The following is a 69704-nucleotide window of genomic DNA, read 5'->3' as shown; positions in this document are numbered from 1 at the left end:
TATCTACTCCAGATATGGCACCAAAGAGAGACCAAAGGAATGATTCCACTCCAGTCTAGCTTAGTGAACCAGTGAATTTCTAGGGATACTTACAAGAGCATGAATGAGGGCTTGCTTACATACACAAAGGCAATTAAAAAACAGCTCCATCACTGAGTCTTGGTTGAAGACTGCTGTATCTCTGATACAAGAAAGCTACAGCCCCGAAGTTCCCTTATAATTCCTTATAATCCTACTACTTACACAACCTGGGAGTTGGGAGCCTATGACTTTTCTAAGTTTCAGGAAATTTTAGAGACTTGTGAGTTTTATTTACTTATTGAGTCTGATAAGCCTCATTTACTTCTGAATCTTAATGAGTTTCTCCCTGGATGAAATTTTCAGTTCAGAAAAAAAAATACACAACAGGATGGGTTGATAAACTCAGTCAAAATCTATTATTTTTATTGTTTAATTATTTTGTTGTTCAGTTTATTTATGCATTTTATTAGCTTATACTAATTGTATATAAAAATGAGTTTCATTATGGCATATTATGCACATGTTTAATATATTTTGACTTTATTTATTTCCATCGTACTGATCCCTTCTCTCTTCCCAACCAGCTCCCCTTTCTACTGTCCTGTCTTTTTGGGTGTATGAGTTAATTAATGTTGTTTATGGGTAATAAAGATAAGGGGTCATTTACAGCAACATGGACCACTTACCAGTGGGCTACATCACTGAAGAAAATGTATCTCCCTGAGCTATCATTAACTCCCTGTAGATTATGAGGGAGGGGTAGAGCTTCACATCTTTATCATCCTTTCCCTCTTTCCCTGTCCAGTTTTTCCTCACACTTATGCTCCTGTGAGTCATCTCAAGACCCCATCTACACCAGAGTCCTCATATCAGCCTGTAATGGGTTGAATGGGAATGATTCCTCATAATATTGGGCTTTTGAACATGTGTTTGCCAGGTGTTGGTGATGTTTGAGGAGCAGTAGGTGATGCATCCTTACTGGAGGAAGTGTGTCACTTGCTCTGGGATGTTTTTTATGCTGTGAATATGCTGCTCTCATTGGTTGATAAATAAAATGCAGTTTGGTCAGTAGCCACACGGGAAGTATAGGCAGAATAAGCAGACAATGAGAATTCTGGGAAGGAAAAACAGAACTGAGGAGGAGATGCCAGCCTGCCGTCCAGGGAGCAGCATGTAATGGCACACAGGTAAAGCCACGGAAAATGTAATGACATATAGATTAACAGAAATGGGCTGAGTTTGTGTAAGAGATAGTCAGTAGTTAGCCCGAGCTAATGGCCAAGGTGTTTTAATTAATATTAAGCCTCTGTGTGTTTATTTGGGTCTGAGCAGCTGCAGGACTGCGGGACCATGGGAACCAGGTGGGACCAGGAAAGCTTCAGCTGCAGTCACCAGAGGTGGACTTTAAGAAAATAAGCTTCATATCATTTTCAGTTCCCTCTTTGAGCTTCATGCTTACTTTTGAAGATGTCAGCTCTCAGCTTCCTGCTCCTACTGTTTGCTACCATGCTTCCCTGCTATGATGGGCTCTAATCCATCTGGTACCATGAACCTAAACAAACTCTTTCTTTTATAAGTTTCCTTGGCCATGGTGTTTATCACAGCAACAGAAAAGTAACTAATAGACAGGACCTTGCTTTAAAGACTCCAACCTGCTTTCATGTGCTTGTGAAACTTTTTTTTTTTTTTTTTTTTTTTTTTTTGGTCAGGCATTTTTGTTGCAGTTACAAGATAAGTAATTAATACCACTAGTTTGTAGGAATGTAAGAGCTTATACCTATCAGTTTGGCAATTTAGTCTCAGACAGTTCAAGAAAAATAGTTCCTAGAACAGACTTTTCTTTTACTTTGTTATTCTTTATAGGAGAAATAAACATAGGTGTTTGTTGACTTAAACAGCTTATTCCTACCTCTCATATAATCTTACTGGTTCTGTTTGTTTACTATGCCAGAATAATAGCGCACAGTTATGGTGATATTTTATTTGTATTAAAATGTTATTTGTATGTTAATAAATAAAGTTGCCCGGGGGTCAGAGCTATTAGCAAGCCATAGGAAAGCAGGGCATTGGTGGCGTATACTTGTAATCCCAGCACTTGGTATGCAGAGCTGGGTAAGTCTCTGTGTGTTCAGGGATACAGCCATTATTGGACACACATGCCTTTAATCTCAATACCAAGCAAGGAAAACCTGGAGGCCTATACAGACAGGCCGTGACGAGGCGGTCATGTGGTTGGGTTTACAACCAATGAGAAGGCAGAACAGGAACACTATATAAAGACATTAACACAGGGGTAGGGAGTTCGCAGAGGTAGGACCACTGCAGGAGGAAGGGTAAGGTTTTAGCTCTTAGCTCTGACCTCTTGGCTTTCTTCTTTGCATTGGTTCTGTGTTTCTTATTTAATAAGAAGGTTGGTTACATCTACATTTGGCGCCCAACGTGACAAGAATCCATTAAAAACCGCTTGGCTTGGCTTGGCGGCAGGTCCGGTTTCCGGCCTGGGCGGCCCGGCTGCCTAGCTCGGGCCCAGGCCTGACTGACCCACAGCTGGAGCTACTTGCAACTGCTACAAACAACTCAGGCCTGCCCTGCCGAATAGGGCCCATACCCGTAAAGCCAAGGCTTGACTCGGCTCAAGCTGTGGGATGTTCTGTATGGCAAATGTGTTGCTAATTAGTCAATAAATAAAACACTGATTGGCCATTGGCTAGGCAGGAAGTGTAGGTGGGACAAGGAGGAGAACAAAGCTGGGAAGTGGAAGGCTGAGTCAGAGAGACACTGCCAGCCGCGATTACAAACAGCATATGAAGATGCCGGTAATCCACGAGCCATGTGGCAAGGTATAGATTTATAAAAATGGATTAATTTAAGCTGTAAGAATAGTTAGCAAGAAGCTTGCCACGGCCATACAGTTTGTAACCAATATAAGTCTCTGTGTTTACTTGGTCGGGTCTGAGGCTGTGGGACTGGCAGGTGATAGAGATTTGTCCTGACTGTGGGCCAGGCAGGAAAACTCTAGCTACAAATGGCGTCCAACGTGGTGGCAAGAGTTTCCACCTAAAAACTGAGAAAAAAGATTCTAAAACGGAGCTAAAAACAGTTCCTAATTGTCTCTCTCAAATGAGCAGCAGCTGCCGGTTTGAGCTACCGGCAGGTTCCTAACGTGCGTGCTCAACCTGCAGTTTGGTGGGAATGAGGCCTCTGCAAGTGGCACATTAAGCTGCATGATGGATTTAGACTTTGCTAGTACAAAGAAAAAAAAAGAGGTTTCTGGGCTACACGCTGCTTGGATAAAAGCATAGACCCACGATAGCTCCCAGAGCTGGTGGTAAACCACCTCCATGTTGGGAAGCTGAGGTGGGCAGAGCCAGCAGCCACAGCTGCTGCAGTTTAAAGCAATAGATTCACAATAAGACAGATTCAGATGTAATAGTTTACAATGTGTGTAAAAGATACGTAGGCTTGAAAGAGACAAAAAAGGTGATATATAGAGTTATAGAAACAAATATATAGTTTTAAAAAATAGTCTTTAAAGAAACAGTAAAGGTAGTATAAAAATAAGCCACGTAAAGATGAATATTACACAGAGAATCTGGATTGTGTTGTCTTTGGGATTCTTAACTTCAGAGAGATGTTTGATTGTAAAGGAAGCTGAGTTAAACCAATATGCATATTTTAAAGATATCTTGACTTCAAAATTTGGATGTAAGGATATGTTACTTTGGAAAGGAGACTCTGCTTTTGTTCCCACAGAAAGCCAGAGGCTCTGGATTTGTTCAAGATTAAGATACATCAGGTTTGACCAGCCAAGACCCCCTGAAAGGTCTCTGATCACACCATGGCCCAGATGATCCAACATCCAGAATGGTTTCAAGGCGACTGGCTCAGATGATACACCCTCATGGACTACTCCATAATCCTAAAATTTTATTTGTTTCCCCATAAGATACAGCACCCCCCTCCAGCAGGAAGTAGTAAGAGAAGCTACGCCCAAATTCCCAAATTATATGTAATTTTACTTTGTTAAGTTTAAAACCTTCCTTTTTGAAAAAAAAAAAAGGGGGAAGTGCTGTGGGATGTTCTGTATGGCAAATGTGTTGCTAATTAGTCAATAAATAAAACACTGATTGGCCATTGGCTAGGCAGGAAATGTAGGCGGGACAAGGAGGAGAATAAAGCTGGGAAGTGGAAGGCTGAGTCAGAGAGACACTGCCAGCCGCGATTACAAACAGCATATGAAGATGCCGGTAATCCACGAGCCATGTGGCAAGGTATAGATTTATAAAAATGGATTAATTTAAGCTGTAAGAACAGTTAGCAAAAAGCTTGCCACGGCCATACAGTTTGTAACCAATATAAGTCTCTGTGTTTACTTGGTCGGGTCTGAGGCTGTGGGACTGGCAGGTGATAGAGATTTGTCCTGACTGTGGGCCAGGCAGGAAAACTCTAGCTACACACAGTGATTGAGAACATGGGCTCTGCACACAGAGCTCTTGGAAAAAGGGAAATGGTGGCGGAATGTTTTCCATTTTTACTCATTTACTTTGTGTGCATCTTGCATGTGAGTTGTTGTCTCTGTCTGTCTCTGTCTCTCTGCCTGACTCTCCCTCCCCCAACTCTCTGTGGGTGTGTGTGTTTATGTGTGTACACTTGTATCACAGTGGGCATGCAGAGATCAGAGAAAGACTTGTGGCAATCAGTTCTCTTCTTACGCCATATGGGTCCTGGGGATCAAACTCAAGTCCTCAGACTTGATGGCAAGCTCCTTTACCTACTGAGAGATCTCGTTGTTCCTAGGGAAGATTTACTGCTTCACTGGTATTGTTAGTAAGCCCATGATGTTCTGCGTTCTACACTCTAACTTCTCCAGTGCACAAACAATGTCCTAATATGAGCCCAGCCTCTTCTCTGCTCTCTACTGTGCTTGCCTTGTAAACACGAGGATGTGTTTGAATTACCAGGACCCACATAAAATCAGACAAGGTAGTACACACTTGGAATCCCAAATGCTCCTATGGTGAGATGGGAAGCAAAGACAGGAGAATGCCCAGAAACTTGAGGGCCAAGCATCCTGGCATTTACAATGATGAAAACCAGAGACTGTTTTTCAAACAAGATGGGAGGCAAGAGTTGACATCTGAAGATTTGGCTTCTAATCAAAACATCCTGGCTCACACTCTGGTGTCTTCACCTCTAAGTCTATGAGAAGTATGTGAGGATGAGTGGGGAAGAGCTAAGTCAGCTCAGCCAAGACTAGTCTCACTCAGCCAAGAGCCAGGCCAGAGCACGTCTATCAATATCAGATATCTATCGAAACACTTCACTAGTAACTGATTCTATGACCTTGTCACTGCTGTTTAATGGACATTTCCCAGTTGGTATTATTTGATAATAATAGATATAGCTGGACCAACATTCTATTTCTGTGAGTTAGCATCCATTGCCAATACTTCTCCCTTAATTTTCCTCTTCAGATTCTTCCTAAACAATAGTGGGAGATAGTCAATGTTTACTGTTTATAAAAGTTTTCCAAGACCTGAGAGATTGGTTCAGTGCAATTGTAAAGGCAAGACAATTGGAGAGAAATGATAACCTGAGTTTTATCCACAGATCCCACATTGGAAGATGAAATGACTCCTAATGGTTCTGGTGTGTGTGTGTGTGTGTGTGTGTGCACACACACAACAATTCTAAGTGTTACAGCTCTGAAGGGAAAGGTATCCTGGCTGTCAAAAGCTAGGGTATGCCTACAGCTCTGAAGAGAAAGTTTTCCTGGCTGTTGGAAGCTAGGCTATACCTATAGCTCTGTTCTGGTGCGGGATGGTTTCCTAGCAGGAATGTAGCAATCCTGTTCCTCTCCAAGAGAGCTGTTACAGCTCAGCTCTGTTCCCCTCTGCAAAGGGGGGTTTCCCTGCAGAGATGTAGCAATTCTGCTCCTGCAAAAATTGTTACTTCTCTGCTCCTTTCCACTCTAGTGAAATAAAGTCTTTACCCAAAACTCATTCAAGAGATTTATTGGGAGAGAGGAATCCAGGAGAGTGGCTGCCTCTCTCATGTCCTGTGGTCACTTTCATCAAGATGGGAGTGAGGTCACATGGTAAAGTCCATCCATTCCAACCCTAGCAAAGATGGTTGTCAGCCACGTGGCTACCTCCATCCCAGTGGGGGGAAAGCAGCTCAGGTAGCAGCAAGCTACATGTTCCCTTTAAGATTAACTATGTATAGATTTTTAACTATCAATTCTGGTGTTAGATTCTTTTGTTACAGATTTTATAGGGTTTTAACCATACCAAATATTCTTACACATCTTGAGGTACAGAAAGTTTTCACATTAGTTTTATAAATGTTGAGATAAGATTTATACCTTAGCAAAAGTTTTAGAGTTAAACTAAAACCAAAAGAGTATGAGATGAGTAGCAATAGTCCCCAGTGGGAATAGTCTTTCCCTTTGTTTTATTTTGCTCTCCTTTCTCTGTTACACAGCAGATGGCTCTCCTGATGTGGGACAAAGGTTTTGGAAGAAGCCTTTAAACAAGCATGCTTGGGTCTAGAGGAGAGGGAGCCACACCCTAACTCTAGAGCCAGATTTTAAATTCAAGTGGGATGGCATGAAACAACAGTCTAATGCCACTCATACCTAAAAGACACCTGAATCCTTATAGAACTGAATCTCGTAAGCTGAGAACAAATGCTGTGGGCCACAGAGAAGGCTTAGGGATAGGAAATTTTTGAGTCCTGGTTACAGACAGAGGATGATCCAGGAGTGATCCGAGAGAAGCACCAGGCAGTGAAGAGTGTGTGCAGGGTGTGTGCATGCTGCAGCTGGCCTGCTCCTTTGCTTTCTCCCCCTGCTGCTAGGTCTCTCTCCTAGATCCCACTTTGCAACAAACTTACGGATCCATCTGCAGTAACTTAAAAGACAGGGCATTTACACTGTGTGTGTGTGTGTGTGTGTGTGTGTGTGTGTGTGTGTGTGTGTGTCTTTCTGTCTACGTGGGAGACTCGACAAAAACAAACAGGGCTTGGAGCAGAGAAATAGGGAGTGGGGAATCTCTTTCCATTTCCCCGATCGTTCAAAGTATTTTTTTTCTTTTAGATTTATTTATTGTGTATACAGTTGTTCTGCCTACATGCCAGAAGAGGGCACCATATCTCATTACAGATGGTTGTGAGCCACCATGTGGTTGCTGGGAATTGAATTCAGGACCTTTAGAAGGGCAGTCAGTGCTCTTACCCTCTGAGCCATCTCTCCAGCCCCCGTTCAAAGTATTTGTAAAGGTCCCAAATAATATTAGGATCTAAAGTGCCATTAGGTGGCCCCTTGGATTGATTATCTAAGGGGTATTGAAGCCAAATTTGATTGTAAAAATGAATAAATTTAGGGCCCTTCAGATCGGGTGTCAGATAGAGAAGCTGGAGGTTTTCTAAGAGGCATCTTAAGAGAGGAGGCAGAGGCAAGCAGATCTTTGTGAGTTTGAGGCCAGCCTGGTCTACAGAGCAAGATCCAGGAAAGGCGCAAAGCTACACTGAAAAACCCTGTCCCGAAAAGCCAAGAGAGAGAGAGAGAGAGAGAGACAGAGAGAGAGAGAGAGAGAGTTGAAGACAGTCTCATGGATGAGAGAGAAGATAAATGTCACTGCAGTTTGTAGTTGTGGGTGTCCCCAGGACCAAGGGAGGACCAAAAGAGGACCAAGACATTCAGTGGGTCATCACCACACTCAATGGGAGTCAGGGGCTTAGCCTGGCTAAGCCAGCAGAGAGTCTTGGTGCCTGGTACCAGGGCTTTCATAGAGGTGAAAAGGTGAAAACAAACACTGAGCTCTAGGAGGAGGGGTCTCATCCACAGGAAAGAGTTGGATAATGGGGTCACAAAAGCTACAAGGGGCTAAAGGAGCTGTGGGATTACGGGCAGCTCCAGGGAAGGTGGGAGAAGAGGGCAGCAAGGGGCACAATAGCCTGGTTTGGCCTAAGAAAACTGCAGGATTGCAGCTCTAAGAGGGATGGGATGGGATCAGGTGAAGAGGGCCAGCCATAGCCTTAAAGACCATGGCTGGGGGTACCTCCGCCTCCAAGAGTATCAGAGGGGTGCTGGATCCCAGACTTGGAGAAACATCTACACTGACCAAAGGGGAAACCTACCTAGTTACTGCTGGTGGCTGGAGTGCTGAGCGATCAGTGAGCCAGAAGGTGAGTCTGTGGTGGGTGGACTAGAGATGAGGGATAGGGTCCCAGTGCAATTTAGACTGCAGGCACTAGGAGTGACTATCTGAGTCAAGGAACCAAATGTAAGCATTACAGCTCAGAATGAAAGGTATCCTGGCAGCCAGGAACTAAGGAATATCACAAAGTCACACCGCATAACCAACTTCACACAAGAGATTTATTGGGAGGGGGAAAAAAAACCCAAGAGGGTGGCTGCCTCTGCTGGGGGGGGGAGGGGCAGAAACAGTAGCAAACTGAACAGGATAGAAGGTTTATACAGAGTTCCTTGGGAAGGGGGTAGATCTTTTCAGGGTGGAGATTTGTGAGATTTCACGTCCAGAGTTTGGGCTTTTTACTCTGTAGGCTGGAGGCAGGGTTCAGCAGTTAGGACAATTAGAGTATTCTGTGGGTGGAACCTGACAGAGGTCCTAAGACCCCCACCAGGAGTGCTCCTGTAATCTCTGCTCAGGTTCCAGGCCACTGGCTGACAAAGTCATATCATACATAGGCCACCACACAGCTAAATGAGTGGATGCTTCTGCATCTTTAAAGTGATGAAGGGAACAGGATTGTATCCCTGACCTCTCACCCTATTACATCCTGTGATGGTCTCTCTTTGCATAAAGACCATAGTCAAGTGCTGTAATCACCCATGCTTTTCAAGAAACAGGGGTCAAGACAGAAACAGCACAGAATGACTCCTTCAACTCTTGTGGGATGAAACCAGCAATAATAACAGAGAGAAAATTTGGAAATTCATAAATGTTTGGAAATTGATATACTCCAAAATATAATTTTCAGTGCATCAAAAAAGGATTCTAGTAACTGTTAAAGTGAATTCTACAGCTTATAGGTTATATCTCATTAAAGCTACAGCTTAAAAAAGAAAGAAATCTACACACTGATCCACAGGAAAAATGGATGTGAGACATCCAGCATTAAGATCTTTGTGACTCCCAAACTGATGGTAAGGCCCTATTGCTCAAGACAATACCTATATATCTTATTGAACATGGATAAGTCAAATTGGTGCCCAACTAGAGCCCTTACCCCTACTAACCAGTGTTCATGGTACTGGAAGGTACCCTGCATGGTACCAGAGAAGAAGGGTAAACATCACAGTTCAGCTACAAATCCTTTGATCTATGGTGTTGACTTGTCTGAATGATGCACTGGTGTAGTAGTGGCACAAGCATTGTGGGAGTAACCAAGTACTATCTGATTGGATTTGAGGCCCACTCCATGAGATGGAACCCAGGCCTGACACTGTTTGGGTGGCCAAGAATCTGAGACTAGATAGGCCATAGACCTAGGGGAAAAACAAATACTATTGCTCTATTAAAGGAGCACAGTAATAAAATATCGCCTAACAACATTCTGCCGTGCTCATAGATCAATGTCTCACTCAGCTATCATTAGAGAAGCTTTCTCCTGCAGCTAATGGGAACTAATACAGAGATCTACAACTGGACAATGTGCAGAAAGTGAGAGATCTTGGAACACTCAGTCCTAAATGAGATGTCTTTATCAACTCCCTCAACCTCAGGGCACAGATAATTATGTGGAAGAGGAGGCTGAAAGAATGTAGTAGCCAGTGAGGATGGATGATAGCAAGGAAACAGTGTCTTCCAGACACAACAGGACTGATGCACAAATGAACTCACAGAGGCTGTGGCAGCACGCCCAAGGTCTAAGCCAAATAGAGCCCAGTGCTGAGATGGGGAAGTGGACACACACATCCTTAACCAAGAAGATAGCTCCAGTTGACAACCGCTCACAAAGGAAAAATTAGTTTCTCTAAGGAGTCTCATTGGGCATACAAACTACACTTTAGGGCAGGCTCCATGCCCGGCAGTAGATGGCCAATGTGAAGTGAACTCAGTAGTATTTTTGGATTTTTTTTTAAATTTTATATTTCTTTGTCTTGGCATTTCTTTTAAACCTTACTGGTCTTTTACTTGTTTATTATGGTTTCTGATTTTGAGTTTTTATTTATTTATCTATCTATTTATTTATTTATTTATTTATTTATTTATTTATTTATTTATTTATTTATTTATTTATGTGTGTATGGTCTGTGACCATATGAAAACACAAAACTCACAAATATTCCTGGAAACAAACATGAAGAATCTATCCAAAGTAGACTTGGGAGAATCCCACAGCTAAAGTGATTGTTTGTTCTGGTGTGCCCAGGACTGTCTCTCTTTACACCTGTGGTTCCTCCATAATTAAAAACTATCATCATGTATGCCACAAATGGTATTGATTGTCTGTCTCTATGAATTTGCCTGTTCAGGACACTTTCATACTTTATCAGAGAAGTTTTCCCCACAGTGAGCAGCAGTCAATGGAGGATGAAGAACTGGTCAAAGTGCTAAGAAACAGAGACCAAGTGTTCAACCTTCCTTAGTCCTGTGGAAAGGGAGGCTGGAAGAATCTAGGAGCCAAGGGAATGCTGAGAAATGCTGTTTTCTGAATGTGACAGGGCTATCACAGTTATGAGCTCACAGCTATGTTTATCTGCCAAAGATCAAGCCACTCAAAATTCTGGCACAGATGGGGTGGCTTGTCTCTAGACCTCCTTCCACACGGAGGAGCTGCTGGCAGTTGATGTTTTCTAGGAGACATCTTTTGAAGATGTGGTCACTGTGAGGACTCCATGCTCCAGTAGATGGCTCCACATGCATTCATTTATGGGCATCATTAAATGGAGTTAGTGGGGCATTAACAAAAATAAGACATGAAGTTGGCTGGAAGACATGTTGGAGAGGTATGGAGGAGCTGGAAGGGAGAAATAGGGGGTTATATATGATTGGATTTCATCATGTGCATGTACTAAATTCCCCAAACCAAAAATAAAATTTAAAGAGAAGTTTTTGTCTGTGGTGATTGGCTCCATTGCTGTGGGCATGTGGTCAGTCTGAATAAAGCATCATGACAGGGAGTATATGGTTGAGAAAAACCATTTACTCAATGGTAACTGGGAAGGAGATGAGGAGAGGAAGTGGAAAACTGAGGAACTTAGAGGATCTGATGAGAGAAAATACACCCTTCAAAGTCAGGACCCCAACTGTAAAAATTCTGGCAGGCTTTTCTAAACCACCTCTCAGAGACTGCTCTGTGCCCATGGTATAATCAGACATCCATCACAAAGCAGGAGAATATTTTCTTTGACAATCCTTTCCCCAAGACTAGAGCTGGAATCATTTTTATTGCATTTTATTTTGGAGTCCTGGGTGTCCTGTGTGTTGTCTGTGGTTGTAGGGCCCTGGCCCCCCAATTTGGGTAGCTGTTGCCTGCTTGCCGACCTTGACCAGATGTTCTCCCTATGCTGATTCCCTGTGGGTTTCTTTCTTATTGAATGCTTACCAGAGGTTCCTTGTTTGTATATCCTGCATTTGGTGTAAACAGCTTAGATGCAAGAATGTAGAACATTAGGTAGCGAACTTCTGCCCTCCGGGGATCCTCCATTGTGCTGTAAGCCTGTATTTAAGGTTTCCTTCCTCTTTCAATAAACGGCATTCAACATTCTGCTGGGGCAAATGACCCGCCATCTTTTGTCTCTGTTTTTTAATCCACAGCCCCTCGCTCAGATGTGGTGAACGGGTGGTGGTAGCGTGGGCACTACAGCAACATGTGGTGACATCTTTCATAGATTACTGGACAAAGTATCTGTGGTCCATCTGTCCTTTCAGGCTACTATTCTCTTTAGTCATTCCATGTATGTTGATCTTGGATGTGAAGTCTTTTCAGACAAGGATGCTTTTTAGTTAGGAATTTGGCTAATTTGGGGACTGGAAAGATTGCTCAATGTAATGTGCTTGCAGAGCAAGATAAGGGCTGCCATTCAGATCCACTGCACACATGTGAGGCAGATATGGTAGCCTGCTTGAATTCCTGTGCATGGGAGATGGAGAGAAAGGAACCCCAGAGCAAGCTGGCTAGTTCAATGCCAGGGTTGGTAAGTTCCAGGCACAAGTGAGAGACCCTGCCTCAATACATAAGATAGAAACTAATTGAGAAAAACATTGGAAATCTGCCTCTGGCCTAAACATATATATGTACACATAATATATACCCACACTTGTGAGTGCATACACACACACACGTATAACATACACACACACACACACACACACACACACACACACACACACACACACCCCTACCCTTTTTTTCCATAAAAATAATAATATGGCTAACTTTTTCTCCTCTGGGACTCTCTCATAGGATGCATCAGAAGGAACATAAATGGATACTGGTTGGTGTAGTCATCAGCTCCATACAGATCAGCCTGAATGTGTTGATAAGGTGATTGAGGTCTGGTTAAACCTCCTCCTTTTGTTAATAACTCAGGGTCATGAAGTGGTCACCAAAAGTTCACAGGAAAAGGACAAATAGATGACCAACTTCAACCAGAGTTTCAGACCCCCAACTCTCTCAAAGTACTCTCCTGGGAAACATCAACATAGCTGAGAATAATATCCAAGCTTATGATCTCACCATGCAAACACTCATAAAAATCTATAATGCTCCTTGAAAGCGTGGAAATTGATAGTGCTTTTTGGATGTAGAGAGAAAAATAGAATTTCACACTGGATAAAAGGACCAAGCAGATGCCATAACAGGCTGCTTAGTCTTCTCTCAGAGATCAGGCCTCAATTTCAGTTTCCTGAGACTGAGCAAGCAGTCTCTAGGAGGGCCGTGAACAAAAGACATAGTCCTTGCAGTAGCTCCCTTTCTGCATGTACTCTGACTGCTCAAAGTTCAGCCAGATGTTTACTGTCTGGGACCCCTCACCAAGTTAGAGTTATGTGCATGAGTTAAGGACAGAGCCTAGACCACTGAGCCAGCCCCCACAGTCAGTACGTGCTTGGCCAGCCAGCCCCCATGGCGGTTCAAGGACAAAGCCTGGGACTTGTGCTGGACTGCCCCCAAAGTGATCATTGTAATCACCAACCAGTAAATTCAAAGGTTACATACCCTCACCCAATTAAAAGAGAACGGAGATAAAAATAAACCAATTCGAGTTGCACCCTCCCCCCCCCCCAACCACCCTGAAGGGCTTGTGGTTTTTGCCTTTAAAAAGCTAGCCTCACAAAGAAAGAACAACTCCTCCCTGCCTCATTCTATTGGGTGTAGGAATCAGTTCCCTGTCTAGACTTGTATCTACAGAATAAACCTTGCTGTTGCATTCTGGACATCCAAGGTCTTCAGTGGTCTCTTTGGGGTCACAATCTTGGCATAACACTGGACATAATGAAAGTTGTTCAGGGGATAAAATAGTGCAATTCTGTTTGATGAGATTGGTGAGGAAGGACTCTTCCAGATCAAATTTTGAGGTGGGTTTGTTATTGTTATTTTATCTTTTTCCTCTCTGGCTCCTTCCAAATTCAAGGCCTCATCTTCTTTAGTCATTGTTGCTACAAATACATATACATGTAAATGAATCAACATAAAACTGCAATCAATGAATCCCTTTAGTGTGGCCTGCATGGGTATGTTTCTATGAATTGCAGGTAAGTGAGCATGTATACTGTTTTTTTTTCTTCTGGGTCTAGGTTATCTCACTCAACCTAGCATTTCCTAGTTCTACCCTTTTACTTGCAAATTTCCTTTTTCTTTATAGCTAAATAGTATTCCATTGTACACATGTACCACATTTCCATTATCCACATATATTAGTTAAAGTATAAATAAAATATATATTTTAAAAATTAGAATTGCTGTGGTAGACTAACAGTCAGAATATCACATTCCCTCACTAAGGTCAATGTAGGAAGCAGTGAGATTCAAGACTGCAACAGCAAATTTGATTGAGAGTCAGATTCTTGTCAGTGATTCCTCCCCCAGAACATCCCACATTGTGACTTCTAGAACTGATACTTGGTCTCATCTCATCAGGGACAAATCAGGAGTCAAATAATGCCACTGTTGTGTGGAAATCCCAACCAAAGTACACAAAGTACATGAAAACAAGGAGAGATTACTTTGTAGATGACTTAATGAGCTTGCCCAAATTCAAATACCCTTTGTACATTTAACGTATAAAATCAGGGCAAGGGAGAAGTCTTGCTCACATGGCTATGAGGACCTGAGTTGGAACTCCCAGAATCTAGACTAGTAAGTCACATATGTAACCCCAGTGATGGGAAGACAGAGACGGGAGGATCCCTGGGACTTTCTGGCTAGTCAGTATAGCCAAATCATCAGGTTCCAGATTCAGTGAGAGGCCCTGTCTCAAAAAACGAGGTGGAGAGTGATTTAGTAACACATACACACACACACACACACACACACACACACACACACACACACACACACAGCAGACATACAAACATACACATAAAACATAAAACTCTTTTGGGACTAACACAGTTTATTCTGAAAACTTAATTTGCTTAAGAGGATCTTGCAATAGGGGAAATATGACCTTTGTCTGTCCTACCCACTAATTGGTTATAGTCTAACTAGGTAGGATAGCCTAGCCATTTCTTGAGACTAAAACCCAGCCAGCACTATGGACAATTCAGTGCAAAGTCTTAGTCTTCAAAGGACCATAAAGGGAGGCATAGTTTTTCTGAACTGTGTTCTATTTTCTAATGATAGCTTTAAATATGAAGAGATGTGTGCAGTGACTAGCTGCAGAGGTAAAGGCAGACATTATGTGCTGGAAATACATGCTGAAAGCCTCAGTACTCTCATCCTCATACACATTTATTGAATCATTTACTGCATGTCTTAACAACTTTCTATAAATACTTAGAGTACACAGATGACTCACAGCCAGACAGAGGACAGAGGTGAGTTACAGCCGGAAGCTATTCTGGTTTCAGTCTGAGACAAGGTGATATTTATATCACACTTAAGTAAAATTAATCACACAGGTGTTTGAAACACATAGACTTAATATCGATGTACTTACCCTTTTCTGTGTCCCTAAAGAGTCAAAGTTCAATTGTAGATAACAGCAAAGAAAGTATTAGACTTAGAAATAAATACAATCTTGCTATTGATCTGATACCAGCTTTAGTGCAAAAGTTTGGGCTCTGAGAATCCCAACAGCATAGGCTGAACCAACCATCTGTATGTGATAATTAAAGAGATGATTAGAGGCAAAGGACAAAGAGGGCAGGTTTGATCAAGGAAGCTATGATGAAAAAACAGACAAAGGGGTTCATTGACAAGTCTGTTAACAGTAGCTTTGAGATCATATGAATGTGTTGTTCACATGTGTGTGTGTGTGTGGGTGCCCTTACCTTTGTGAATGCATGTAGGTTACAGGTCAACACCAGGTGTCTTCAGCTATGGCTCTCCACCTTAGTCTTTGAGGCAGGGTCTCTCACCAATTGGCTACACTGGCTAAACAGCAAGCCCAGGGATTCTCCTGTCTCTTTTTACATGGGTGCTGGGGAAGTGATTCATGTCTTCATCCTTTCACAGCAAACACTTTACTCAGTGACTCATCTCCTCTGCTCCTGGGCCTTGAGATTTTATAGAAAGAAAATCAAAGGATGATGGGTTTAGGGGATTGTGCTGGCTAGTTTTTAATGACAACTTGACACAAGCTAGGATCATCTGGAAAGAAGGGACCTTAATGGAGAACACTGCTGCCAAAGGATTGGCCTGTAGGCAAGCCTGTAGTACATTTTCTTAATGAGTGATGTGGGAGCATCCAACTCACTTTGAGTGGTGTTACCTCTGGGAAGGTGGTTCTGAGTTGTATAAGAAAGGCTGAGCAAGCCATGAGGAGCAAGAAAGTAAGCAGTGTTCCTCCACGGCCTCTGCTCCATTTCCTGCCTCTGGATTCCTGCCTTGTATTCTTGTTCTGACTTCTTTGGATGGTGGAAATACTCTAAGCTGTGAGATGAAACTCCTCCCCAAGTTGCATTTGCTCATTGTGCTTTATCACAAGCAATAGAAACCCTAAGGCGGATATGCATGATAGGCAGAAGGGTAATCTTGGCCAAACCAGTGATGTAAATAATCCTATTTTAGTTCTGCAGGGGCTCTAGAAAAGCTATTGTTGTCGTCATCATTTGCATTCCCAAGAGATGATTGCTCCTACTCTGAGATACAGCCTCACCATCAGAGATTCTCTCTCTCTCTCTCTCTCTCTCTCTCTCTCTCTCTCTCTCTCTCTCTCTCATGTGTTTGCATCTGTGATCTGTCCTGTAGATTTCATTGCTGTTTGAATGTAGCTTTGTTATTTCATGCTTATCAACCCATCACATCCTTCTTATATTCCAAGGTAAATGCATGGGAGAGTAACTCAGAAGGAAAAAGTTAAAAGGCACAAACTGGACAAAATGGAGTTGGTTAGGCCAGTACCCAGTGCTCTCCCTTAGATCCTTCTGATCCTTGCATCTGGTGACATAAGCATTGCAATCAGCATGCTATTGCTTCTCATTTAAATTGATACCTTCTGTGCTATGTGACCCATGGGAAGCATTGACTTCCACTGGCTGAGTGAATTGCCTTCAGTATGGCAGGGGAAGCATTACTCTGAACAATCTGCATGTTACATCCAAATCCCAGAAGTTACAATCTTTTAAATATTTTTTTTTTACCTCTGTATGCATGCGTGTTGTGTGCACCTATGCATGCGTGACACATGTTGGTAAGAGCATATACACATGTGTTCAGGGTGCTTGTGGAAGTTCAAAGTTGACAAAGTCTCCCTCAGTCCCTCTGCACTTTAGTGAGGCATAGAGATCACCAAATGAACGGTCTAGCCAGTCAGTTTGCCCAGGGGATTCCCTGTCCATGCCTCTCTAGTGTTGGGATTATGGGTGGCCATCATGCCTGCTCATCTTCTAATTTCATTTTGGGGCTCTGAATTCTGGCTCTTATGTTTGCACAGTGAGTGCTTTGTCCACACAGCCTTGTCCTCATCCCATACATCCCAACTGTGCAAAAATATCCAAATAAGAGCAGGATGGTTATCTCACGAATACAACCGTCCAGTTCTTCTGTGAGGTAACAGCTTAGTGGGGCATACTAGTGAAGGATGATAAACTCAGCACTTGGAAGGCAGTATCAGGGATTCCAGGATATCCACTGCCATCTAGTGAGCTTGAGGCCAGCCTGGGGTATATGTGGGTATATGTGGCACTGTTTTAAAAACAACCAACTCGCCAACCCAACCCAAAAGTGAAACAAACAAACACACACACATACACACATAAATAATCTTGCTTTTGTCTATTTTGGGAAATGATTTTTGAACTTTGGTGGATAGAAGAGAAAGAGCATTTTGATGATTTCACAGAGACCCCCATACATGAAGACAATCAATGCCATCTTGATTTCTACATTTTCTTCACCAAATCAATTGGCTTCTGGCATCACGGGACACAGACTCCTAATGTGCTTCATATCATGCTCCACTTATGGTTTCATCTCTTGATACAGCCCTTAGAATGATGGTTTTTTCTGGCTGAAAAAATCCTTTCTTTTTCAGTTTTAAAGGGATCTGCAACAGTTACACAAACACAGTGAGAGCCAAGCAACGAAGCATCACCAAGCACAGAAGCAAGGAAGAGATTCATCAAGGACAAATTTGCTTTACGTGCACATGAAAATGACCTTTTCCCCAGTTGTTTTTCCATAGGAACCAAGATTTTAAATACTTGGGGTCTGGGGATAAAACTCTGGTCTTCATGCTTATAATGCAGGCATTCTCGTGAATGAACCACTCTTCAGCCTCTGCATTTAGAATATATACATATACATACATATATATAGTCTATATATATAGAAAAAATATAAATATATTTATATTCAAAGCAAAAGATACAGCGTCCCAAAGTGGAGGCTGTAAACCTCAACAGATATCACAAAAGAAATTACTTGGCTTATGGAGTAAATTAAAAAGTGAGCAAGCATATACTTCTCTGCATATAAATGGCCCAAATTAAAAAAAAAAAAAAACAAAAACAAGCTGTATGTAACTTAGTGAGGAAGCACACTGACCTGAGTTTGCTCACAAGGTTGGAAGGAGAAATTCTGCAGGACTCTGACAAGAGCGACTTTCACATTCAGGAGCGCAAACCTCATGCCAATGCAGTTCCTGGGTCCACTCCCAAAGGGCTGGTATGTGTAAGGATTGATTCTGTCCTGGTTCTTCTTGCTGAACCTGGTCCCACAGGAGTAGATGAAGACAAGTTAACAAATCATAAAACCCCACAACAGTTCCTGTTTGATATTTCTTAGATAACCACAAGCAATAGTAGGCAGGGTGCTTGCCTGGGCTGCTTGTCAAAATTCTGCTGGGGCTTTTAAAGGTTATTTTTGACAGCTTCTTAGTTGTATACAATACACTGTGATCCCACTTCTTTCATTCCATTCTTCCCAACTAGTCCCCTCCTACTTTCCTGCCTCTTGTGTGTGTGTGTGTGTGTGTGTGTGTGTGTGTGTGTGTGTGTATGCTTGCATGTGTGCACATGTGCAAGTCTTTTATAGGAAGTCATGGATGCTGTGTGTTTAATTCTATAGCACACCTCCCCACCCTCTAGCCACCACAATCTGTCCTCCTTGTCTTCCATGATGTTTCTTAGGCATTGGAGTGAGTGATATACTGTAGAAATTGTAGGCTACAGGCCTCTCCCTTTGTCTTTACCATGGAGAAGCTTTAAGTCACGTTGAGATGATGTCAATGCTGTTCAAAAGAACATTTATTTATTATTTAATTTTTGAGATAAGGTCTCACTATGTGGCTGTGGCTGGTCTGAAACTATGTAGACCAGGCTGGCCTCAAACTCACAGAGATCCACCTGCCTCTGCCTCCTGAGTGCTGGGATTGAAGGTGTGCGTCACCACACCCAGTTTAAGAAAATTTATCTTGAAACAAGAGGAGTGTATTTGGCCCAGTGATGTGTGCATATTCTGACACAAAAGAAATGAGACCAGTAGAACGAAAGCATGTTCTTGCCTCTACTAACACTTCTGGTCACGTGTTCATTGGGCTCCGAGGATAACACACCTGCCACTATTGAAAGTTGTTTGTTTTTCATTTGCACTCTATAGTTCTCTCCACTCCTCTCAATTCTTCTGTTTTTGACCACCTTCCTTGTGTTTCTTTTCTTTTTGCTAATGTCCTTCCCCTCACCCTCCCTCCCTTCATTCCTTTCCTCCTCCATTTCTTCCTCCCTTCTTTCTCTCTACCTCCCTACGTCTCCTTTCTTTTGTTTGTTTCTCTTTATTCTCCTCCATCCATCACTCCCTCCCTCCCTTCCATCTCTTCTTTTCCTCTTCCTACTTCCTTTCCTTCCTTGTTGAGTATTTAAGTCGATATCTTACAAAATACCCAAAATCACTCCAGTGTCATATCATCAAGGTTTTTCTTTATATGTTTCCTTGGGTATAAAATTCCAGAAGAGTAATCACATTTTATTTAAATTTGATATCATTTAAATATTTAAGAGAAGAATAATGATTTTAAGGTGGGTGATAATTGTAATGTGGTTATGTATTTCAAACCATAATTTATATTTTGAAGAAAATTCTGAAGTATTTGTGAGTTGTATGTTATATATACATAATACACACATACACACACACACACACATACACACACACACCACATGGCAGTTGGGAGAGTTGTTGAAGATGTGTGTGGAGCAGCTGACATGGGTGAATGGTTGATAGGCACACAGAGATCCATTTAGAGTGCTGAGTATATAATTTTTATATATTACTCTGTATATAATTTCTATATATTATTCTTGGGCACTTGTCAAACATTCTCTCTAGTAGACATATATTAATATTTGGATTTTTATCAGTGTTTGGAGTAGTCTCTATACAAATAGGCATGTGTTTCACTATTAAAAAAATCAACATAAATAAAAATCAGTGGTTTGTGCTCCTATAATCATAACACTACAGGTGGAATTGCTGAGGCTGGAGGGAACACAGAAGTCATACGGAATGGACCAACCTTGATTGACCCCCTCAGTAAATATGGTGGCAACATGCATGCCACAGCTGCTAAGGCATGTATTCTGACAGCAGAAAGTCCACAGTTAGGGGTCAGTACATATCTGGATCATAGCTCCTCTGACTGGCTAGCCTCATTGCTAAGACCTCCATTGTCTGTTTTGGTCCAACAGGAGATCAAGAAAATAGTATTTTTAGACTTAAAATTTAAGTGAAGTCTGGCTGTGGTTCCAAAATTTCCAGAAGAATCTGCTTGAGGCATCTCCAAAGAAGGATGTCTCAGGCTTCTAGACAAGAAGGTGACTTGGCCTTGAAGAGTCATTAGTATAAGGGAGTTGTCTAGAATGACAGCTAGAGACAGGACAGTGAGGACCTATGGGCTCCTCTATCTTCAGCAGGGCTGCTCTTAGCTTAGTGGAGGAGGGCCTCCAGGCCCACAGTGACACCATTACAGCCATAATAGAAGATCCAGGAGGCAAAGTCTAGTCAAATGGGAGATGTAGATGCTCTCTAAAGATGATGGGGACAGTGAATGGGAATGGCAAGGAAAGCCTGAGGTGAATGAAAAGCATAATTCATAAAATAAGATAGTGCTGAGGAAATTTTGGCAGGTGTTATACTTTTCTAAAAATTTACACAGACACACAGATAGGCAGGCAGGCAGGCAGGCAGGCAGGCAGAGAGAGACACACAGATAGACTGTTGTTACTACAAATATGTCTTCAATACCAAGAGACACACCATGCTCGGACTAGTCCAGTTCTGGGTAGTTTCTCTTTCCCATATCTCTGTACCTTTCAGGGCGGAACTCCTCAGGCTCTGGCCAGCACTTTGGGTCTTTGTGAAGAGCAAAGGTTGGTACAACCACCACAGTCCTTTTGGGAATTAGCATCCCATTGATTTCAACATCTTTCTTACAAACTCTCTCGAGTCTTCCACCAACTGGATATAATCTGAGAGTTTCATTCACCACCATGTCCAGATACTCCATCTCTGCCAAGGCATCATAGGTGACAGGTGCCTGAGGAAGGGAAAGGGAGAGTGAGGTAGAGGTGATGAGGGAAAGGGAGAGAGATTCATAAATTAATATTTTGAATTAATTTTCATCGACAGAGTACTACTGAGATGTTTGGAGCTCCACAGAATAACTCCTATTTGATAAAGAACCTTAGCATTTTTTTTTTTGACATAGGGTTTCTCTGTGTAACAGCCCTGGCTGTCCTGGAACTATCTCTGTAGACCAGGCTGGCTTCAAACTCACAGAGATTCCCCTATGCCTCTGCTTCCTGAGCGCTGCTGGGATTAAAGGCATGCACCACCACCATCACTTGGCTACAAAGCATTTTAATATCTCACATTCCTCAACCTGTTCGATAGCCCATTGAGAAGTAATCCTTTAGGATAATGCCAAACCAAGGGCCTTGAATCCTCAGCATTACCAGGTACTACTTTTTTCATTTCTTATGTCAGGAACCATAACTAATAGATTATGACAGTTACATTCAATAACAATATGCCACAGTTAGTGTTACCTTTCACACATATGCATGAAATTCTACAAAATACAGATGATAGCAAATCTCTATTTAAAAAAACTTTATTTCTATTTATGTGCATGTACCTCTGTAGAGGTTTGTGCATGTGAGTTCATGTGCTCCGGGGGCCAGAAGAGGGGGCCAGAGGCCCTAGAACTATAGCTACGCATGGTTGTGAGCCTCCTGGTGTGGGTGTTAGGAACTGAACTCAGGTCCTCTGAAAGAGCAGTCACAGCCCTTAACTGATGAACCATCTTTACAGCCTTTAAGCAAATCCCTATTTTTATTTAGTTATAAATATCTTGCATGGCCATTTTTTCGATTATATAAAAGATCTAGAAACATTAGCTCAGATAATCTTTGATAGCTACTATTGCTCATATGCATACATATATGTGTGTGTACATACATACAAACATATGTATATATTTGTATAACAATAATAATCAAAAAGGGGTTATTGACTTGAGAGTGGGGGGATGGGAGAGGTTTGAGGCACGGGCTGGAGGGAGGAAAGGGCAGGAGGAAAGTGATGAAATTCTATTTCAATTAAAATAGTTTAAAATTAAATAAAAACATGCAGCATGGCTCTACAGCAAAAACATTTAAGTGATCTGAGGAGGTATTAATAGTCTTTTCTGGACTACAGATGACAAAGACAGATACAGTCATTGCCATCAAAACGCTCAGTTCCAACCCTGGTAAAAGTCACAAGGAGAACAGGATCCATCCGTCCCTCAGCCCCATTCTCTGTTGCTGGTCCAGTTTGCTGGTTGTTCTTTCAGGACTTGCCTGTGAGCTCTGAAGAGAATGATAAGCCAAACTGACAACCTCACAGACCAGGTAACCTTACACTTCACAGTCTTCCAGTTTGGGCAGAGTTGTAAAGCCCAATGTGGAAAATGTGCGATTATTACTTTATGGGACTTTTAGACAGACTGTAATGTAGGGTTAAGAGCTTGACTCAGGCCACCTTTGAGCAGATAGAGATGTGTGGGGCAGAGCTAAATCCATTTGCTTAGCCCAGTCCAGCCAAGGCCAGTCACACCCAGCCAACAGCAGGCAACAACACACCCCACAACATCAGCAGAGCTGACTACCAAGACATTTGACTCACCAAAGCTCACACTTTCATCCACTGCTTTTTTTGTGGTTGTTTCTTGGTAGTTTTTGGTGACAGATAATGGATAAATCTGTACCAACATCTATCTACAAAGATGTATTAATCCTAAAAGTAGTACCTGATACCTATTTCCCATTGATTTATCTTTTCTTATCTTTCTTAAATAAAGCTGGTAGAAGAGTCGATGCTTATGGCCCCATGCAAAGATTCTCACCTAATGTGATAAGGAGCCATACTTGCCAATACTTCTCTCCACTGTCCTCTCCAAGTCCCATATCCTCACCTTATTGGGTAGAGCAACATCAATTTTATCTTGAAGTTTTTTCTGGACGTCAGGGTGAGTGGCAAGCAAATACATAGCAAAGCAAAGAGTACTGCTAGTGGTCTCATAGCCAGCAAAAATAAAGAAAACGGATTGGGCCACAATCTCCAGATCAGATAAACCTGAAAGGAAAGGAAATACATTTCATTTCATTTATTTTTTAAATTGATTGATTGATTGATTGATTGATGTGCGTGTAGACTCCAGCAGGCCAAAGCATGTGTTTAGAAGTCAGAGGAGAAACTTGCAAGAGTGAGTTCTCTTTTTCTACCATTTGGGTCTTGAGGTTTGAACTCAGGTCTTTGGGCTTGGCAGCAAGTGCCTTTACCTGCTGACCCATCTCATAAGTCCAGGGCATACATTTTAGGTGAAGGAGATGAGTATAAACCATGGTTTAGATGAGGAACAACCCAAAGAAAAATCACAAATCTCTACAGAGAACATGAATAACAATTCAGGATCATATCGGGTTTTTATTCCCTGACAAGGGGGTAAAATGGAAAAGTCACTTTTAATCCAGTTTCCCTAAGGTATATGTTCCTCTTACCCATCTGCTCCTCATCCCAACATTCTCATCAGCACCATAGCTGTGCAATCAGGAGAGAAAGCATGTCCAAGCCACTGCAAATTTGTGGATGTTTTCCTCTGTCACTTTCCATGTTATTTCCTTGTGACAGGACCTTTTAGTGACCTGGAAGCTTGCCTTTTCAGCTGTACTGGTTAGGCAGAGAATTTTAAGTTTCCCCCTGTCTCTACCTTTAAATGCATGGGGACACATGTCCAGCAACGCCTGGCTTTTTATGTGGTTGCTGGGGATTCAAACTCAAGTTCTTGTGCCTGTGTAGTAAGCGTTCTTAACCACGGAGCCATCTAGCCAGCCCCAAGAAGTCTATCTTTAGAAATAAAATAGAGAATAGCATTCTCCCTTAGGAAAAATTAAATTTCTGGTTGTCAGGTATTTTCTCACAGCAACAAGAAAATAACCAGTGTGTGAAAGTAGAGCATGGATGCAAAAGCTTCATAACTCTGCTCTCTGTTGGGGTCATCAAGCAGAAATACAAAGCTGTTTAATTGTAATAAACATTTGGTTAGCTTAAGAAAGGAATCAAGAGTTCATATGAAAGGGCTTCTACACTGGACAAATGTTGAATCTGTGTGTCAATACAAATTATGATGGTAAGGGAACAGGATTGATGTATGATTATGTTGGAGAGAGAGAGCTGTAGGAGAAGTTGGAGGATAAGAGAAGGAAGGGAATGAGGAAAGAAGAAACAAAGGAAGGAATGTGGGAAGAAAGGGAAAAAAAGAAAAGGAATGAAATAAAATGACAGCTGTCTCTCCCTACCATGGGACTCCTGGTTGCACAGGGCAAGATGGCACTAGAAAGCCATCATTCTTCAACCGTCATAGCAATGGCTTCCTCAAAAGCCACCCATGACGGGATAATGAAAAGCTAGTAAGAGTAGTGGGGTATGTGTTTAGTTCCAAGGCTTTCTCTACATTTTCCATATCAACTACACAGGAAATCAAAGCTTGGCTATAAATCAAGAGCTGGACAAGCATTCATCCCAGGTTTTCAGTGACCATCACCACTGTGGGGCTGTTCCTCTCACTGGATGTCTAGATACAAATGTCCAAGCAGAGTTTTTGACTCTGGGTCTAGATGAGGCCCAGATGGTGTCTATTCTGTGGCAGAAGATCCAGAGACCATTGATGACCTCCAGTCCTGAATTGCATGCTTATGGCTGCCCTTCAGGCTTTGAACACAGTAATAATCCTGTGCTTCTAGCAAGTTCCTCTGGCTGAATATATAACATCCACAAATATGTTATTCTGTAATCTGCAGACATCTTCATCTGCCTGGGAAGCCCCTTGCATATTTCCAGAACAAATATCTATCTTCGTGGTTCCATATCAGTAGATAGGACTCATCTTTGCTTACCTTGATGAGACTCTTTGTCTTTGGAATTCTGGGAGTTGATCATCAGCTGAAGAAAATCCAATCTTTGCTGAAAGAAAGTAGTTTTGGAAGGTGCAAAGTCAGTTGTGTGGTCAGAGAGAGTTACAAGTGCATAAATAGCCATGCTTCTGAGAATAATATTTATTTAAGCCCAGAAATCTCACTAGGGTGCCAGAGCTAGAAGTAAACATGTATGTCCACATACCAGCTTTGAAGAGCAGAATGCTTTCTTGAGCGAACACTGGGTATGTGTCCAGTAGCCCTGGTCTTTGCTATCCTTGCTCCTGAGTTCTTTGGGCCCTGAACAGTTCTGATCATCTCCTTCTCTTTACATGTGTGCTCACACAGGAAGAAGTTCTGTACTTCAATCTACGTCTTCCAATCTTAATCTTGAAATGTGTCCTTATGATGAAACTCGTGCCATTTCCAAATCTTGTCAGTAGTTTTGAGGTGAGCATCATGAAATGTTCTGATAAGCTAGAATGCTATGATTCTCAGTGACATCTAGGGGATTGCCCAGTCCTACCTCTATGACCTATGGACTTCCATATTCTGGAATCCAGGCTGAATGTAACAAAGCCTGGATACCTGGATGAGCTCAGTGCCCACTTCAAGCCACAAGCAGTTCAAATTTAGTTGAGGCCAGCCAGGCAGGTTGACACATACTTGTATTCCTAGCTTTTGAGTCAGGATGACTGAGAGCTAGAGGCCAAACTACATAGTTACACTGTGTTTCCAAAAATTAAAAACTAAAAATAAAGCAGACTGAATGGCACCAGATAACTTACAATGGAGTGGGCCAACTTTTAACTGCTGATCTGTTTCTTCAACCCTCTCATCTCATTATTCTAAAAATTTATGTTAAAGCATACTTAAAAAATGAAAATTATACACATATACATGTATGTAGTGTATGCTATTCCAATCAAGTTAAACATATTTTCAGATGTTTATTATTCATTATAGAACTTTCAAATTCCATTCCTATAATAGCTTTTGGAACTTTAAAATGGTTTCAATAAACATGGGAGTACATATGTGTCCCATATAAGCTTATGTCATTATATGACCAGCAGGAAGATGACTGGATCATATGGGAGTTCTACTTTTTAGATTTTTGCTCATCTTTTACCCCTGGTAATCTTAACCCTGAAACCATGCAGCAGGCACAACTGATATCACCTTTTTAGAATCTAAAAGATCTAAGATCGCAGAAGACCTTAATACTTGAAGAAATGAGCCATTAATAATGATTGCTCCACTGGGATCTCCTGACCCAACACCAAAGTCACAAACTCTGTTCATAATATGTAACTGTAGTATAGGGTTGAGCTGGATACCCAGGAAAACTTGGACCGTTGTTCAAGGACGATGTGTTTGCCAACCATGCATATGGTCTTGAGTTTTAGCCTCAGCGCCGAGGAAATTACAAACTTTAATTTTTTTAAGTTTTATCCATAAAATTTTCCATAATCCCCCTAACTAATTTACATCCTCTCAAATGCAAGACATTTTTTTCTAGCATGTGAATTTTTCATGTTAAAAATATTGTTTTATTGGCAGATCAATCATAATATGTATTGTTTGATTTTAAATGCTTTCTACTTAGCTTATTTTGTATCTGTATTCCCAACGCTTCATTTTCTTCAAAAATATAAAAATTTTCCTGTTCTTAACATAGTCTAATTATATGGAACACAAATGCACAAACAAACATCTTAACATTTTATCAATAAATGAACGACCACGTGTGACCAGCTATTACCTTTTCTTTATCCTGCATGCGATTCTCTTTCATTTGTTTCACAGAAGTTTTAAAAAAGCTCATGACATCATTTGGAAACAAGCTCATGTTGAGTGCATCAAATACTGGGCTAAGGAATGGAAAGAGTACTAGAGGGGAGAAAAGAGCAACGTGGTGAAAATACAAATTTTATCCTGAATGATTACATTTATTCTGACATGCAGAACAGTGAAAGTTATCAGGATCTCAAGCAAGACTCTCCCTCTTGCCCAGGTTCCAGGCCACTGGCTGGGAAAGGGCATATCAATGTATGGCCACTGACATAGAGGTGATATCAATGGTGCCTGCTGCATGGTTTCAGGGTTAAATTCCTTGACCTTTCACCCTTGACATGTTGAACTAAGGTCTTTTTGGATAGATCAGACTTCAGTCCTGTGCTGCAGTTAATCATGGTGCTCAAGAAAGAGCTTTCATGCTGGAGAGATGACTCAGTGGGTAAAAGGCTTGCCTTGCAGATGTGAGGATCTGTGCAGAAATCATGTTAAAAGCCAAGTGCAGTACCTCAGCAATGGCAGCATGAGAGGTGGAGACAATGAATTTCTGGAAGCTCAATAGCCAGTTAGCCCAGCCTACTGAATGAAGTTCCAAGCCAGTGAGTACCTGTCTCAAGCAAGGTGGAAGGAATATAAGGAACGACATCAAAGCTTTTTTTTGGGGGGGGTCTAATCTGCATATATGTAAGAGAGAGAGAGAGAGTGTGTGTGTGCACATGCAGACACAGATGGACAGACAGGCAGGCAGATAAAGACAGACAGACATAGACACACACACACACACACACACACACACACACAGAGAGAGAGAGAGAGAGAGAGAGAGAGAGAGAGAGAGAGAGAGAGAGAGAGAGAGAGAGAGAATGAGTTTTCAGGTTAGAAGTGTCACAGTCTGTGTTCTTCACCCATCAGGGAATGAAGTCAGGAACTGACAATAGAAGAAAAGTTGGGGAGGTAATATGTAAATTATTCATCACCACACTCCTCCATAACCCAAAGCTCAAGAACTATGGGGCAATTCCAATTTGTGTTGAAATGGAAAGAGAAAAAAGACATGATAGAAACAACTAGTAGGGCCTGGTGAGACGACTCCGCAGGTGAAATCATTTACTGTGGAAACTGACTGAGTTTGGTCCCTGGAGCCCACGGTAGAAGGGGATACCTGACTCCCACATCTTGCCCTCTGATGTTCACAAGTGTGCCTCCACTTACACATACACACAAATAATAACAACAGCAACACTAATAATATTACTCCAAATAAAGAAAATCCTTACGAAGATGGAGACAAAGCAACATCCAGAAGAAAATTTGAGTGTTGAGAAAAAAAATTGATCTTAAATGGCAACACTGTAGGAGAAGTGCCATTAAGAGAGAAGAGCAAACACACCTCAGGCAGAGAGGGGACGGATATTACAGACCAAAGTGGAAGATAATAAAATAAAAAAAAAACATAGAGGAAATCAGTGAGTAGAAACTAATAAAATAAAAAATAACAGAGGAAACAGTGAAAGCGAAAGATGCTTCTTCAAAAGTATCTTCAGCAATAGTTAAATGTTAGATGGGATTGTTCTAGAAATAGAGTGATGACTCAGATTACTAGTGTGCATAGTGAATGTTTTAAGGGAATCATATTGTTATTGAAAACACAAGGGCATATTAAGGCATTCTATTAATAACTGGAAGATAATAATCGCATAATTAAGCTAGAATGTACAAATTCCTAGAAATACACAAACTATAGAAACTGACTCAAAAATATTTGCACATCATACATGATAGACCTGTGATGTAATAGAATTAGTGATAGAATGCTGTCCACAAGAAAAGCCTAAGACCAGAAGATTTCAGCGGTGAATTCTCCCAACTCTTCACAGAAGATCCAATGCCAGTTTTCCCCAAACACTTCCAAAATACAGAAGAGAAGTAAAACATCTCCAAAATTCTCTACAGGGTCACAGTGTCCCAATCCCATAACCAAACTGACATTAAACTAACATCACTTGTAAATATGGTTTCAAAATTCTCACCAAAATAATAATGCACCAAACCAAGTGACTATTATAATTCAAGAAGATTTATATTATTTATATTATTTATTTTATCAAGTAGAATTCCCCCCAGGTATGCACTGCTGTGTAATACAGTCATGTCAATACAAACAAACATGAGCAAAACAGGTTTATAGATGCAAAACATTCTGAGAAAGATCTATCTCTGGTGCATGAGCCAGCTTTTTGGAGCCCATTCCCTATGGTGGGACACCTTGTACAGCCTTGATACAGGAGGGGCTTGGACCTACCTCAACTGAATGTATCAGGCTTTGCTGACTCCCCATGGGAGGCCTTACTTTTTCAGAGGAGGGGATGGAGAGTGTGTTGGGGGGCAAAATTGAGTGGGGAGTGAGAAGAGGGATGGGAGGGGAATCTGTGGTTGGTATGTAAAATCAATAAAAAATTTCTTAATAAAGAAAAAAAGAAAAAAGAAATACTAGCACTGTATTGTGATTAATGGTATTTCCAGAATTAAATAATTGTATCATATTTTTCAATTTATTATTTATTTATTTGTTTGTTTATTTATTTATTTTTGTTTTTTCAAGACAGGGTTTCTCTGTGTAGCCTTGGCTGTATTGAAACTCACTCTGTAGACCAGGCTGGCCTCGAACTCACAGTGATCATCTGCATCTGTTTCCCAAGTGCTGAGATTAAAGGCTTGTACCACCCCTGCCCAAAACACTTGGCATAATATATTTATTTATTAATTATTATTATTATTTTATTTGTAATTACATGTAGATGTGTATATTTGTATGTGGGTTTGTGCATGTGAGTTCAGGTTCCCTTGTGTGAATTACAGATGATTGTGATTCATCTGACATGAACACCAGGGACTGAAAACTTGGGCTCTCTGGAAGAGCAGCAAGTGCTCTTAACCACTGAGCCATCTCTCCAGCCTGAGTAAATATATTACATTAAACATTACTGTACAACTCACCATTTCCATTTGAGTATATGTCTAAAAGAAATGAAAACCATTGTTCAAACTCGCATAAGAATATTCAGAGCAACACTATTAACAACAGCCATAAGTTTGAAAATTTTCAAATGTCCATCAATGATAAATTCAGCCACTAAAAGAAAGGGCATACTGAAACATCCTTCAAGGTACAGGAACTTTTGAAAACATAGAGGAAACTAGACACACAAGGTGATAAATGATACAATTCCATTTATAGGAAGTGTTGCTTACACCTGAGGAAGGCAGAGAGACCTGATGGCTAAATGTAGGGTTTCTGAATTGCCAAAAAGATTCCATAACTGACAATAGTGATGACCATGGATATCTTTAGATACACTGAAAGCTATGAATTGGCCTATTTTAGTGGACCATGTACAATGTATGTGAAATGAAGTTCACAAAACTCTAAGAAGGGTACCAGTGGGGGAGGGAGAGGAGGAGAGAAGAGGAATGAGGGAATGAAAATGACTGAAATCCATTATAAAATGTGTGAAACCATCAATCAATAAACACGGAAGAAAACAGAAATAATGAAATGTTAGTTCACGTACTCACTGAGAGGAACAATGGATCGAAGAAATTAAGTTTTAAGAGCTTCTTCACTTTTTGTACAAAGGGATTTTGTGGGTTGTTGAGGGAATCGATGTTTACTCCGAATGATGTGCCGGTGATCACATCCATGCTGTAGGACCCAAAGATGCTGAACAGAGAGACAGATGGAAATCATTGTCTATGCCTTCTCTTATTCCTTCTAACATATGTAATGCATAAAATGGGAGTAAATTCACAAGCCAAGGTAAGGCAGACACTGCCAGAAATCCTGCTCTGGTGAATCTAGGCCTCCCTCATGCTTTTTGGTGAGAAGTTTATTAGATGACAGTGTTTACACTATTTTTGTGCTAGGTTGTGACATGCATATGGTGAGGGTTAGTTTTAGTTGTTAACTTGACACAATCTACAACTCTCTGGGGAGAGATTCTCAGTGAGTGGTTGTCTGCATCAAGTTGGCCTTTGAGGGAGTCTGTGAGGTATTGCCTCGATTGCTCTAATGAGTGGGCAGCATCTTTCCCTGAGTTTGGGTCCCTGACTGCGTAAGTGTAGAAAAGGTTAACTGAGCACAAGTGTGAGTGTATTTCTCTTTGTTCTTGACTAGGGATGTGACTTTGGAGCTTCAAATTCCTTCCTCTATTTCCCTGCAATGACATTGACTGAAACGTGGAACTGTGAGATATTATGAACCTTTCCCCACTAACTTGTTTTCCTTTCAGGGCATTTTATCACAGAAATAGATATGAGATTAGAATAGATATCAGGAGACATGGAGTCACAGGAAGAAAGAGATTTATAACCAGACAAATTGCATCAGTGTGGGTGGAGTGTGGGTGATAATTATGCGGAAGTACCATGCCTCACTAAGACAATGTGAAATGCTTCTCTAATGCCTAGAGGACTTAGAAAGAGAACATTGTATCAGGTATCTGTATATCACTGGTATTTGTGCCCAAAGCTAATTCATCTTCAGTACAACACATAACAACTGTTATTAATTCCCTGGAGCACATCCCATGCTCAAGGTACCAATAGATCTGCTCTTCCCCAGCCCCAGGGAGCTGACATTGCTTCAAGGGCATAAGTATTGCTTTAAGTTGTGAAAATCAACAATATTCCTAGTAAAACTTATGTGCCCACATGTTCCTCATTCACCAGGAGGGTTGAATGTTACATCAGTGTTTCTTTAATAACTCAGAAGGCCTGAGTTTATCCAAAAAAATGATCTGATTGCAATGCCTACAGCTTTACAGGTACTGCACTCTTCAGAAATGGGATAAAAGGGAAGTAGCAAGTGGGTTGCACTTTTATTTATTGACTCTGAGTGCAACTTGCATGTATGTACATCTGCTCCTGTGAGGCATGTGTGCATGTGTGTGTGTGTGTGTGTGTGTTTGTGTGGGCACACTTGTACTATGGCATGCATCCAGAGGACAACTTGGGGGAGTCAGTTCTCTCTTTCCTCTATGTGGGTCCTGGGGATGAAACTCAGGTCCTTAGACTTGGTGGCAAGCTCCTTTACCCACTGAGCTATCTCAGTGATCCTAGGCAAGTTTTACTGCTTCACTGATATTCTTCATAAGCCCATGATGAGATATAAATTACTCCAAGTTCTACATTTTAATTTCCTTGGTGTACATGCAGTGTCCTAATATGAACTGAATGATTTCTCTGCTCTCTATTTTCCATGGACTCTACACTAAAAATGTGTTTTATATCATAATCCTTCTTTCTAAACTATATATTTTGTTTTTTAGAGTTCCCCAAATAACAATTATTAGAGAGATTAACCATGGCTTCTACATACAGAAGTGATATCCTTTCATCCATAGCCACCCTACTTTCTTCTGGGATATGCTCTTTTTCTTGAATGGCCTATTACAGTCATAAGGTTTGCTACAGAGAGGTCTCTAGTTTCCACTGGTCTCAACCTCAGCAGAAGACAGTTGTTGTAATCAGTTGTAATGCTGATAGCTCACTCCTGTCTGTTCCTGAGGTGACTTAACAGTGGGAACTTCAGCATTCCAGTAGGCAGTTACAGTGTCTACTAACAACTATTGTGATTTGAATATGAAATGCCCCCATAGGCTCATGTGTTTGAACACTTGGTTCTGAGCCCATGGTACTGTTTTGAAAGGCTCTGAACTTTAGGAGGTGGAGCCTCGTTAGAGGAAGTAGATTGCTACAGCCAGATCTTGTGTCTGTATAGGCTGGGCTTCCTGTTTCTTGAATGTTATATGCAGTGTCATCAGCTAGCCTCCTGCTCCTGCCACCATGTCTTCCTGCCATGATGGACATGCAGCCCTACAGAACTGTAAGCTGGAACGAAGCCTTCTTTTGCTTTTGTTGGAGTACTTTGTCACAGCAACAGAAAAGTAGTTGACACAACAACCCAGGCCCCAATGACTGTACCAGTACTTACTCTTTCATGATAATGGGATCCCCATTCTCTGCTCCATGCCTCATGTTCCTCACTAACAAGTCTGTATACTGGTTAATGATGGGGAACATCTATACACAAAACAAAACACCATCCATTGTGAGACGAGGGAGCTCAGTTCCCAGTGGACACAGCTTTCCCAAGGACAAAGCAAGAAGTCCCATTAACACAAAAGGACATTCTTAGGAAGTTTCAACTCAGAGGATACTGCTTGGAAAAGGGCTGTTATCTACCTACCCCCAGGATCTGCTTTTCATGTTTCCATTGAAAAGCTTATTACTTCATTACCTCCTTGAGCTTTCCACTGGTGAAGGTTGGAGACAGCAATGTTCTTAATCTCTTCCATTCTTCATTCTCAGATAAGGTGATTGCTTTTTTCAAATACCCCACTGGACCTAAACCCTAGAATCCAAAGCAAAAGAGATATTGTCATACGTAAGTTTGGAGAACTCTACAGTTGTAAAAAAAATTAAACAAGTATCATTTATTTAAAAACATTTGTGACTGTATAGTTAGTTAATGTAACATGTTCAAATGAACATTTGCCTCAAATGCTTCATCCCCTGGGAGGTTTGAGGTGACACCCAGTCAACACATGTGGCTTTAGAACTTTATAATCTAGCGTCCTTCTTCTACAGAAGTTTCACATAACAGGGGAAACCACTGCCTCAGGGTGACTAGATAGCAACAAGACCTGGTACATCCTTCAAGTCTGCACCAAGTAGGAAGGAACTGATGGCAACTGGTGGCCTTGTAAAGACAGGCCAGTTATTCATTTACACATATTCATAGGAAGAGATTCTTGATAAAGGGGTAATAAAAAGTGATAAAAAAACACTTCTCAAAGTGTTATTGAGAAGACAATAACAGTATTTGAAAGAATCTAGGCATTATTTGGAAGAAATAATGTAATTCTATATAAGTTTTTTCTTACTGATTTTCTTTAGGTATAGTTGATCATACTTTCCACCTCATGACAGACTTGGCACTACCTCCTTGAACCTTATGCTTATGAAAACACATGCTTTGTACAAAAATGGATATTTTTGTCATTCTGTATTTTAAAATGAACATATTTTGTGTTTGATGTCTATCCCTGAAAAATGTTTACCTATGATATCAAAATTGAATTCAACAAAATAAATTAAGAGAATTTCACTGTTTTTAGCGTTTTTCATTGTGTGCATGTACACATGTGTGTGTGTGTGTGTGTGTGTGTGTGTGTGTGTGTGTGTGTCCATGCATGTACGTGCAGAGATAAGAGGAGGACGTTGGGTGTCCTGCTCTGTCACTTTGCCTTATTTCCTTGAGACAGGGTCTCTCACAGAATCTGAAGCTCACTGTTTCATCTAGGCTGGCTGGCTGTGAGCTCCTGGGATCCACCTGTCTCTGTCCCCAATGCTAGAGTTATTGTGCTTGTGGCCATGCTCAACTTTTTTTTTTTTTTTTGTTTTGTTTTTTGTTTTTTGGTTTTTCGAGACAGGGTTTCTCTGTGTAGCTTTGCACCTTTCCTGGAACTCACTTGGTAGCCCAGGCTGGCCTCGAACTCACAGAGATCCGCCTGGCTCTGCCTCCCGAGTGCTGGGATTAAAGGCGTGCGCCACCACCGCCCGGCTCAACTTTTTTTTTATTTATGTGAGTACAAACACCTTTGTAAGATATAAGATAAGTAAACAAATATTCGGGCGCATTTCTAAGGCAAGTGAGAGTAGGTAAGACTACATGAAACACACAACCGCTTTTACAATCAACCCAAAGAAATGAAATACTAGGGACTAGAGAAATGTCTCAATGGCTAAGAGTATTAATTGCTCTTTCAGAGGACCAGGATTTGATTCAGTCATCCTCATGGCAACTTGTAATTATCTGTAACCAGTTCCAGGGGTTTTGATGATCTCGTTTAGCTCCATAGACACTCAGTATGCACATATTGCACAGACATACATGCAATCAAGACACCCATACACATAAAATAAAACAATAAAATAAACAAATAAAAGAAGATGAAATACTTTATGTATGAAATGTACAGTAGGCTGGAAGCTGTAAAAAGGTTGGTGAAAGAAATCAAACAAATTTGAAGGAATGGAGAAGCACATCATATTTTCAGACCAGACAACTCTGCCAGGGGGATGGCTTATCAGGTAAGAGAACTTTTTTTCTCTTAAGTATTGCTGCCTGTGGGGTAAGCCCCCAGGAGCACAGGGCTCAAAGGGAATCCACAAAGTTGGCACATACTAGACTTTTCTATCTGAGGAGGTTAGGGGAAAAGGCACTTACACTCTCTCTTGATGGTTTCCTCCCTTATTCTCTATTCTTCATTCTGTGTTCTACATTCTCTTTTTTTTTTATCTCTATCCAGAGATATCCCTTCTGTTTCTCTTGATATTTTCCTTCTCCTTCTTACTCTCTTGAAGTTATCTTCCTAATTCTCTCTTTTTTGATGCTTTCCTTCTGACTTTTTCATTCTTGATATTTTCCTTGTAGCCCATTTTAACTCTCTCTAACTCTATCTGTATTCTTTCTCTTACAGCTTATATATCCCAGCAAAATCTTTCAGGCAATATAAAAATTACAATATGGTTACATTCTGTTTTTCAAGGGAATAAATACAAGTAAATAACAGCACACTCTCCATATCCCTTACATGATTAAACATCTTATGTATTACAGGAGGAAAACAAATTATTTCAAGAACCCATGTACATTCATACCCAAGCAACTTTCTATAGATTAACTGTGTAGGTAAGCAAGATATTCTTCTCAGTCAGGTCTGTTATTGGCAAGCTGTACTTTGCAGTTATATAGAAAGGGCCAATTACTTTATTACTTACCTTGAAAGGTAATCTTATAAGGAATGTTAAAGGAATCACAAATCTAAACTTTTATGTATAAAAAAAATCAGTCAGCTCTACTTTAAAACTTTAGGGTGTATACCCAAACATCAATAGTTTTTTTTTATATCAAGAGATTGAGGGAAAAATGGGTGTAAGGAATTAATCATCATCTTTGGTTATCAACCAGTTCTAGCAAGAAAAGTGAGTGAGCTAGTAATAATTGGGCTGCTTTGTATTTGTTCTCTGACTTTACAGAGTCCCTCACCCATTATAAAATTTTAGATTGTGTTCTTGGGTTTTTCACCTTAAAGCTACTATTAAAACATCTGATCCAACCTGAAGTTATTATAAGGCTTTGTTTTAGGAAATGATACACACTGAAATCTGTGTCTTTCAGCATTAAGACTAAAGGAATTCAAGCCAATCTGGCTCCTGGGACTCAATTGCTTATCTTAATCATTAACTTGAGCTAGAATCTATGCAGCTCTTTAGGTGAAACTCATAGGCCCTAGATGTGTAACATTTACTTGTATATATTTTTATTCATCAAACTAACGTTATTATTATTATCATCATCATCATCATCATCATCATCATCATCAATTAGACAGTATAGCTTAGGAAGGAATCATCTTCACAATAATCCACAATAAAACTGCCCAGTAGAATGGGATGTTTCTATGAGATAAACATACTACATTACAGGCAGTGGGGATCTCCCCACACCCATTCACACCATACCAGATACCAGAGAAAGATGGCAGTGGAAAGCATGTAATGGCACAGCAGAAACAAAAGACATTCTGGAGTCTGTGACCTTGGGGCCTTGCCTATCCAAGTTTCACCCATGCGGAAGTTGCCTCCTGGTGGGCTGACACCTTGAACTTCAATTGCCACCTGCTCCTCTGATGTGGCCACTGATACTCAAGCATGAGGACCCAAGTTTGAATCCCCAGCACTCACATTAGAAAAAGTTGGGCATGGCTACAGGTGCAATAAATGCAGTGCTGAGAACAGAGACAGGTGGATCGAAATAGTTCACTGGTGATCAAGCCAAGATGAAGCAATGAGCTTCTGGTTCAGTGGGAGACCCTATTTCAAGAGAATAAGGCAGGATGATAAAACTGGACACCCAATGTCCTACACTTATGTCTGCATGTGCACACATGGACACATGCATGTAGGCAATACACGTACAACTCAAAGTGCTAAGAACAGTGATTTTCTTCATATTTATCAAAAGATTTAATCCAATTTTGATAGTGTAGGTAAGTGGGGTTTTCATGTGTAGACATCAATAAAGCTTATTCTGAATTTGCATGAAAAGACAATGAAAGAAGGGTAGATAGAAAGGATTCTAAAAAAAAAAAAAAGAGGAACCAATTGTTGTACCTCATGTGGAGTCACAATGCAGTTACAATAATCAAGAGTGTGCTGTTCTGGGAGGGACAGACACAGGACTATGGTACATAACAGTGAATGAGTAATCCATCCACAGACACAGCCCCAAATGATTTTCATTCTTTCTTGGTCCTCAATACAATCATTAAATCATTGGCTTAATGAATTTACTCTTTGTAGTCTAAACTGATATGATTCCACACCAGAATGTTTTCCCACACCAGAATGTTTTCCCTACTGATTTGTGTGTGTTTATGTGAGTGTGTGTACTTTCTTATGAATGAGTGCATGTGTGTGTGTGTGTGTGTGTGTGTGTGTGTGTGTGTGTACCATGAAGTGTGTAGAGACCAGAGGAGAGTCTTTGGATGTTGATTCACCTTTCCACCTTGTTTGAGACAGTGTCTGCTGTTTCCCAGTGCTTAGGCCAGGGCAGCTAGTCTGCAAGTTTTCACAAATTCTGTCTCTACTTCCATTTTCTCATAGGTGTGTTTTGGGAGTACAGATGTGTGTGCTACTGTGTCCATCTTTTACATGGGTTATGAGGAGCTGAACACAGGCTGTGTTCTAACTGCTTTTATACATTGATCCATCTTCCAAGACCCCAGGTACTTTTTCTCCACAGGTGCAAAAATGATTCAATTATGTAAAAAAACCCTGGAAACATAACACAAAATAGATCACAGACTTAGATTAAAACTTAAAACTGTAAAGTTTAGTAAAGAAAAACAAACAACCAACAAGGAGGTTTATGGGATGAATTTTCAGACATGTTACAAAAGCATAATCCACAAAGGAAAAATAGATGTATTTGCATCCTTTAAATAAGATTTTCCCCCCTCTTACAGAAAGATTCCCATTAAACAAACATTAGTGAAAATACGCTGAAAATGAACTATTGTATCTTACTGGTTGGAATGCTAATCTGTGCAGCCATCATAGAAACCAGTGTAGAGAAATGTCATAAGCCTGAACACTTAACTCTCACACAATTCATTACACTACTGTTGGGTATAAAAGTAAAGAAATTGAACTCAGTGTACCACAGAGATACCAGTGCACTCATGTTTTTTGGTTTTTCTATTCATAATAGCCATGGTGTAGAATCAGCTTAGGTACTGTTCTAGTTTGCTTTCTGTTGTTGTGACAAATGCCATGACCAGAAGCAACTTGTAGAGGAAAAGGTTTATTTTGGCTTACAGGTTGTAATCCATCACTGAGGGAAGCCAAGTCAGGAACTTAAGTCAAGAGCTTGAAGTAGAAACCAAAAGAGGCATGCTGCTCACTGGCTTGCTCCAAGGCTCATGTTCAGCTACTTTTCTTATATAGTCAAGGTCATTTGGCCTAGGAATGGTACCACTCATAGTGGGCTTCACCCTCCTAAATCAGTTAACAATCAGGAAAATGCCTCACAGACATGCTCATAGGCCTATTGGACAGAGAAAATTCTTCAACTGAAGTTCCCTTTTCTAGCATATGTCAAGTTGACAATCAAGATTAATTATCACAGGTGTCCATCAATAGGTGAATGGATAAAGAAAATATGACACACACACACAAATGAAGTTTGTTTCAGTCATAAAGAAGAACAAAATTATGTTATTTGAAGGAAATTAGATGGAACTGGAGATCATCATGTTAAGAGAAACAAGCCAGATTTAGAAATACAAGTATCACATGCTTCTTCTCATATGCAATATCTGCATTAGACTGTTTAAATGCCATGGAAATAGAAGGAGTATATTTGGGAAGAAGACCAGAGGGAGAGGGAGATATAAGATGGTAATGGAAAGATGTTTATAAAGTACATTATATACGGTAAGAAATGTCATAAGAAAACTTATTATTTTGCATAATAAATATATGCTAATAATGAAGAAAATAAGCATAGATTCCCATTAAGAAGAAAAGACAAGCTGTACATGGCCACTTTATCAGCTTAGCACGTGGGAGCCTTATCAACATTGAAGGAACAGTTCTGTCTTGACTGTTGGCTGTTATAGATAGGCACACATGTGTTAATTTTGTATGACATCACACACACACACACACACACACATAAAATAAAGACACATAAAATAGATAATTGAATAATATGTATGGATTCTATCAATTTCCTGTCACAGAAAGATACTAAATTTATAGTTACTACAGATATTACCATGGAAACAAATGGAGGAAACATAGATGGAACCTTCATGTACATTTTTACTCAATTCCCTATGAAGTTAGAATCACTTCACAATAAAAAACCTAATGCATAAACATGGCACTGAGGAGATGACTCAGTGGGTAAGAGAGCTTGCTTGGTGAGTTCAAATTCCAAGCACCAACTTCAAAAGCTGAGTATTGCCACACATGCCTGTAATTTCAGCTGTGCGAAGGACAGAGACAGGAAAATGTCAGGAGCTTTGGGCTGCCAGATTACCTCCAAGCTCAGTAGGGGATGAGAGAGTAATAGAGCAGGTCATCTCATATCCTTCTCTGGCTTCCTTGTGTGTTTGGGGCAGGGACATCTACACATATGAGTGTATATACTGCACATCTACTACACAATACTATACACACCCCTCACATGCCCCCCTCCACACACACACACACACACACACACACACACACACACACACACAGAGAGAGAGAGAGAGAGAGAGAGAGAGAGAGAGAGAGAGAGAGAGAGAGAAAGAGACCCCAAAAACCTAACAAATGTGTGAATACATGAATAGATGTTTAAATAATTTAAAAAATAGATGCCTACCCGACGGTTTGTGAAAGTAGAATAACATTCCTTCACCAGCACTGTTTTGATTATGTCTGGATCCATGATAGCCAACACAGGCTGTCGGCCCTCATAAAACCTGCATTGGCAAAGCAGAAAGGATTCAAATAATAGTTGAAAGGATTCAACTATTCTGTTCCTGGCATGCCCAGAACCCAGATGCTGATCCAGATGTTACAAGATCCATAATCCAAATTGTGCAATACACAACTATATGAGCTCCTAGTTCAAGTCAGGAATTCTGACCACATATCACATGAGTCTCATGAAATCAAGTATAATGTAGCTCATTATACACAAAATAGTTCTACAAAAAGACCACAATTAAAAATAAATGGGAACATTTGTTAAGTCTGGGTGATATATACATGATACTGAATTGAATAGCCAGACACTGGGCAGAAAATCAAGTGAGCCATCCTTGGACCATTAAGTCTGCGAGAATAGTAAAAAATGCAATTTTTATCAGACTAATTCAGTCTGTGAACCATGGTACCTGAAGACATATGGGACCTGTGTATTAAAAGCCTCTAAAATACATACAATCATAACTTCAACTCAAGAGGTTATGGGCTATGACCGTCTTCCAGGCACAGAGGTACGTGATGATTTCAAGTAAACAAATGGAAGTTTCCAGAACACTTACCCCCCATATTTTCCCATATTTTTTATGGCATTCTCTGTCAAACTCCCAAAATCCCTGGGAAGAGAAAGAAAATGAAAATGCATTATTATTATTTTTACATTTATTTGGTGTGTGTGTGTGTGTGTGTGTGTGTGTGTGTGTGTGTGTGTGTGTAGAACAGAGTAGAACAGAAGACCACTTCTGGTAGTCAATTCTCTCCTTCTACCACATGGGTTCTAAGGCCCAAACTCAGGTAGTCAGGATTCTTGGCAGACACATTTACCAATTGAGCTATCTTGCTGCTCCTGACTACTATTTTAAGTAGACTGCCCTTATCTCTAATTGGGATTATCTATATCTAAAAGATTTGAATCTTTCTAAATCAGGTTAACTATCCATCACTGGCAGTAAGAGGAATGTTGTTGTTCCTAGGTGTATGAGTGAGAGGGAGAGAGAATATAGGAGATATTTGAAATGGGAGAACTTGAAATTGTTCAGACTTCCCCCCAACATTGTACGTGCATGGCCGTTTACTCTTGTCTGTGAATAATAGTGAATACGTTGTCTCTTTAAAGTGTGTTTGCTTCCCCACATGTCATCCTTAAGTATGCAAGGACTCTAAGTCATTCCTTTCTTAGGTGTAAGAGGAAACAGAAGCTAAGAGAAATCGAGGGAGATTCCCAGGAACAGGCATCATTGTTTATCTCCATATTTAGAGTCCTTTTTGTTTACCTCATAAGCTCTCCCTAGAACACCAGAAGAACTAGGAACAGGAACAAACTCCGGGCCTCTTTTAATCTAGAGAGTGGGTGAGTCTCAGGCATGTTGTTGATTGAGAAAACAAGCAAGGGAGGAATGACAGAGACCTTGTTTCCCAGGGTCCCTAATGAACATAGAAAGGCAGAGAGATGTCATAACTACAGGAAACAATGTAATTTAACCATTTTCTTTGACTTTTTACTTCCTGTCCTAGTTTGTTTTAATTATCAACTTGACAGAGCCAATAACATGAGAAGGGAGTCTCCACTGAGAGATTTCCAAGATCAGATTGGCCTGTGGAGCCAATGTCTATGGGGGCTTATCTTGATGGTTAATTGATGTAAGAGACTCAGCTCACTGTTTCCATTCCCTGGGGAGGTAGTTCTGAGCCGTATAAGAAAGATAACTAACAAGAGCCTGAGAGAGTCAGGAAGCAGGTTCCTCCACGGTTTCTGACCCAGGTTCCTGGCCTGATATCTGTCAATAATGAATCCCAAGCAGTAAGATGATAGAAAACCTTTCCTTCCCTAATTTGCACTGTTCACAACATTTTGTTTTAAAGATTTATTTGTATCTTATGTGTATGGGTGCTTTGCCTGCATGTATGTGTGTGCCCTGTGTGTAAGCCTTGTGTCCCAGCAGGTAAGAGGTATCAGATCCCCTGGAACTGGAGTTAGGTGCCATGTGGGTGCTGGGAACCAAACTCAGGTTCCCTGTAAGAGCAAATGTTCTGAACCATCTCGCCACCTCCCTTGTTCAGAATGGTTAATTCCAGCCACAGAAAGGAAACTAGAACACTTTCAAAACTGAGAAACAAAATGAAGCAAAACTTCTGCCAAGTTTCAATTGTGATGTTTTCAGCTGTGGAAACAAAAGTGGCCAGTGAGATGGCTCAGTAGGTGAATGCATCTGCCACCCACGCTTGTTGACTTGAGTTTGATTCCAGTACCCACAAGGTGCAAGAGGAGAATCAACTCTCATAGTGATTATCTGACCTTCATGTACACACACACACACACACACACTCACACACTCTAATCAAATGAATGAATGAATGAACGAACAAACAAACAAACAAACAAATATGTATGAACTTAAAAAGGGGTTCCAGAGGCATTACTGTCCCTTGCTAGAATATATACTGGAAAAAAAGCAAAATTTTTTTGAGGCTCATAAATCTGAACAAGTCCCCAAAATGAGGTCTGAGCTGATCAGCTGCACCAAACCATGTCCTCCAAAGACAATAATAATAAAACCTGAGAATTGTCACCTAAGATCTGGCCTTTCTTTTTTTTTTCTTTCTTTTTTTTTTTTGTTGTTTTGAGACAGGGTTTCTCTGTGTAGCTTTGCGCCTTTCCTGGGACTCACTTGGTAGTCCAGGCTGGCCTCGAACTCACAGAGATCCGCCTGGCTCTGCCTCCCAAGTGCTGGGATTAAAGGCGTGCACCACCACTGCCCGGCAGATCTGGCCTTTCTAATGAAAGGAACTAAGCTAGTTTTGGCAACCACAATAATCCAAGTAGAGCACTCAGTCAACACTTACATTTCGGTATGCAAGAATATTTCCCACGAAAGGCAGTGGTTTGGGTCCAGAAATCCCCAAATTCTTAAAAGTTCCATGTGTATAGGTTCCGTATCTGTAAAGTGGGAGATCAAGTTCTTAGGGATTGTCACTGTATATTGTGCAGGCTTATCAGTTACACACACACAGGAACTATAACATTCAAGCTGGAGTGGGGGATAACATGGAAGCAACAAATAACAACAAAAACTTCAACAGCAGCAATTATTTTTGATCTTCATTTTTACCTCCACATTTATCTGAGAGACTCCCCAGGCCCACAAAGGTTAACTCAAAAAGTAGATGAATTGTTTTGGCTCTAAGTCCTACAGTGAATTATTTACAAATGTCCCCAAACATCACTGTTAATGTGAGATTCAGGCTAGAATACTTCTACATAGTTTCATTTGCTCCTGTTATTTAGGAAACTGGACGCCAATGGGTCTGCCCTTCTCCTGATCTTCAGTGGGGGGGCTGCAACCCAAAAGTGTATCTGAGACTTTGTCCTTGAGAGGAGAGGAGTATTTTCTTACTTTCTCCTAACTCAGTGGTTTTCAACCTTCCTAATGTTGTGACCCTTTAACACAGTTCTTCATGCTGTGGTGACCCCCAACCATAAAACTATTTACTACATTGTAACTGCAATTTTGATACTGCTATGACTTTTAATATAAATACCTGATATGTAGGGTATCTGATATGTGACCCCTAGGAAAGGGTTGCTTGATCCCCTAACGGGGTCACGATCCACAGGTTGAAAACCACTATCCTAACTCATACCTGAAAAGAGTTCATGCCATCACTGTCCCATTCTCTTCCTTATCCACCTACACTGAAAAACTCACATGACCTGATGGACAAGCACAGCAAAAACTGTTGAACTGAAAAACAAAAAACCTGCTCGCTAAGTTTATTTCGAACCATACGTAAGTCTGTCCCATGTATTTGCTTATGCCTTAGGCTTACATTCCTGACACTTAGAAACAGATGAAGTCACTTCACACAATTTGTTGTCACAAATACTGAGAGCAACAGCCCCATTTTAGCCTTCTGAAAGAAGGCTGCTGGCATATCTCACTGAAGTTTTAGGATCAAATAGAATGAAATGAAATCTTTCAAATAATTGTAAAACATGATCAAATAGGAAAGATATTGCCACAATATCTTAAATATTTTTCTCCAAAAATAAAACCATGTTCGAAATGTCTGTTTCCATATTACCATGAGTGTTTATCATTTATTAATATTAATTGGTGATAGAAATCAAGTGTGATGTGTTTGGTGAGGCGGAAGCATCTACTATCCATGGACTAATAGGTGTGTCTACACACACACACACAAACACACACATGCACTCACATGCACATGCATGCACACACATCGGCAGTAGAATGAGCTGTCTACAGTGGCCTAGGTCACATGTTTATTATCTTGGGACTCAGGAGGCATCCCAATAGAAAGGAAGTACAGAGATAGATGTTTTTAACTTATACTCCCAGTAGAACTTAGAGGGAAAATATTTAAAATCCAAATTGTTTCAGAGTGTCTGCCTTTTGAGGATGCCAGTAGATCTCATAGCTGGGGAGGAGTAACTCCTTATACAGATGCTATGAACTTGAAGGGAAACGAGGAAGGGAAAGAATCAAAGTCGGGTCTCCTTTGCCCTAAAGATTCACCACTTAGAAACAAATTATTCTTCACATTATAAAGAAGAACCAGGTTTGGGATACTTAAGGATGAGTAACAAAAAAAGGAGGCAATCTGAGCCTACCACAGAGCCTGGGGTATACTAGGGGCATTGCATAAATGGTCTTAGAGGTGGGACAAGGGAGCAGAAACTAGTCATGTGCACACAGGGCAACACTATATATCTCTTGCCTCAGAGGACACAGGTGAAGATGACACAGAAGCTCCTCCCATCCCCACAATCCCGAGACTTTGCAGAAGCTCCTCCCATCACAATGACCAGCTATTTGTAATCTGCTTCTGCTGAGCTCTGGTTGGTTAATCTGGGGAAAAACTGAGACTCAATCAGAGGATACCCCAAGTCTCACTGAGGTCACTCAATCCTCCTATCCACAGAAAGTGGAGTTTAGTAGAAGAAGAATGCCTATGTATCCCTTTGGAGGGATTTGCATAAGACCAACAGCAACACTGTAGATCTTAGCATCCCACACACTGAAGCAACATCCCCTTATTTTCTCTTTGGATTTTCCAAACAGGTAGAGGAAAGAATTATCCAATTCACATCCCCAAGTCTTGATCACTGAGGAGAGGAGCCTGGGCAGTTTACTCACAGGTAGAGGAGCACCAGGCTGGTAACCAGGAGTATCCAAGTTTCCATGGAAAAGTTTGGGATCAGGTCCATTGCCGCTTTCTTTAATCAAGTCTCTCTTTTGTGTTTTATTCTCAGCTCTGTGTGTTGTGCCTTTCCAGTCTGAGCCTGATGAGCTCCCTTCCCCACCCAGCTGTGACTCAAGGAGGCCAGCCTGCAGTGCTTAAGGACTGGGAAAGGGGTTGGGCTGGCCTTGCAGCCAATGAAAACACCAGAGTGCTCCACCCACAGTTCCATGAGTCAGGTGCACTCTCCACCTCAGCAGTTGGCAAACATGTGTCCACTTGGATCTTTGAATTTGTCTGATAGAAAGATCAATTTAAATACAACCTGTGTTATCACTGGATCCAAAGGTTATTGCTTCTTATCAGAGACTCAGGTGAAGTTATTGGCTTTAACTTCCTGTAGTCTGTCCTTTTGCCCAGGGCTGTTTTTATTTCTCAGTCCTTGAAATTCAGTCAAATGAGCTACACCTACAGGTATTTTATAATTCACTTCCCTCTGCCTACAATATGCTCTGTCTCACAGAAGACCCTTGTTAATCCTTCAAAATCCATTCTTTAAAAACCCATCTGGTAGAATCCTTCCTCACCAACCTCATCAAACAATAGAAATACTCAGTCTCCTGGAGAAGCTTTATTATGTCCAGGAAACAATTATATTTTTCTCCCTCCAAGAACATTATTGGTTTCCATACATGTTTCCATTATCAAGTCATAAGTTTCTGCAAGACATAGTCTAGCTATGACTCTCTTTTGTCTCTAGTCCCTTGTAGAATGCTTACGGAATGCAACAGATGAAGTTGTTTTCTCTGTGTCCATTCCCATAAATGTTTGGTGATCACTTCATGTCCCTATGTCATAGAAACAAGAGTGTTGAGCTAGACCCAGTCTTTTTCCTGACATATGCAGGCAGATCTGTCTTGGAGCTGATTGCTACATCAAATGGAGCTGGAGGGATGTCTCAATACTTTAGATTACTGTCTGCTCTGCCAAAGGACCAGGTTCCAATTCTCAGCACCCACATGGAGACTTAACAACGGTGTGAGGGGGCTGCCCATCATCCCCACATTTCCCCAGAGTGCTCTTGAGTAGGATCAGCAGGAAATATTAGATAGAAGGATTTAGAGGGGGGAGAAACAGATAGAAAATACAGGATAGCCACGAGAGGGCCTGGAACCTATTCCATAGGGCCCTGACTGTCTCTGCCCTAGGGTATTTATAGAAATGCCAAAGGGTGGAGCAAAAGACCTCCCTTCAACACAGCCAAGTGCAGACCATCTCAGACACCTGCACTCAGGCCCATGGTCCAATCATCCTCTCTATGCAGACCTGTTGGGTAAAACCACCATGAAACCTGAAAATGGTCTCCCACACCATGTCCTGTAACTCAACCTTCAGTGGATCCAACTCCCTCTCTGGCTTCTATGGGCACTGCACACATGTGATGCACAGACATGCAGGCAGAACACCCATATACATAAAATAAAATAATTAAATAACCCGTGAGTATGTATAGATGTGGTGTGTGTGTCTATGTTCACAATTGTAGGGGTGAGTGAATAAGAATTATACAGATCCCTGATAGACATACAGATAGGGAAAGGTGTCACAGAAATATGATAAAGATGGCAAATATCTGGCTTCTTTCTCACCCTCCTGATATGAAACAAAGACCTAGAAGGCTTTACAACAAGTTGAAAGGTAGGACTAGGGTAAGTTTACCCAAAATTGTAAGCCTTTCAGCTTTTCTTTTTTTTTTGTTTAAATTACCCAATTCTAAATTAGGGGAAGAACCTAATTCTAGCCCACCCACAGCCCTTCAAGCCCCCAGCTCTCTAGGGGATGCTGGACTTTAGCTTCCTGAGTTCCCTTGTGTTTCCAGGGTTTTTTCTCTGTGCATGCCATGCTGCGTCTGTACTTCTTCACCTTCAATAAAAGTAGTTTTCAACTATTGACTCCACTTGCTGGGCTTGAGATTTTCCCCATTGTTACCTGTTACGCTACCAACTTTCCCACCTTCTAATTCTTTTAACTGTCAGACAAAACAACCTGATCTGGAAACCTCGATGGTACTAGGGGTGAGTGTGAGTGTGGGTAGGTCCAGTGCACATGTGTGACTGTGCATGTGGAGGCTGGAAGTGGACAGCAGACATCCTCCTTGACCAACAGCTCACCTTATATAATGAGTCAGTCTTTCTCACTTGAAACCCGGGCTTGCCAGTTTGGTTTATCTAATTGGCCAATTCGCTCTGCTGTTCTCCTGGCTCTGCCTCCCACACCCTGGGATTACAGGCAGTCCACTATGCCTGCCAGGCATTGTGTGCAGACAGTCGAACTCTGGTCCATATGCTTTCATAGTAGGCACTTTATCCACAGAGTCATATCCCCAGTCCCCAAGTTAGTCATAATCCTTTTTTTTCCCCATTCATGGTACATTTGTTTATGTTTCATGCTTTTAGTTTTTATTTGTCTATTTACTTTACATACTAGTTGTAGCCTCTTTCCTCATCCTCCCCTCCCAGTCCCTCTCCCCCACAATCCCCTCCTCTTTTGTCTCCAACCAGGAAAGGGCAGGTCTCCTACGAATATCATTAAAACATGGTTAGCCACATTCTTAACCAATGAGTGTGAAGTCTCTGAAAAGGCTTCATGTCCAATATGAGTGGGTATGAAAGGGTTGAGAGGTGCACCGGAAGCACTCTGGCCACCAGTCTATGGCAGATGTTACTCCATATAGCATGCAAGGGTGCCCAAGACTCCAAAATAAAATATGATTCCAGCTACAGACTTGGGGGAAAGGAGTGTCAAACAGACATGCCTGCCCCCGCCCTGTACCATCTCCCCCCCTCTGCTTTCAGATAAATGAATTGTTGCCCCATATAGGCTCCAGAAGCTGTATTAGAAATGACAGCTGGAGCTCTGCCTATGAAGGGTGTATCTTTTTCTACCAGATCATTCAAGTTCCTTTCCTCCTTGTCTCTCCCCTAATCTCCTTCACACCTGCCACTGGGTAAGCCACATGCTCCCTGCCTTGATGTTTCATTCAGACTTTTCACGCACCCAAAGTGATTGAGCAAATGGGAACTCCAGACATTATGAGCTCAAACAAATCTTTTCTCTCCCAGGTTGTTTACCTGTAGGATTTTCTCATGCTCATGAAATGTTACTACAAATAGCACACAAAATTTGCATAAATAAGCCAGGTTATTATTGTGACTATACATGACTGTGAGACTCAGAAACTCGTGAAACTTGTTTGTGAAGAATAAGAAAAACCTGGGAAAGGAAGCTAGCGCTTAGGTTGCTGTAAGTGGAGACTGATGGATGATTGCAGTCTTAGCAAAGGATGACGACATCATTCTGGACATAAAGTCCTGGCTAATGATGTTTCAGATGAAAATGAAAACTTTGTGGGGAATCAGAGGCCATTCGTGTTACATGCTGGCAACAAACATGCCTGCATTTTTTTTCATGCCCTGAGAATGTTGGAGGCTGAGTTTAAAGGGGAAAAGTAACACAGTGTTATGCTTGTTGGCATGGTTTCTGCTGGCGGCTTCTAGCCAGATTTACTGGGAGAACAAGGAATATGATACAAAAGTAAATATATGAAAAGTTTGACCAGGAAAAGAAATGTATATAAAGTCAGGGCCCAAATAGTATGGTTACTAAAGATGTTAGTGGCATTAAAAAAAATGTAGTTTTGATTTGTATTTCTTTGGTGACTAAAGATGTTGAACATTTATTTCTTGATTTTTTTTGAGCCATTTCTATTTCATCATTTGGAAAGTGTACATTTAGTTCCTGTCCTAACTAGTGTTATGTTAACTTGATGCAGAGTAAAGTCATTTTGAAGAGGAAACTTCAATTGAGAAAATGTCCCTACCAGGTTGGCTTGTGGGCAGGTCTGTAGTGCATTTTCTTAATCAGTGATTGATATGTGAGAGCCCAGACCATTTTGGGTGGTGTTAATTCTGGGCTGGTGGTTCTGGGTGTTATAGGAAAGCAGACTTAGCAAGCCAGGGGGAATTAGCCAGAAAACAGTGTTCCTTTGTGACCTGCACTTTCCATGCCTCCAAGTTCTTGCCCTTCTTGAGTTCCTGACCTGACTTCTTTCTGTGATAGACTATGACATAGGAATGTGGTGGTTTGAATGAGAATGGCCCCCATGGGCTCATACATTTGAATACTTGGCTATTAGATGTTGGAACTGTTTGGAAAGGTTTATAAAGTTTGGTCTTGTTGGAGGAAGTGTATCACTGAGGGTAGACTTTGAGGTTTCAAAAGCCCAAGCCATTCCAGTTGGCTCTCTCTCTGCCTGTGGTTGTTTTCTCAACACGTAAACTCTCAGCTACTGCTCCAGCACCATGCCTTCCTGCCTGCTGCATGTTCCCTTCCACGATGGTCATCGACTAACCCTCTGAAACTGTAAACAAGTCTCCAGTAAACTCTTTCTTTTGTAGGTTGCCTTGATCATGGTGTCTCTTCACAGCAATAGCAAAGTAACTATGACCATGCCTATGAAATATTGTCTATATGAAGTGAATATGAAGGGAGATTTAGTGTTGCTTTAACTGGGGCTAGAGATGTGGCTCAGTTGGTACAATGCTTGCTTAACATGCATGAGGCACTGAATCTGATCCAAGTGCTCTATAATGCAGGTTGTAGCTCATGTCTAAAATCTCAACACTTGGGAGGTAAGAACCAGAGTATTAGGAGTTCAAGGTCATCTTAGGCTACATAGTTGGATACATGGAGCAAAAGACTAGGTTCATGGCTCAGTTGGTAAAATGTCTGCCATGTAAGCATGGGGATGTGATTTAGGATCTAAAGAACGCATGTAGAAAGTCAGGCATGGTAATGTGTGCCTGTAGCCGCTTCAGGGATAGGGGTGAAAACAGGTAGATCTCTGAAGCTCACTAGCCTGCCAGCCAAGTGTAATTGATGAGTTTTAGGTTGAGTGGGAGACCCTATCTCAAAAAAATAAAGGTGGAAGAGCTAAAGAGATCACATAGTGGCTAAGAATGCTTGTTACCCATGTGTAGGACCTGAATTAATTCCCAGCACATCATTGGGATGTTACAATGTAATGTTGTAATTAGTTACCACTAATGTGACTTAAGATGCAAGAAATCTTATCCCTTCCTCTAGCCACTACAGGTACATGGAAATGCTTGCATACTCATAAATATAAAAACCACACATAAATAAAATAAATCTTAAGAGAATAAAGGTGGAGAATGAACAAAGAAAGATGCTTAATTTAACTGTCAGGTTCCACACACAGTCGCATACATGTGCATTCTCAACACATATTCTCTCTCTCTCTCTCTCTCTCTCACACACACACACACACACACACACACACACACACACACACACAGACACATACACATACACACAAATGCAACAGACACACTAACATACATATAAGAAAATATAAATCCTTTCTGGAACTAACACATTTTACTCTGCAAAACTTAATTTAGTTAAATGGATCTTGTAATGAGGTGTAGTTAGACCTTGACCTGTCCTATTAATCTGTAGGCCTCTAGTCTATCTGAGTGGGATAGTCTAGTCATTTCTTGAGACCAAATCCCAGTCAGTGTGGCCAACACAGAGCAAAAAGTCTTAGTCTACAGAGTATAAATATATATATATATGGTAATATCCTTAAACATGAAAAGACATGAACACCAATAATTGAGCTGCAAGAGCATATGAAGACACTCTGTACCAGAGGTACATCCTGATGACCTCTGTACTGCACACCTTGTCTGCTTTCAATGGCCTACTATGAATAAACAGATGACTCATAGACAGACAGAGGACATAGATCACTAACAGTCAGATTCTATTTTGGTTGCAGATAGAGAGACAAGGTGGTAATTATAGCCTTGAGCTAAAATTAATCATATAATCTAAACCTTTATCAGTCTTGGTGTGTTTATCTTTTTCAATTTCCCTGAAAAGTTAAAGTTCAACTTTAGAAAACTGTAAAGGAAGCAATTAAGCTTTCTTTACATGGCTATGGTCATGCTACCCATGTTACAAGGTTTTGAGCCCCCATGTGGATGAAGGGAAACAAAACCAGGTCCTCTGTAGGAATAGCCAGTGTTACTATAGCAAGTCATCTCTCCAGCCCAGAACTTTATTAAAAACTTACTTTCACTGGTCTCTTAAATTTTTCCTTTTACCACTGGACAAGAGTCTTGTTTATCCCCAAAAGAAGTTGACACATAATTACCCTATAGAGATGGGAACTTTTTTTTCTTTTTCTTTTTTTTTTTTAGGAAAAGGGTCCTTGAGACCATGATTAATGTGAGAGAGCAGTAGAAAGAAAAGTACACTATATTAAAAACATCATTCCAGGACCTTAGAGAGAAGGGGAAGCCTCCATTTACAGGGTAGAGAGGCTTGTGCTGTGGACCTATAGCAGAAAGGGTCTGATTTGAATCTGTGGCTCCTGATGCCATTGAAGACCACGTCAATGCTGGGGGTCTGGGCAGCCACCTGGAGTCATGCTGAAGTCCAAGAGCCACACTGCTGTGGTGGTCATGCTGACCTAGGTGGCTTGTACTGCCACCTGGGGCCATGATGACATCTGAGCCCTGGCTGTTACCTAGCTAGGATCATGTCTGGGTCCATGGTCCTGCCACAGCCTGGGTCTGTGTTGTACTGTAGCCCATGTTGCCACTAGAGGCCAAAGGGAGGCCAAGGGTCTAGGCTACAACCTGTGGTTATATGGGCATCCAGGGGCCATGTTGCCACTGGGGGCCATGCTGATCTGAGTGACCTGGGCTGTCACCCGGGACCATGGTGTCATCAGGGCCAGGTCTGCTTCCAAGAGCCATGTCTGGGTCCATGGCTCTACAGCAGCCAGGGTCTAAGTTGATGTCCATGGCTTCCATTACTGCTGAGGACTGTGGGGATGCCTGAAGTCTGGTCAGCCACCCGAGACCATGTTAATGTCTCAGGGTCACGCTGCTATCAGGGTCATACTGCTCTGGGTGCTCTGTGCTGCCACCAGGGCCATGGTAATGCCCAGGTCCCAGCTGCTGCTGAGGGCCATGTCTGGGTCTGTGGTCCTGCTGTTGCTGGGGTCTGTGTTGATGTCCATGGCTCGTGTTACCACAGGGGTCAAGGTAACTAAGTGCGTTGAAATCTGAGGGATATCCTGAGCTGGCCCTGCTCCTCATTGGCCCTGTCCCTCCCTGGATACTGTCTCAGGAAAGCTGGCCCCCTTCAATCAGGAATGAAGGCCCACCCCTCATCACAGGTGTGGCACCTCACCTGGGCAGCACACTAGAGCTGACCTTGTTGTCGGGGACATAGATGAGCTGGCCCCAAGAACAGCATAGGTGATATGTCCCCTCCATCCCCTGACTCCCCCTCCCCTGTCTGCCATGTGGTAGCATGGGTGAGGAAAAGTTTCCCTCCCCACCCCTTGCTGCCTGAGTCAGGAGAGAGAGCTGGTACCTGGGTCATGAGAGTGGAAGAAGTGGCCCTGTCCCTCACCAGCTTCAGCACACAGGAGAGCAGACCCTGCATGATGTGAAATCCTCAAAGAATCAATAAAAACGAAAAGAGAAAGATAAAAATTCATTGTATGCACACATGGAAGTTTCAAGGTTAATACAGGCAAGGCTCTGTATTTTTTTTTTATAGGATGAAAATAAGATACAGAGGCAGAAATTCTTCTTTTTTTTTTTTAAATTTATTTTTGGTTTTTCCGAGACAGGGTTTCATTGTGTAGCTTTGCGCCTTTCCTGGATCTCGCTCAGTAGACCAGGCTGGCCTCGAAATCACAGAGATCCCCCTGGCTCTGCCTCCTGAGTGCTGGGATTAAAGGCCTGCGCCACCACCACCCGGCCAGAAATTCTTCTTAATGATATTTTATGTCAAAAGTGTTTGGGAGCAAGTGGCAATCGCTAATGAGAACAGAGATTCTGAAACCTTGTTTTCATGAAGCTCTACTTTTCATAAGGAAAACAGAAATAAACTAAGCATCCTCAAATCAATGCAGATTTGGATAAATGTTATGAAATAAAATAACTCCTATGGATGTTGTTTTTTCATGCTTTTATTGCCATAAAAGTTCCTTAACATATAGCTTAATGTTATCCACTGTCGTTTGGGGGTCATTTAACAACCCCAGTCAAATTCTAAAAAGTTTTTGTCCTGAAATAAGAAATGATATTTAGTGTCCATTAGTGGTCACTGCTCACCCACAGCAATGACATTTTGACTGTTGTCATTGCTGGTTCTTTATAAATCACATGCGAACCAATTTAACTTTTCTGTAGGCATTTCCTGCACACGCCTTAAGTGACAAGGGTCCCTGGGAGAATAATACAGCATCTTTTGGAAATTCTCTACTCAGAAATAGTTTCAAACATTGCAAGAATACTGCAAAGTCCACCTGTATAGACTTGACACAGATCCCCAGCTGTAACACTTTATTACTATATTTGTTCTGTTTCCTGTGTGTATTTGTGGACATTGTTTTTCTGAAGGTTTTGGCGGGAGTTTAAGGACATAATGTCCTATTATCTCCTAATCCTTTAATATGTAGACCCTAAAAAAGAAGAGCATCCTTCCATGAAATTACATTACAAATGCTTTTTTATCACGCTACCATCTAATTCACAAACAACATTACACTCTTACTGTCTATCAAAATTATATCCTTAGTGGGTCCACAGTGCAATCCAGTATGAAGCAATGAATTTAGTTTTAATGGTGGCTCAAGTCCATTTCCCCTCTCAGAGCTCAGACTTGGTCTGACTTAGACCTGTGCAGGCTCTGCACATGCTGCCAGACTCTACAAGTTCATGTGTGCATCAGTCCTGTTGTGTCCAAATGGCCTTGTTTACTTGATGACTTTCATTCCCACTGGCTCTTGCAATCTTTCTGCCTCCTCTTCTGGAGAGTTCCCTGAACCCTGAGAGGAGGGATTTGATAGAGACATCCCATTCAGAACTGAATGTTCCACGGTCTCATTCTCTGAACATTGTCTAGTTGTGAGTCTCTATATTTGTTCCCATCTACTGCAAGAGGAAGCTTCTCTGATGATAGCTGAGTGAGATATTGATCTATGAGTATAGCAGAATGTTGTTAGGAGTCATTTTATTGGTATGTTCCTTTAGCAGAACAGTAGTGTTTGGTTTTCCCCTAGGTCCATGGCCTATCTAGTCTCAGATTCTTGGCCACGTGGACCGTGTTGGCCAAAGGTTCCATCTCATGGAGTGGGTCTTATAGCTAATCAGATAATGGCTGATTACTCCACAACTTTGTGCCACTACTACAGCAGTGTGTCTTGCAGGCAGGTCACTATTATAGATCACAGGGTTTGTAGCTGGGTTGGTGTTTACCTTTCTCCTCTTGTAGTGTACAGAGTGTCTTCCAGTACCATGAACACTAGTCAGTAGGGGGTCAAGGCTCTCTTTCTTCATGTTCAGCAGGTTATGTAGGTGTTGTCTTCAGCAATAGGGCCTTACCATTAGTTTGTGGATAGCAACCCATAGCCTTGTCAATAGCCTAGATTGTTTGGGGGTTTCCATGAGACCCCTTTATCCAAAAATAGATTAGATGTAACACATTCCTGGCACTGAAGATTTCATTTTATGGAGAGTGATGTCTAGTTGGGGCCTTGTCTCCCCTGTGATTTCAATTTAGGGTTTTTCACACACACTGGGTAAGCCACATGCTCCCTGCCTTGATGTTTCATTCAGACTTTTCACACACCCAAAGTGATTGAGCAAAATGGGAACTCCAGACATTATGAGCCCAAACAAATCTTTTCTCTCCCAGGTTGTTTACATGTAGGATTTTCTCATGCTCATGAAATGTTACTACAAATAGCACACAAAATTTGCATAAATAAGCCAAGTTATTATTGTGACTATACATGACTGTGAGACTCAGAAACTCGTGAAACTTGTTTGTGAAGAATAAGAAAAACCTGGGAAAGGAAGCTAGCGCTTAGGTTGCTGTAAGTGGAGACTGATGGATGATTGCAGTCTTAGCAAAGGATGACGACATCATTCTGGACATAAAGTCCTGGCTAATGATGTTTCAGATGAAAATGAAAACTTTGTGGGGAATCAGAGGCCATTCGTGTTACATGCTGGCAACAAACATGCCTGCATTTTTTTTCATGCCCTGAGAATGTTGGAGGCTGAGTTTAAAGGGGAAAAGTAACACAGTGTTATGCTTGTTGGCATGGTTACTGCTGGCGGCTTCTAGCCAGATTTACTGGGAGAACAAGGAATATGATACAAAAGTAAATATATGAAAAGTTTGACCAGGAAAAGAAATGTATATAAAGTCAGGACCCAAGTAGTATGGTTACTAAAGATGTTAGTGGCATTAAAAAAAAATGTAGTTTTGATTTGTATTTCTTTGATGACTAAAGATGTTGAACATTTATTTCTTGATTTTTTTGAGCCATTTCTATTTCATCATTTGGAAAGTGTACATTTAGTTCCTGTCCTAACTAGTGTTATGTTAACTTGATGCAGAGTAAAGTCATTTTTGAGTGGAAACTTCAATTGAGAAAATGTCCCTACCAGGTTGGCTTGTGGGCAAGCCTGTAGTGTATTTTCTTAATCAGTGATTGATGTGGGAGAGCCCAGACCATTTTGGGTGGTGTTACATCTGGGTGTTATAGGAAAGCAGACTTAGCAAGCCAGGGGGAATTAGCCAGAAAACAGTGTTCCTCTGTGACCTGTACTTTCCATGCCTCCAAGTTCCTGCCCTTCTTGAGTTCCTGACCTGACTTCTTTCTGTGATAGACTATGACATAGGAATGTGGTGGTTTGAACAAGAATGGCCCCCATCTCATAAGTTTGAATACTTGGCTATTAGATGTTGGAACTGTTTGGAAAGAATTATAAAGTTTGGTCTTGTTGGAGGAAGTGTATCACTGAGGGTAGACTTTGAGGTTTCAAAAGCCCAAGCCATTCCAGTTGGCTCTCTCTCTGCCTGTGGTTGTTTTCTCAACACGTCAGCTCTCAGCTACTGCTCCAGCACCATGCCTGCCTGCCTGCTGCATGTTTCTTGCCACAATGGTCATGGACTAACCCTCTGAAACTATTAGCAAGTCTGTAATAAACTCTTTCTTTTATAGGTTGCCTTGATCATGGTGTCTCTTCACAGCAATAGCAAAGTTACTATGACCATGCCTATGAAATATTGTCTATAAAGTGAATATGAAGAGAGATTTAGAATTGCTTTAATTGGGGCTAGACATGTGGTTTTGTTGGTAGAATGCTTGCTTAACATTCATGAGGTGCTGGGTCTGATCCAAGTGCTCTGTAATGCTGGTTGTAGCTCACATCTAAAATCTCAACACTTGGGAGGTAAGAACCAGAGTATTAGGAGTTCAAGGTCATCTTAGGCTGCATAGTAAGTTGTATAACTGCTCAATGGATACATGGAGAAAAAGACTAGGTTCATGGCTCAGTTGGTAAAGTGTCTGCCATGCAAGCATGAGGATGTGATTTAGGATCTAAAGAACACACGTAGAAATCTAGGCATGGTAATGTGTACCTGTAGCAGTTTCAGGGATAGGGGTGAAAACAGGTAGTTCTCTGAAGCTCACTAGCCTGCCAGCCTAGTGTAATTGATGAGTTTTAGGTTGAATGGGAGACCCTATCTCAAAAAATAAAGGTGGAAGAGCTAGAGAGATCACACAGTGGTTAAAAATGCTTGTTGCCAATGTGTAGGACCTGAATTAATTCCCAACAAATCATTGGGTGGCTCACAACAAATGTAACTTAAGTTGCAAGAAAACTTATCCCTTCCTATAGCTACTACAGGCATATGCAAATGCTTGCACACACATAAATATAAAAACCACACATAAATAAAATAAATCTTAAGAGGATAAATGTGGAGAATGAACAAAGAAAGATGCTCGATTTTAACTGTCGGCTTCCACACACAGTCACATACATGTGCATTCACACTTACACACACATACTCTCTCTCTCTCTCTCTCTCTCTCTCTCTCTCTCTCTCTCTCTCTCTGTCTCTCTCTCTGTCTCTCTCTCTCTGTCTCTCTCTCTCTCTCTCTCTCTCTCTCTCTCACACACACACACACACACACACACAAATGCAACAGACACACTAACATACATATAAGAAAATATAAATCCTTTCTGGAACTAACACATTTTACTCTGCAAAACTTAATTTAGTTAAATGGATCTTGTAATGAGGCATAGTTAGGCCTTGAGCTGCCCTATTAATCTGTAGGCCTCTATCTATGTGGGATAGTCTAGTCATTTCTTGAGACCAGCACTGTGGCCAATCCAGAGCAAAAGGTCTTAGTCTACAAAGGGTCATAAAAGGAGATATACTTTTTTTGAAATTTGCCCTATAAGGCAGTATCCTTAAACATGAAAAGACATGAACACCAATAATTGAGCTGCAAGAGCAGATGCAGACACTCTGTATCAGAAGTACATCCTAATTACCTCTGTACTGCACACCCTGTCTGCCTTAAATGGCCTGCTATGAATAAACAGATGTCTCACAGACAGACAGAGGACATAGATCACTAACAGCCAGATTCTATTTTGGTTGCAGATAGAGAGACAAGGTGATAATTATAGCCTTGAGCTAAAATTAACCATATAATCTAAAACCTTTATCAGTCTTAGTGTGTTTATCTTTTTCAATTTCCCTGAAAAGTTAAAGTTCAACTTGAGATAACTGTAAAGGAAGCAATTAAGCTCATAAATGGTCATGCTATCAATGTTACAATGTTGTGAGCCCCCATGTGGATGAAGGGAACCCAAACCAGGTCCTCTGTAGGAACAGCCAGTGTTCTTAACCACAAGTCATCTCTCCAGCCCAGAACTTTATTAAAAACTCATTTTTACTGGTCTCTTGAATTTTTTCTTTTACCACAGGGCAAGAGTCTTGTTTATCCCCAAAGGAAGGTGACACATAATTACCCTATAGAGATGGGGATTTTTTAGGAAAAAGGACCTTGAGTCCATGGTTAAGGCGGGAGGGCATTAGAAAGAAAAGTATAGTATATTAAAAACACCATTCCAGGACCTTAGAGAGAAGGGGAAGCCTCCATTTACAGGGTGGAGAGGTTTGTGCTGTGGCCCTATAGCAGAAAGGGTCTGATTTGATATCTGTGGCTCCTGATGCCAGTGAAGACCACGTCAATGCCGGGGGTCTGGGCAGCCACCTGGAGTCACGCTGAAGTCCAAGAGCCACACTGCTGTGGAGGACATGGCGAACTAGGTGGCCTGCACTGTCACCTGGGGCCATGATGAAATCTGAGCCCTGACTGTAACCTAGGATCATGTCTGGGTGCATGGTCCTGCCACAGCCTGGGTCTGTGCTGAACTGTGGCCCATGTTGCCACCAGAGGCCACAGGGAAGCCCAGGGTCTAGGCCACAACCTGTGGTCATATGGGTGTCAGAGGGCCATGTTGCCACTGCTGATCTGAGTGGCCTGGGCTGTCACCCGGGACCATAGTGTCATAAGGGCCAAGTCTGCTTGTGAGAGCCATGTCTGGGTCCATGGCTCTACAGCAGCCAGGGTCTAAGTTGATTCCATGGCCCCCATTATTGCTGAGGACTATGGGGATGACTGAAGTCTGGTCAGCCACCAGAGACCATGTTGATGTCTCAGGGTCATGCTGCTATCAGGGTCATACTGATCTGGGTGCCCAGTGCTGCCACCAGGGCCATGGTAATGCCCAGGTCCCAGCTGCTGCTGAGGGCCATGTCTAGGTCTGTGGTCCTGCTGCTGCTAGGGTCTGTGTTGATGTCCATGGCTCATGTCACCACAGGGGTCAAGGTAACCAAGTGTGTTGAAATCTGAGGGCTCTCCTGAGCTGGCCCTGCCCCTCATTGGCTCTGTCCTTTGCTGGATACTGTCTCAGGAGAGCTGGCTCCCTTCAATCAGGAAAGAAGGCCCCACCTCTCATCACTGGTGTGGCACCTCACTTGGGCAGCACATTAGAGCTGACCCTGTTATCGGGGACATAGGTGAGCTGGCCCTGAGAACAGCATAGGTGATATGTCCGCTCCCGCCCCTCCCCCTCCCCTGTCTGCCATGTGGTGGCATGGGTGAGGAAAAGTTTCCCTCCCCACCCCTTGCTGTCTGAGGCAGGAGAGAGAGCTGGTACCCAGGTCATGAGAGTGCGAGAAGTAGCCCTGTCCCTCACCAGCTTCAGCACACAGGAGAGCAGCTCCTGCACCCTGCCAGGACAGTACACTAGTGCTCACCCTGTTGTTGGGGATGAAGGTGAGCCAGCCCTGAGGGCATGAGAGCAGGAGAGCTGACTGCTCCCTATCTCCCCATGCCTCCTACAACAACCAAGAGAGAGGGCCTGCACCTTGCCTGAGTAAGACAGTGGAGTTGGTTCTGATCGTTTGAGCGTCAGTGAGTGAGACCTGAGGGCTTGAGAAGAGAATTGGTACCACTCCTCTTGCAGGCTGCATTGGGTGAACTAGCTGAGACAGAGCTCGCCCCGGCTGGTGACAACTGGGGAAAGCTGGTGGGCTGACCAGCCTAGCTACTACCTAGGTCCAGAACCAGGGCTATGATTTGGCACACTGTAACATCCACCTTGTCTTTGAACTGTTAGAGCATGTGAAGGGGACGGACCTACAGATCCAAAACTGAGGGATCCCTATGACACAGGACAACAGGATATCCAAGAGGAGCTCTAATGAGAGCCCATTATTGAGGCTGTAGCAGAAGCCAGGGGCCTTGAGCCAGACCAATGACTCACGGCAGTGAACACTTGCGAGTTATGAAGAACGGACTAAAGGGTAAATGGTGTGACTCAACGGTCTACACCAAAGCTTCCACGATGAGATTCTTCTCCTTTTTGTTTTGGTTGGTTGTTGCTTTCTGTTTTGTATTTTGTCGTTTCTTTTCGTTTGTTTTGTTTGTTTGTTTTTTGTTTTTTTTCTTTTAAATTTTGTGCGGTTTTTTTGGGAGGGTTGCATGGGGGCGGAGGGCGAATTTGGGGGTGGGGTGTGGAGATGGATGGGATCGAGTTGCATGATGTGAAATCCTCAAAGAATCAATTAAAGCAAAAAAAGAAAGATAAAAACACATTGCACACACACATGGAATTTTCAGGGTTAATACAGGCAAGACACTGTATATATATATATATATATATATATATATATATATATATATATGTATATATATATATATGATGAAAATAAGATACATGGGCAGAAATTCTTCTTAATGGCATTTTATGTCCTAAGTGTTTGGGGCATGTGGCAAGCGCTAATGAGAAGAGAGATTCTGAAACCTTGTTTTCATGAAGCTCTACTTTTCATAAGGAAAACAGAAATGAACTAAACACACTCAAATCAATGCAGATTTGGATAAATGTTATGAAATAAAATAACTCTTATGGATGTTGTTTTTTCATGCTTTTATTGCCATAAAAGTTCCTTAACATATAGCTTAATGTTTTCCACTGTCGTTTTGGGGTCATTTAACAGCCTACAGTCATATTCTTAAAAGTGTTTGTCCTGAAATAGAAAATGATACTCAGTATCCATTAGCAGTCACTGCTCACCCACAGCAATGACATTTTGACTGTTGTCGCTGATAGTTCTTTATAAATCATATGCAAACCAATTTCACTTTTCTGTAGGCCTTTCCTGCACACTCTTTGAGTGACTAGGGTCCCTGGGAGAATAATACAGCATCCTTTTGAAACTCTCTACTCAGAAATAGTTTCAAACATTGCAAGAATACTGCAAAGTCCACCTGTATAGACTTGACACAGATCCCTCAGCTGTAACACTTTACTACTACATTTGTTCTTTGTTTCCTGTGTGTATTTATGTACATTGTTTTTCTGAAGGTTTTGGCAGGAGTTTAAAAACATAATGTCCTATTATCTCCTAATCCTTTAATATGTAGACCCTAAAAAAAGAAGAGCATCCTTCCATAAAATTACATTACAAATGCTTTTTATCACACTACCGTCTAATTCACAAACAACATTACACTCTTACTGTCTATCAAAATTATATCCTTAGTGGGTCCACAATGCAATCCAGTATCAAGCAATGAATTTAGTTTTAATGTCTCATTTACCTTCTTTAATTTGGAAGTGTTTCAGCCTTGTCCTGTCATTGACATTTTTGGTAATTATTTTATTGAAAATAGAGTTTTTAATACAATATATTGTCGTTATAGTTCCCATCCCCCAACTTATCCCAGATCTTCTCCACTTCTCCATCTACCCAAATCTACCCTTTCTTTCTCTTTCTCATTACAATACAAGTAGGAATCTGAAAACACACATAATAAGATAAAATAAAAACAAACAGAATGAAAAGAGCCAAAGAAAAAGTACAAACAAACCCACAAAAGACTCTGAGACACACATATTCAAACACACAGAAAACCCATTAAACAAAATCAGAGAACATAATATATAAGAAAAAGATCTGTAAGGACAAAAAAAGGCCCAGATAAACACTGTGAGGTTAAAAAAAACAAAAAAACAAAAAAACCCCAAAGACACAACAAGCAAACAAAAACTCCTCTAAAAACACCATTGAGTTGGTTGGCCATGTACTGCTTGGCATGAAGGCCACCCTTAAGCGTGGCAGTGAGACTCTTTTGGAGAAAACTAATTTTTCACTTGGAAGCAGTTACCAATTGGAGATGGCTCTAGGTTAGGAATGGTGGCTCAAGTCCATTTCCCCTCTCAGAGCTCAGACTTCATCTGACTTAGACCTGTGCAGTCCCTGTACACGCTGCCAGACTCTACAAGTTCATGTGTGCATCAGTCCTGTTGTGTCCAGACGGCCTTGTTCACTTGGTGTCTTTCATTCTCACTGGCTCTGGCAATCTTTCTGCCTCCTCTTCTGGAGAGTGCCCTGAACCCTGACAGGAGGGATTTGATGGAGACATCCCATTCAGAACTGAATGTTCCAAGGTCTCACTCTCTGAACATTGTCTAGTTGTGGGTCTCTATATTTGTTTCCATCTACTGCAAGAGGAAGCTTCTCTGATGATAGCTGAGTGAGATATTGATCTATGAGTATAGCAGAATGTTGTTAGGAGTCATTTTATTGGTATGTTCCTTTAGCAGAACAGTAGTGTTTGGTTTTCCCCTAGGTCCATGGCCTATCTAGTCTCAGATTCTTGGCCACATGGACCGTGTTGGCCAAAGGTTCCATCTCATGGAGTGGGTCTTACAGCTAATCAGATAATGGCTGATTACTCCACAACTTTGTGCCACTACTACAGCAGTGTGTCTTGCAGGCAGGTCACTATTATAGATCACAGGGTTTGTAGCTGGGTTGGTGTTTACCTTTCTCCTCTTGTAGTGTACAGAGTGTCTTCCAGTACCATGAACACTAGTCAGTAGGGGGTCAAGGCTCTCTTTCTTCATGTTCAGCAGGTTATGTAGGTGTTGTCTTCAGCAATAGGGCCTTACCATTAGTTTGTGGATAGCAACCCATAGCCTTGTCAATAGTCTAGATTGTTTGGGGGTTTCCATGAGACCCCTTTATCCAAAAATAGATTAGATGTAACACATTCCTGGCACTGAAGATTTCATTTTATGGCAAGTGATGTCTAGTTTTACACACACACATACACACGCACACACACACACTTTTGATTGGAACTAAACCCCATTCTACGAGATGTAACCCACACTTGCCACTGCTAAAATAGCCAAGAACGTGAGACCAGATAGGTCATGAGCCTAAGGGAAAAGCAAATAGTATTATTCTGCTAAAGAAATATAGCAATAAAATGACTCCTAATGACATATTGCTATATCCATTTGTCTGAGCATTGATAATTCTCTTAATTCAACTTTGTTTTGCAGTAGATGGTAATTAACAAAAAGATTCACAACTGGATAATGTTGATAAAGTGAGAAACTTTGGAGCACTCACTGCTAAATGCATGTCTTCATCAAACCCTTTTCTTTTCTTTCTTTTCTTTTCTTTTTTTTTTTTTTTTTTTTTTTTTTTTTTTTTAGAGACAGGGTTTCTCTGTGTAGTTTTGGAGCCTGTCCTGGATCTTGCTCTATAGACCAGGCTGACCTCGAATTCACAGAGATCCACCTGGCTCTGTGTAGGGCCTTGGCCCCCATTTTTGGTAGCTGCCGCCTTGCTTGCCGACCTTGACCTTGATGTCCTCCCTATGCTAATTCCCTGCCGGTTTCCACCCTCCTGAATGCTTAAGGGAGGTTCCTTGTTTGTATATCCTGCATATTGGGCTTAATAGAGCTTAGATGCTGTTGTGCCCAGATCGTGACCCCCAGAGAGACCACCAAAGACAAGCATGCCGGAATGCAAAAGCATGGTTTAATTCTGGATATCCAAAGCAATACAAGCCTAGGCAGGGACTTCGTCCAATACATCCAACGCAGTGGAGGCTGGAGGAAGCGCCCACCTATCTGCAAGCTCAGCTTTTAAAGGGAAAAGTCACAAGGTTACATCGTTTAGGGGTGCTAGTACGGGTACAATTCTGATTGGCTCGCTTTTAGGGGCTTCTGGAAATTACTTCTAAGGGAGTGGTTGCCCACCACCATTTCTCATTGGCTGCCCTCAGGTGGGGGCATTTTTATGGTCAGTTACGCTGGAAACCAGGGAGAGGACATTCCATAGTCTGGCAGGCATTACCTCGTGACTATCTTGTGACTCTGTACTTTTACACTTCCTGGTTTCTGGAATCTGAACTGACTGGTTTCAGTAACTAATGGCCTATTCCCAAAAGGAAAAATCTTAGGCCTTAATTTTAGGGTGAAAGCATTTTGGTCTTATTTCTAAGATGGCTCATTTTGGTCTCACAGATGCAAGATTGTAAACATCAGTAGCGAACTTCTGCCCTCTGGGGTTCTCCCATTGTGCTGTAAGCCTGTATTTAAGGTTTCCTCCCTCTTTCAATAAACGGCATTCAGCATTCGGCATTCTGCTGAGGCGAATGACCCGCTGTCTTTTGTCTCTGTTTTTCGATCCACAGCTCCTCGCTCAGACATGGTGAACAGGTGGTGGTAGCGTGGGCATTATTGCTACAGCTCTGCCTCCTGAGTGCTGGAATTAAAGGCATGCACCACCACCTCCCGGCATTTAAAAAAATTTATTTGACTTTATTTTATGTACATTGATTTGAAGGTGTTAGTTCTCCTGGAACTGGAGTTACAGACAATTGTGAACTGCCATGTGGGTGCTGGGAATTGAACCTTGGCCCTCTGGAAAAACACCAGTGCTCTTAACTACTGAGCCATCTCTCCAGCTCTATCAAACCCTTTTTAAAGGCTCAGGGATCTATGGAGAAAGGGATCTGGGAAGATTGTAAGAGCAAGGGTTGGTGAATGACTCCAAGGAAACTGTTTTCCAGACACAACAGGACTGAACTCACAAAAAATATGGCAGCATGCATAGGACCTACATAGGTCCAAGCCAATTGGGGTTCTAGCTCTGAGAACAGGAAGTGGACACACAGGGTCCCATGAAGTGGACACAGAGTCCCATCACTAATCACAGAGGTTTTTGCAATTAATACCTGCTAGGAATAGAAAAATCAATTTTCTTCAATGGGCTGTCATTGGATAAATCAAGATCATCCACACTCCAATGTAGGCCCCATGCTCAGGAGTAGCTGGCCAACACCAAAGGACTATATTTATTTCCTTTTTGTGCATTTTTGTTTCGTTTTGATATTTTTGTTTTATTGATTTTGCTTTTTTTAAGTTATTTGTCTGTTTTGATTTTTTTTTTTTAGAAAGAATATGAAGTTTTGTGGGTAGGAATGTGGGAAAGATCTGGGAGGAATGGGCAGGAGAAAGAATAAGATCAAAATATATTGTATGAAAAAATATTTTAATAAAAATAAAAAAGCACTGGGTAGGGGTGGTGGCACATGCCTTTAATCCCAGCACTCAGGGCGGGCAGAGCCAGGCAGATCTCTGTGAGTTCAAGGCCAACCTGGTCTACAAGGCGAGATCCATGATAGGCACCAAAACTGCACAGAGATACCCTGTCTTGAAAAACAAAACAAAAATAAAACAAAACAAAACAAAAAACAAAAAACAGTAAAGGAAATTTGTCAAGAAACAGAATATTTACATCATGCTTATTATTTCCCTATTAAGAAGCACAAAATGCTTACTAATTAACTTATCTGAAGAGAAACTTGGCAGACATCATCTTACCTAATACTACCACTGTGTGAAGGTCAATATGTGATTTTAATTATAGTACTGTTCTTGTGTTCTAATGAACTTGGGTGATCTTGCATTTAGTACATAAATATTTAGTATTATAATATCCTCTTAGTTGATTTTTCCTTTAATAAGTATGCAGTGTCCTTTATCTCTTCTGATTAATTTTGGTTTGAGTTATTTTTTTCAGATATTAAAATAGCTACCCTTGCTTGCTTCTTGGTTCAATTGCTTATGATACCTTTCCCGATCCTTTTACCCTAAGATGATGTCTGTGATGGTGAGTTGTGTTTCTTAGATGTGGCAGAAAGATGGATTCTGTTTTCTAGTCCAATCTGTTTGACAGTTAATTTTTATTGGGAAAACTGAGACCATTAATATTGGTATTTATTAATGAGCAGTGACCCCGGTAGAGAGCTGTCCTCCAGGTCAGTGGGGAGTCAAAAAGGGATGGAGATAAGCTAGAGGGAACTTCAGAGAGGAGCCAGAACTAAAGGAGAGTCTGGGATCTGCACCAGAACAACAAACCTAGTCTCAAAGGGATGGAGATGGGCTGGGAGGAAGGTCTCTGGCAAACAGGCTGCAGCCGGACTAAGTGTAAAATGAGATACCAGAAGGGGGGACAGGAAGAAGGATGGGTGTTCCCTACATGAGTCCCAGCCTAGGGTGGCAGCTGTGGGTTCCTGGAAGAGGGAGGTTCTATATATTGGTGGATAGAGTCACAAAGAAACAGAGATGGGCTAGAAGAAAAAGCTGAAAGGGGTGTTATCAAGAGGCTGAGTCTCTAGAAGATGGTAAAAGAGCTTCTCATTCTTTTCCTTTTTAAATTATTATTAAGAGATTTTTCTATTCATTTTACATACCAACCACAGATTCCCCTCTCCTTACTCCCCCCCAGCCTTCCTCACCAACCCCCCCCCCCGATTCTGAGGAGCCCCCGTGGTATTGGACTAGGCCCTCTGGATAGGCAAGACAGTTGTTTAGCTTGAACTGTTTAGGGGGCCCCCAGGCAGTGGGATCGGGACCTGTCCTTAGTGTATGAGTCAGCTTTTTGGAGCCTAGTGCCTATGGTGGGACACTTTACACAGACTTGGTGCAGGGAGGAGGGACTTAGACCTGCCTCAACTGAATGTACCAGGCTCTGCATCACGATCTCTGACTTCAAGCTCTTCTATAGAGCTATAGTAATAAAACAGCTTGGTACTGGCATTAAAAACCAGTATGTGTACTAATAGAATTGAATTGAAGACCCGACATTAATCTGCACATGCATGAACATCTGATTTTTGACAAAGAAGCCAAAACTGTACAATGGAAAAAAGAAAGCATCTTCAACAAATGGTGCTGGCATAACTGGATGTCAACATGTAGAAGATTGCAAATAGATCCATTTCTATCTCCATGCACAAAACTCAAGTCCAAGTGGATCAAAGACCTCAACATAAATCCAGTTATACTGAACTTGATAAAAGAAAAAGTAGGAAGTAGTCTTGAACACGTTGGCACAGGAGACCACTTCCTAAATATAACACGAGTAGCACAGACACTGAGAGCCACAATTGATAAAGGGGACCTCCTGAAACTGAGAAGCTTTTGTAGAGCAAAGGACATGGTCAATAAGATAAAATGACAACCTACAGAATTCGAAAAGATTTTATTTCTTTTTTAAAAATTGAAAGTAGATTGTTCTCACATAACATGCATATAGACCACAGTTTTCCCTTGGTTAAGAATGTGGCTAACCATGTTTTACAGATATTCGTAGGAGACTTGCCCTTTCCTGGTTGGAGACAAAAGAAGAGGGGATTGTGGGGTGGGAGGGGGAGTGGGGGAGAGGGACTGGAAGGGTAGGATGAGGAAAGAGGCTACAACTAGTATGTAAAATAAATAGACAAATAAAAAATAAAAGAATGAAACATAAACAAATGTATCATGAATGGGAAAAAAAAGAATGTGACTAACTTGAGGACTGGGGATATGATTCTGTAGATAAAGTGCCTACTATGAAAGCGTATGGACCAGAGTTTGACTGTCTGCACACAATGTCTGGCAGGCATAGTGGACTGCCTGTAATCCCACGGTGTGGGAGGCAGAGCCAGGGGAACAGCAGAGCGAATTGGCCAATTAGATAAACCAAACTGGCAAGCCCGGGTTTCAAGTGAGAAAGACTGACTCAATATATAAGGTGAGCTGTTGGTCAAGGAGGATGTCTGCTGTCCACTTCCAGCCTCCACATGCACAGTCACACATGTGCACTGCACATACCCACACTCACACGCACCCCTAGTACCATCGAGGTTTCCAGATCAGGTTGTTTTGTCTGACAGTTAAAAGATTTAGAAGGTAGGAGAGTTGGGAGCATAACAGGTAACAATGGGGAAAATCTCAGGCCCAGCAAGTGGAGTCAATAGTTGAAAACTACTTTTATTGAAGGTGAAGAAGTACAGACGCAGCATGGCATGCACAGAGAAAGAACCCTGGAAACACAAGGGAACTCAGGAAGCTAAAGTCCAGCATCCCCTAGAGAGCTGGGGGCTTGAAGGGCTGTGGGTGGGCTAGAATTAGGTTCTTCCCCTAATGTAGAATTGGGTAATTTAAACAAAAAAAGAAAAGAAAAGCTGAAAGGCTTACAATTTTGGGTAAACTTACCGTAGTCCTACCTTTCAACTTGTTGTAAAGCCTTCTAGGTCTTTGTTTCATATCAGGAGGGTGAGAAAGAAGCCAGATATTTGCCATCTTTATCATATTTCTGTGACACCTTTCCCTGTCTGTATGTCTATCAGGAATCTGTATAATCCTTATTCCCTCACCCCTACAATTGTGAACATAGACACACACACCACATCTATACATACTCACGGGTTATTTAATTATTTTATTTTATGCATATGGGTGTTCTGTCTGCATGTCTGTCTGTACATCACATGTGTGCAGTGCCCATAGTAGCCAGAGAGGGAGTTGGATCCACTGAAGGTTGAGTTACAGGACATGGTGTGGGAGACCATTTTCAGGTTTCCTAGGGGCTTTACCCAACAGGTCTGCATAGAGTGGATGATTGGACCACGGGCCTGAGTGCAGGTGTCTGAGATGGTCTGCACTTGGCTATGCTGAGGGGAGGTCTTTGGCTCCACCCCTTGGCATTTCTATAAATACCCTAGGGCAGAGACCGTCAGGGCCTGATGGAATAGGTTCCAGGCCCTCTCGTGGCTATCCTGTATTTTCTATCTGTTTCTCCTCCCTCTAAATCCTTCTATCTAATATTTCCTGCTGATCCTACTCAAGAGCACTCTGGGGAAATGTGAGGATGATGGGCAGCCCTCTCACACCGTTGTTAAGTCTCCATGTGGGTGCTGAGAATTGGAACCTGGTCCTTTGGCAGAGCAGACAGTAATCTAAAGTATTGAGACATCCCTCCAGCTCCATTTGATGTAGCAATCAGCTCCAAGACAGATCTGCCTGCATATGTCAGGAAAAAGACTGGGTCTAGCTCAACACTCTTGTTTCTATGACATAGGGACACAAAGTGATCACCAAACATTCATGGGAATGGACACAGAGAAGACAACTTCATCTGTTGCATTCTGTAAGCATTCTACAGGGGACTAGAGACATAAAAGAGAGTCATAGCCAGACTATGTCTTATAGAAACTTATGACTTGATAATGGAAACATGTATGGAAACCAATAATGTTCTTGGAGGGAGAAAAATATAATTGTTTTCCTGGACATAATAAAGCTTCTCCAGGAGACTGAGTATTTCTATTGTTTGATGAGGTTGGTGAAGAAGGATTCTACCAGATGGGTTTTTAAAGAATGGATTTTTGAAGGATGAATAAGGGTCTTCTGTGAGACAGAGGATATTGTAAGCAGAGGGAAGTGAATTAAAAAATACCTGTAGATGTAGCTCATTTGACTGAATTTCAAGGACTGAGAAATAAAAACAGCCCTGGGCAAAAGGACAGACTACAGGAAGTTAAAGTCAATAACTTCACATGAGTCTCTGATAAGAAGCAATAACCTTTAGACCCAGTGATAACATAGGTTGTTGCTGTGGGATGTTCTGTATGGCAAATGTGTTGCTAATTAGTCAATAAATAAAACACTGATTGGCCATTGGCTAGGCAGGAAGTGTAGGCAGGACAAGGAGGAGAATAAAGCTGGGAAGTGGAAGGCTGAGTCAGAGAGACACTGCCAGCTGCCACGATGAGAAACAGCATGTGAAGATGCCGGTAAGCCACGAGTCACGTGGCAAGGTATAGATTTATAGAAATGGATTAATTTAAGCTATAAGAACAGT

The 69704-nt window shown here is 41.5% G+C and overlaps 1 protein-coding gene across 3 annotated transcripts; it reads right to left on the bottom strand.

Moving 5' to 3' along the window:
* Window positions 1–17605: 17605 nt before the first annotated feature.
* Window positions 17606–45237, bottom strand: LOC131900873 (cytochrome P450 3A9-like). Of its 3 annotated transcripts, none has more exons than XM_059252202.1 (13): window positions 45167–45237; window positions 42852–42945; window positions 40565–40624; window positions 39904–39993; window positions 33202–33315; window positions 32896–32984; window positions 30476–30624; window positions 26872–26999; window positions 25089–25155; window positions 23108–23268; window positions 20961–21187; window positions 18202–18364; window positions 17606–17701 (listed from the first exon to the last, which is right to left on the bottom strand). In XM_059252202.1, exons 1-13 carry the CDS (start codon window positions 45235–45237, stop codon window positions 17606–17608), a joined length of 1509 nt encoding a protein of 502 aa, XP_059108185.1. The 3 variants fall into 3 exon arrangements, with proteins under 3 accessions (XP_059108185.1, XP_059108182.1, XP_059108184.1); XM_059252199.1 differs by having other exon boundaries at window positions 39904–40001; window positions 40570–40624; XM_059252201.1 differs by having other exon boundaries at window positions 39904–40004; window positions 40573–40624.
* Window positions 45238–69704: the final 24467 nt, after the last annotated feature.

The sequence above is a fragment of the Peromyscus eremicus genome, unplaced genomic scaffold (genome assembly GCF_949786415.1).
Source record: "Peromyscus eremicus unplaced genomic scaffold, PerEre_H2_v1 PerEre#2#chr23_unloc_1, whole genome shotgun sequence".
Taxonomy (NCBI): domain Eukaryota; kingdom Metazoa; phylum Chordata; class Mammalia; order Rodentia; family Cricetidae; genus Peromyscus; species Peromyscus eremicus.
The sequence above is the reverse complement of the archived record's forward strand: the minus strand, read 5'-3'. Positions and strand labels throughout refer to the sequence as shown.

Excerpts from the sequence above, each read along its gene's own strand:
- LOC131900873 (XM_059252199.1), bottom strand. The coding sequence starts at position 45,237 with ATGGACCTGATCCCAAACTTTTCCATGGAAACTTGGATACTCCTGGTT. Across the intron at positions 32,985-33,201 it reads CCAGTGGAAAGCTCAAGGAG|ATGTTCCCCATCATTAACCA; the intron begins GTAATGAAGTAA and ends TTTTGTGTATAG. Across the intron at positions 18,365-20,960 it reads GAGGAGTTCCGCCCTGAAAG|GTTCAGCAAGAAGAACCAGG; the intron begins GTACAGAGATAT and ends CTGTGGGACCAG.